This window comes from Schistocerca gregaria, chromosome 3 (genome assembly GCF_023897955.1).
Source record: "Schistocerca gregaria isolate iqSchGreg1 chromosome 3, iqSchGreg1.2, whole genome shotgun sequence".
In the NCBI taxonomy this organism is placed as follows: Eukaryota; Metazoa; Arthropoda; class Insecta; order Orthoptera; family Acrididae; genus Schistocerca; species Schistocerca gregaria.
The window spans coordinates 622,775,666-622,847,754 of record NC_064922.1 but is presented as its reverse complement, the minus strand read 5'-3'; positions in this window follow the sequence as shown (position 1 = coordinate 622,847,754).

Genomic DNA, 72,089 nt, shown 5'->3' with positions numbered 1-72,089 from the left:
AGCAGTTAAGTTTACCATTGGAAATTTTATTCTACTCACAAAACATTGTTTATAAATTGCACTATTAATGAAAGGAAATGTTTCAATACAGGATGGTAAAAACCAACTGCGTTCAACAAAAATGTGAACGAATATTCCCTGAGTGGGTTTCCAAGTTCTACAATGGATCGAAGGATGACCTATGCCATATCACATCTACAATCTAGGTTTAAATTAAGTTTCACAAGAGAGAAAACTATCAAAATTGTCTACAGAGACCCTCAATTATCTTTAATTACTTATCTAACTTGTCGTAAATTACAGTGGCTGATGTGACTTCTCAATAATTATATAACAGAGAAATCATCGCGTTTCAGATTTTTACTTCAAGTGGCAAATGTGAACACCATGAGCTTTAATTTACGATCGACACTAGTATTACGCAAAAAGGGGGTGTAACAGATGAGTCTTCTGCAGTTCTGAGCGAAGCTTTATGCGCTGTTATGCGGCATCGCGTGAGTTCATTACCTTGTCGTTGGTTAGGCAGCTTCAGGGGGGCAGCGGCCGGCGCAGCAGCCATCCAGCTCGCCGTCTCGGAACTAACTAACTTCTCCTAACTTCTCCTTACTACTATTTACCGAAGTTGATTAACAAAAAAAACTATCTGGTTGTGTTTTCATCTGACCAATCAGGGTCTCAATGTTAACCTTAAGCTCCACCTACAAAAATTCTGTCAATCCAATGAGAAACGCTATACTTTTCGTGGTGGGGCAATGTTTTTAAAGTTTGCAACATAACAGAGACGCGAAAAGTCTCACGCTAAAACTTGCGGGTGGTGTGGCCCTTTTTGTGTTATTGTAAGATCTATACTGCTTTTCTGGAGGGCTCTAGCTTTTAACATGGGCTGGGGGTTGTCCTTGACGTACCTGAGACGCGAAAAAGCTTCACGCTAAAACGTGCGGGTGGTGAGCCCTAGTGGTTAGCTGGAGACGTGGGTGTCCGTCCCTTATCGTAGGGCCTTCTAGCTTATCACGGTTCTGCTCTCGGCTTTTGTTCTCGTTTCTCCCCTCGGAACTGCGTCTGTCTCACAGTGGGAAGGTATGACATGCATTTAGGCATTCTTGTGTTAGTCTGTGGTATTCCAATTGCTCACTCGTTACTCGTATTACTTTGGTTAATTTAATGTCACGATTTATTCGTGAGCTATGTGACATACTACTCGATTTGCTTATCATGTCAGGGTTTTCATGGAAGGTGTTGGATTTGCCTGACCCCTTACACAGTAAGAAGAATCGTGAAACGACTGCCAAGAATGCCAACATTGCTTTCCACTAGTCTTCTTCCTCGTGACAACATTTAAATGTAAACATTTTCTTCCTTAGTGATTCCCTTCATGGGTTACGGTTTCATAACGTTGTAACTCAGACAAAAAGCATCGTTTGCCAGCGCAACCGTTGGGCTTTTAATGTTTCTGTTCGTAGCTTTCTGGCTTCAGGAATGTTTAGAATATATCTAACAATAAGACACTCCCTTAGTTTACTTTTTAAAAACACTCTAGCATCATCTGTACGCTTATTGGTTCCTACATCAACATACAAAAATTTGTAGGTAGCATCTACCATTACAATGGAAAATAAAATTATGCTGTTAAAATATTTATAACTGAAAAAGTGAGAGCCACTGGCTTCTGGACATTTGTAGCGAGTGTGCTTTCCATTCATTGCCTCCATCGTGTTATAACAGTTCGATTTTTCCTCAAAATCATTTTCATTTTTTTGCCGCTCTTCTCTGTTTGTGGGTACGTGTAAATAATATTTATGTATGTCTAAGATCATATGTAGCGAACGGCCTTGCCCCAGTGGTAATACCGGTTCCTGTCAGACCATCGAAGTTAAGCGTTGTCGGGCTGCGCTATCATTTGGATGGGTGACCATCCGGTCTGCGGAGCGCTTGGCAAGCGGAGTGCCCTCAGCCCTTGTGAGGCAAACTGAGGAACTACTTGGTTGAGAAGCAGCGGCTCCGGTCTCGCAAACTGACATATGGCCGGGAGAGCGGTGTGCTAACCACATGCCACTCCATATCCGCCTCCAATGACGCCTGAGGGCTGAGGATGACACGGCGGCCGGTCGGTCCCCTTGGGCCTTCCAAGGCCTGTTCGGAAGTATATTAGTTTTTAAGATAATATGTAACTAATGGTTTTCATCTATATTTAAAGCATGAAACAGAGACTCAATATTCTTCACAAGTCGCCTAAAGAGAGCCACTGCCCCAGCATCACGAGAAGCCTCCCAAAAAGCAAAGAAAAGTATCAACAGCTGTTCTCCTGGGGGAAATCATAACGTTAATGGGCAGTGGCATGCATGGGGAGACAGAACACCTTTGCCACCCACATCGCAGCTGAACAGCGGAAGACGGATGACGTTGGGGGGTGTGGTTTTCGCAAGGGGCACTATAACAAAAACAAAATCCTCCCGAACAGGCCATGAAGGTCCAACGGTCCCATTGGCCGCCGTGTCATCCTAAGCTCATAGGCGTCACTGGATGCGGTAATGGAGGTTCATGTGTTCAGCACACCACTCTCCGGCCGTATGTCAGTTTCCGAGACCGAGGCCACTACTACTAAATCAAGTAGCTCCTTAGTTTGCCTCACAAGAGCTGAGTGCACCCCGCTTGCCAATAGCACACGGCAAACCGGATGGTCACCCATTCAAGTGATAGCCCAGCCCGACAGCGCTTAACTTTGATGATCTGAAGGGAACCGGTGTTATCATTGCGGCAAGGCCGTTGGCAAGGAGCTCCATGCACGCGATACATTGTTCGCAGACAGGCAGTTGGGATGTACTGCAGGCGATTTCAAATCCACAATCACAGCCACAGCCATCCACCTCTACCTCTACGTCTTGGGACTTACCCGCAAGCCAGAATAGAGGAGGAAGGCACACTTGAATATAACTTTTTTCCCCTAGCTCTCTATTCTACTTTGTCTATTTTTGAACTCCGGATGCTTCAAGTTAGAAAATACTTTATATGTTTCGTACAGTTCTATTAATTTTGTAGTTGGTGGAACACTATTTGTATTAATTACACTGTTCACAAACAAAAATAGTTTTTAATGACCATAAAGTGTTCTAAACATTTATTTACCTTCAGACATTCCTCCTTCATTGCTTTACGGACTGCTTCACTCGCTTCTGGAATTATTTTTGTTAATGTGCCCTGTGGTATTCGCATGCTGTATTGTAAGCTAGAGTACTTCTCCTCTATAGCATGGAATCGCAGTATTTCGGTGAGCTTGTCTTCTGTAGATAAAGCATTTCTCAAGTGAGTATTCTGTTTTGTAATATGAGGAGCCAGTTCACTGAGCAAATACTGAAATGTAATCTCGTAAGCTCGTAAGTAATTTATAGGAGACTTGACGTCCTTCCCTTGCAACTACCGTAACAAATTTTGCTGAATGTTTTCATCATCTCGACGTAAAACCTGCGGCTTCTTCTTTTACCGCCGCTTTTGTGCCAATTGCACACACAATGCAATTATGGTACAGGCATTTATCGATGTCGGACGGTGAGGCCTGGCACGACATCGGCTTTCAAAAACATTCCAAAGGTGTTATATAGGATTTAGGTCAGGGCCCTGTGCAGGTCAGTCCATTACAGGTATGTTATTGTCATGTAACCGCTCCACCACAGGCCGTGTATTATGAACAGGTGCTCGATCGTGTTGAAACATGCAATAGCCATACCCATAATTGCTCTTCAACAGTGGGAAGCAAGAAAGTACTTAAAACATCAATATACGTCTGTGCTGTGATAGCGCCACGTAAAACAACAAGGTGTGAAAGCCCCCTCCATGAAAAACACAACCACACCATATCACCACCGCCTCCGAATTTTATTGTTGGCACTACACAGTCTGGCAGATGACGTTCACCGGGGATTCGCCATACCCACACCCTGCCATCGGATCGCCACATTGTGTACCGTGATTCTTCACTCCACACAACGTTTTTTCACTGTTCAGTCGTCCACTGGTTACGCTCCTTACCCCAAGCGAGGCGTCGTTTGGCATTTACCGGCGTGATGTGTGGCTTATGAGCAGCCGCTCGACAATGAAATCCACGTTTTCTTACCCCCTGCCTAACTGTCATAATACTTACAGTCAATCCTGATGCCGTTCAGAATTCCTGTGTGATGGTCTGGATATATGTCTGACTATTACACTTTACGACCCTGTCGGCGGTGTTTGTCAGTCAACAGACTAGGTCGGCCTATACGCTTTAGTGCTGTACATATCACTTCACGTTTCCACTTCACTATCACATCGGAAACATTTAACCTAGGGATGTTTAGGACTGTAGAAATCTCGCGTACTGACGCATCACACAAGTGACACCCAATCACCTGACCACGTTCGAAATCCGTGAGTTCCGCGGAGCGCCCCATTCTGCTCTCTCATTATGTCTGATGACTACCGAGGTCGCTGATATGGAGTACCTGGCAGTAGGTGGCAGCACAATGCACCTAATATGGAAAACGTATTTTTTGGGAATATCCGGATACTTTTGATCACTTAGTGTATATGGTATAAGATATTTCCATTGCGTGTGGGCTGCCGAAGTAACTGGTTTCGGAAAACGTATTCAAAAGTACTTTGCAAAACTGTGTCTATACCTCCCGCAATGAATTCATCGATGTTTCAGTCTATACTCACGGGGTTAGAGGCGCCCCCAACTAGTATTGGATGATCTGGGTATTTATGGGCTACTGACCGCAGCCTGTCTTTGAATGACTCTAGAACTATCACAGCAGAATAGGTTGGCTGGCAAAAACATCCAACAATTGACTTGGTTTCACTAACACCTGTTATACGCGACCAAATAACTTCAGTGTCGCACATAGAGACAATCGGGCTTTCCGATATACGTTCGAAAGTTTCCATCACGATCAGTCTCCTACGGAAACTGGGGTAGTCAACCTGAAACAATCCGAACACCTGCAATGGCACTGTGCTACTCTTTAGTAGAGTATACCAGTCCTGTTTAGTGTAATTCAACTCTTGCCAAACAGGTGGATGTAGCTCTCAACGAAACCTGCAGAATTATAACAGGCTGCTTGAAATCCACTCCAGTCGAATGGCTTTACTATCTCGCAGGAGTAGCGCCACCACCTGTTCGAAGAGAGATAACTGCGAACAAGGAAAGAAAGGCAGTGGAACGAAATTACCCACCCGCTGTATGGGCACGAACCGCGTGCACAACGACTGAAGTCAATGAAGAGTTTCCTTGGGACATCAAAGGAACTTAGAACCACTGCTGCAAAAGCTAGGCTGCAACTATGGAGGGCTACGACCTACCTTGCCCCTGGTTGGAAAAGAATTGTTGAAGCTTTACCTCCAGGCCATGACGTGGAATGGACAATTTTGAAGACCCTGAATAGACAGATCCGGAGTTGGAAAGCCAAACGTTAACTTGGCAAGATGGGGATACACTGATCCAAATGATATTCAGTGTGACTGTGGAGAAGAATAGATAGTTCTTATAATGTTACTTAAAAACCGTCTTGACTGCAATTTTTTTTATTCATATGACCGGTTTCGGTTCATTCAGAACCATCTTCAGATCTGATATTTCAGTTACAGGAGTAACCCGTCCAAATCCAGCAGTTTTCACATGCTACGTCTGACGATGGTTCTGAATGAACCGAAACCGGTCATAAGAGTAAAAAAAATAAAAAAAATTGCAATCAAGACGGTTTTTAAGTAACATTATAAAATCACTGATTGCTGTTGTCCCATAAGACATTATGTCTGGTTTTGCAAAATAGACAGTTCGACACATGCTTCGGTGGCGACTGCGCCCAGTCTTCTGTACAGAAGACGATCAACAAGCAACAGAAAATGAACTGGAAGTGGCCAAGCTTTGGTCAACAGTAATTTAATCATAATTGTGTAACATGTGTGTACATGTACCTGTGTGTTTCTGACACGAGACTAATAATAATAATAAAAGTAATAATAATACGTTCGATGACTTGATAAATATCTCAGAGCTTTCTACTTCGGGTTTCAGCCAGCTCTCGGTCCAAAGAATGAGTGAGAGAACTTTCCTGGAGGGCTGTAATTTCAAATACGTCGATGGCTATCTTCGAAAACTTTTACAATTGAAGTGTCTTTACTCAGGACGTATTCTGTCTTCGCTGTCTGCTTTCCAACTGATGGAGTGCTAGCCGGGTTAGCCGAGAAGTTCTAGGAGCTACAGTCTGGAACCGCGCGACCGCTACGGTCGCAAGTTCGAATCCGGCCTCGGGCATGGATGTGTGTAATGTCCTTAGGTTAGTTAGGTTTAAGTAATTCTAACTTCTAGGGGACTGATGACCTCCGAAGTGAAGTCCCATAGTGCTCAGAGCCATTTGAACCATTCGAACTGATGGAGTATTTGTCAGAATACCTCAAACTACCGCCTATCTTAAAGAAACCGATGTGCACTCAACAAGTACTCTGCTGCTCAAGTAGCTGCTTCCTTCGTGTAGCACATCCCTGACCTATCAAGTGGTGTCCTACAAATATCCACCTGATGACGCAGATCCAGAAATCTGCAACTAAAACTGACCCAGCGTCGATGAAAACTTCGGCTGACACCTTACACTCGGCTCCAAACAAAAGTAGCGAGATCAACTCGGGAACAATGTCTGAAAACCCATGCGACAGGCGTCGATGGTGCCGACGTGAGCCACGGTTTGCAGACGGCTGTACCCTGCACGTTCGATAGTCGCAGGCAAGGCCACCCCTCACATCTCGGCCACACACCGACTGCACACTGTCTTTTTTCCTACCATAAAGGCTATTTTCCTAAGGCACTCCACAACTCATCTAATGTTGGAGTTCCCGATAAGTAGCAAACCCCTACCCACGTGTTCTTGCTCCGACCATGTTGAACGAACGACCACCTGTTCACGTACAGGGCGAATGGGCGAGGCCAGAGGCCTGTTTCCACAGTGGCCCTCAGCCTCGAGCGACGCGAACGCGTTGGTACCCGCCACTTAACTTGCTGTGAGGGCGGATCCACCGCTTCGGGTATAACAGGGTGTGCCTCGGCAGTAGAGCCCGTGGGACAGACAAGCGACACCTGGGTATCCCATGCGACGCACCAAATTCTCCGCTACAGCTACACCTCGAGACGGCAGCGTGAAGGCGGTTGATTGTAGCCAAAAGCGAATTCAGCTGATCGCGAACTGCAGCCAGTTGCTCCTGCATCCGCACACAGAAGGCAAACATCCTACCCATCGTAGCAAGTCTCAGTGAAGAAGTAAACCGTAAAAATAGGCAGAATCGTAGATATACAACTTGCTACCTTCCTGACGTGTCACCAATGGTCGCGTGTGCTTTAATGAGTTATGTAGCTGGCTGTTCAAAAGAAATGATAACTGGGCTACAGGCTGAATGAATTTGCGCATACAAAATGTGAGATTAAACTCGGTACATAGAAAAACAGGAAATTTAAGAACTATTCGGCAAGGAAAACACTGGGAAAGGTAAACACTTAACTTGTCGCTCTGTAGCCGGCCGCTGTGACCGAGCGGCACTAGGCGCTTCAGTTCGAAACCGCGATGACGCTACGGTCGCAGGTTCGAATCCTGCCTCGGGCACGGCTGTGTGTGATGTCCATAGCTCAGTTAGGCTTAAGTAGTTCTAAGTCTAGGGGACTGATGACCACAGATGTTAAGTCCCATAGTGCTTAGAGCCATTTGAACCATTTGTCGCTCTGTAGGTATATATCAGCCGAGAGCCGGGAGCTGACTGATTGGTCTGTTAGACGTACAGACACTTGTCTTCAAAACGAAAATGGGAGCAACATAGAAGGTCTTGAAATACATTTAAATTTTCTACGTAATACTTCAGTCCTAAACTCTGACACCTCAACAGTAAAAATAACAATTTTTACAGAGTAACTTAACAAATTAACATTTCCTATTGTAGTTATAATGAACTGTCGAATTATTGAGTGAGTAGGCTGATCAACAAGTCATGATAGTTCTTTGAACATACTACCCTATTGCTGCTGTTGTTGTGTTCTTCAGTCCAGAGAGTCTATCCTGTGCAAGCCTCTTCAGTTCCGAATAACAACTGCAACCTATATCCTTCTGAACCTGCTTAGTGTATTCATCTCTTGGTCTCCCTCTACGGCTTTTACCCTCTATGCTTCCCCCAATACTAAACTGGGCATCCCTTGATGTCTCAGAACATGTTCTACCAACCGATCCCTTCTTCTAGTCAAACTACCTCTTTACTAGTTATTAAATCGTTTACAATAAGCTCAATTACAGTTACATAACCTGCTATGTTAACATTACTCATATATGTTTCTTTCTCTTATATCTACTATGAAACTGTTTATGCAGTCCTAAGTATATAGTATTCGGCACCTTAATTGTATCGGCATTCCTAATTGACAACTGCTTTTGTCGTGAGGTTTTGTATTTCCTAGTGTATGAACACCACATGCTAAGGGAATCCAGAACCACGAGTCACACAATTTCCTAATACGACACTTTCCAAATTCATAGACGGCTTCATATTCCGGCAGTAGGTCCCCAATCTGCGACTCCTCTGGCCAAAAAATCACCTTTTTTGATGAGAGAGAAGAAGCCAACTAAGGTGAGGAATTTCCCTCTATTTGAGCTTTTTTGTGGTACGTAAGTATATCACTCAACAGCGACACATCCCGGAGGAGTTGCGTCATATTGTGTTCTCCGCAACCCTCCTCGTTGTTTCGCCTGCTTGCTCCTTTCACCAGACTCCCACGTGCTCCACTATCCAACAGCATGAGATATTGTTTATCTTCCGCTGAAGTGGTAGAACGTTCGGTTAATTTTCTCCATTGAAATGTTTCGACAATTCTCTAGTTTTGTCTGATCATCCTTTGCAATTCTCTTAGTTAAGGCGTAAGGTGTCAGGCAAATCCTACACCTTCCATGAAAACCCTGACATGATAAGCAAATCCAGTAGTATGTCACATAGCTCCGAATAAATCGTGACATTAAATTAACCAAAGTAATACGAGTAACGAGTGAGCAAATGGAATACCACAGACTAACACAAGAATTCCTAAATGCATGTCATATCTTCCCAGCGTGAGACAGACGCAGTTCCGAGGGGAGAAACGAGAACAGAAGCCGACAGCAGAACCGTGTTAAGCTAGAAGGCCCTACGATAAGGGTCCGACTGGACACCCACGTCGCCAGCTAACCACTAGGGCCACACCCCCCTCAAGTTTTAGCGTGAGACTTTTTCGCGTCTCTGTTACGTTAAGGACACCCCCCAGCCCATGTTAAAAGCTAGAGCCCTCCAGAAAAACAGTATAGATCTCACGATAACGCTAAAAGGACCACACCAGCTGCAAGTTTTAACGTGAGACTTTCTCGCGTCTCTGTTACGTTGCAAACATTAAAAAACATTGCCCCACCACGAAAAGTATAACGTTTGTCATTGGATAGACAGATTTTTTGTAGGCGGAGCTTAAGATTAACATTGAGACCCTGATTGGTCAGATGAAAAAACAGCCAGATAGTTTCTTTTAAACAAACTTCGGTAAATGGTAGTAAGGAGAAGTTTCGGGAGAGTTAGTTCCGAGACGGAGAGCTGGATTGCTGCTGCGCCGGCCGCTGCCGCCCTGACGCTGCCTAAACACCGACAAGGTAATGAACTCACGCGATGCCGCATAACAGCGCATAAAGCTTCACTCAGAACTGCAGAAGACTCATCTGTTACACCCCCTTTTTGCGTAATAGTAGTGTCGATCGTAAATTAAAGCTCATGGTGTTCACATTTGCCACTTGAAGTAAAAATCTGAAACGCGATGATTTCTCTGTTATATAATGATTGAGAAGTCACATCAGCCACTGTAATTTACGACAAGTTAGATAAGCAATTAAAGATAATTGATGGTCACTGTAGACCATTTTTATAGTTTTTCTCTTTTGTGAAACTTAATTTAAACCTAGATTATAGACGTGATATGGCATAGGTCATTCTTCGATCCATTGTAGAACTTGGAAACCCATTCAGGGAATATTCGTTCACCCTTTTGTTAACGCTGTTGGTTTTCACCATCCTGTACTAAAACACTTCCTTTTATCAATAGTGCAATTTATAAACAATGTTTAGTGAGTAGAATAAAATTTCCAATGGTAAACTTAACTGCTTTTTCGACGTTATTTTACCAGCTAACTAAAAATAGGAGAGCCTTGAACCCCTTCCACTAAATTTAGTTAGTATTAAGAGTCTTTTACAAGGAGTGCAGTGGAGCTGACGCTGAATCATTAGTATTTGGTTATATCATCGCTAGTCTCACTGAACTCTTCTGAGCTCTGCATGCCATGTGTGGTCTGGCGTCTCCTTACCAGCAACAGGTCCCAGGTTCAAACTAGTCAATTCCCTAGAAAACACGCTCAGAGCGTCGTTGCGCGAAAGTGGTAGGGAGACACGACTTAGAACAAACAGACACCACCATGAATGTTAGAAAGGTTGGAGGAAGTCTTTATGAGAGAAGCCCGCGATACTTATCTAAGTTTCCATAGTGTTGCGAGATGCTGAGCGGTAAGGGCGTGCAGCCACGACCTAGGACTAGCCGGGAAGGTGCCGCAGGGATCGATGACTCTGAGCGTGCCTACACAGCGTGCTGGCCGCCGGGGAGCGGAGCAAAGAAACGCCCAGTGCTGTATTGTGCTTTGCGCGCCAGGAAAAAGCTCCTCCTGAAATCACAAAGAAGCAGGCCGGGACTGCGACCGCGCCTCGTGCTTCACCGGACGCCAGGCTCGTCAGGCACTCTCTCCTTCCAGTGACGTCACACTGATGCACACAGTGCAGCAAGACAAGGAAGGGAGGCACACGGGAGTTTCAGTCGTCCTAGCCATGTATGCAAGTAAAACACGGACGATAAATAGTTTGGACAAGAAGAGAATATAAGCTTTCGAAATGTGGTGCTACAGAAGAATGCTTAAGATTATATGGGTAGATCACATAACTAATGCGGAGGTATTGAATAGAATTGAGGAGATGAGGAGTTTGTGGCACAACTTGACAAGAAGAAGGGACCGGTTGGTAGGACATGACCTGAGGCATCAAGGGATCACAAATGTAGCATTGGAGGGCAGCGTGGAGGGTAAAAATCGTAGAGGGAGACCAAGAGATGAATACACTAAGCAGATTCAGAAGGATGTAGGTTGCAGTAAGTACTGGGAGATCAAGAAGCTTGCACAGGATAGAGTACCATGGAGAGCTGCATCAAACCAGTCTTAGGATTGAAGACCACAACAACAACAACACAGGTCATCGGCGCGGAGCTGCTAGAGTTCTGAGACAGCGTCGAAATTCAAGTTGCGGAGCATTCGAAGTACGTAAGGCAGAAGTAGCCATGTCAAATTTTTGTTTCCTGGACAGTTGCCATTCAGGAGCAAGATCATATACTGGGTTACAAGTTATGTTTGAGAGACGCGTCAGCCTCCGTAGCTTTGAGGTAGCGTCACCGTCTACCACGCAAGTCACCGAAGTGGCGTCAACTAAAAATGACTTGCTATACAGCGGCCGAACGCCGAAGGGGATATGCCGGCCAGAAATGCCGCACGACCATTTCATTTGAGAGGCCATGTTGGATTACGTTGTTTACAGCTGAGGTTCGTATTTGGTGGTTTTTACATTATATCTTACACGCTATGAAGATATACTGCGTCAAAGCTCCGGCACAATTAGAATATCTCGAAATATATCTCTTAAACGGTTGTAATAAAATGACGGGAACTGATATTTTGGAGGTTAAAGGCTTTTTTACTCGAAGCTTTTCGTATTTGCATGTTATGGAACTATGTACGTTACTAGCCATTAAAATTTCTGCACCAAGAAGAAATGCAGATGATAAACGGGTATTCATTGGACAAATATATTATACTAGAACTGACATGTGATTACATTTTCACGCAATTTGGGTGCACAGATCCTGAGAAATCAGTACCCAGAACAACCACCTCTGGTCGTAATAACGGCCTTGATACGCCTGGGCATTGAGTCAAACAATGCTTGGATGGCGTGTACAGGTACAGCTGCTTATGTAGCTTCAACACGATACCACAGTTCGTCGAGAGTAGTGACTGGCGTATTGTGATGAGCCAGTTGCTCGTCCACCATTGACCAGACGTTTTCAGTTGGTGAGAGATCTGGAGAATGTGGTGGCCATGGCAGCAGTCAAACATTTTCTTTGTCCAGAAAGACCCGTACAGGACCTGCAACATGCGGTCATGTATTATACTGCTGAGATGTAGGGTTTTGCAGGGTTCGAATGAAGGGTAGAGCCACGGGTCGTAACACATCTGAAATGTAACGTCCACTGTTCAAAGGGCCGTCAATGCGAACAAGAGGTGACCGAGACGTGTAACCAATGGCACCCCATACCATCACGCCGGGTGATACGCCAGTATGGCAATGACGAATACACGCTTCCAACGTGCGTTCACCGCGATGTCGCCAAACACGGATGCGACCATCATGATACTGTAAACAGAACCTGGATTCACCCGAAAAAATGACGTTTTGCCATTCGTGCACCCAGGTTCGTCGTTGAGTACACCATCGCAGGCGCTCCTGTCTGTGATGCAGCGTAACGGTAACCGCAGCCATGCTGCTGCAAATGTAGTCGAACTGTTGGTGTATATAAATTGTTGTCTTTCAAACGTCCCCATCTGTTGACTCAGGGATCGAGACATGGATGCACGATCCATTGCAACCATGCGGATAAGATGCCTGTCATCTCGACTGCTAGTGATACGAGGCCGTTGGGGTCCAGCACGGCGTTCCGTATTGCCCTCCTGAACACATCGATTCCATATTCTGCTAACAGTCATTGGATCTCGACCAACGCGAGCAGCAATGTCGCGATACGATAAACCACAGTCACGATAGGCTACAATCCGACCTTTATCAAAGTCGAAAATGTGATGGTACGCATTTCTCCTCCTTACACGAGGCATCACAACAAGGTTTAACCAGGCAACGCCGGTCAACTGCTGTTTGTGTATGAGAAGTCGTTTGGAAACTTTCCACGTGTCAGCACGTTGTAGGTGTCGCCACCGTCACCAACCTTGTGTGAATGATCTGAAAAGCTAATCACTTGCATATCACAGCATCTTCTTCCTGTCGGTTAAATTTCGCGTCTGTAGCACGTCATCTTCGTGGTGTAGCAATTTTAATGGTCAGTAGTGTTGTTTAAAGTAACCAGCGTACTGAAAATTTATAAAATGGACTCGTTGTTTTTTGTGCTAATTGGTACGACACATTGACTGTTAAACCTTTTACGAGAAAGTAGGATCAATGCCACAGCTATTCACTGCAGTCTGGTGAGTTGAAGCGCTAACTGTAAAGTGAAATGTTGCTGGTTTGTGTCTTGCTTTCTGCAAAAAGATTCATTCTCTCTTACATTCTCTAAAAAATTTTGGACCTTCCTTATTAATTTAATAGAAGGTTACTCTAGAATATTCGGAGTTACGTATAATTAAGGGCGCTCTTCTTCCAGAAGTGGTTGTTGGAGTTTGTAAAGGCTCCGGGAAGCATGGACCAATGGCTGCAAAACTGTCGGATCCATGTCATTGGTTTATTCCTTGCACAGGCAGAATAAAATGACTACAATGTGAACAAAGCAGGATGGCGTCTTAATAGATGCAGCGAAAGAGGAGCAAAGTTTGTATAAGTTCAAAAGTAGCAATCACCACAATAAACATTGCCGAGCCGAGGCACTTTCCTTCGCATTTGTTGATGACTCTGAAGAACTGCCAATGTAAGTTTTCAAATATTCGTAGGTAATCGTTGTTCAGTCCATCGCCATGGCCGCAGTCTTCCTCTCGATATTATCCGCTCATTTTCGACGATAACTGACCTGACACAAATTTTCTTAATCAGTCTTTGTGATTTTCGACCAGATATAGCCGACAACTTCCTCTGGAGAGAATAAATCTACTTCAGTGTGCAGTAAATCTGTAATTAATGTTCCTAAGTGATTAAACAGACGCTTGCTGGACGTACGTGTGTGAACACCGCACACAAAATTCTAACCATATTCTTTTGTGCGACATATATTTATTTTCCTATGTGAGGATTAACGCCCAGTATAGCTCCGTATTACAACAGTCAATAAAAATATATTAACTGATGTACATGTCCCCAAAGCTGGCACTTATTCTTACGACAAAAGTAGATATGTCTCCTATACGTTTCAGCTGGGCTATGGTTTTCCATTTTAAGTTTTCATCAAGGTTTTTTTTTCAGAGTCCATAAGTAGGAGATACTTTATTTCTGAAAGTATAAACGTGGATGAACTCAAAGTTAATATAAAGCTAGTCAGTTGCTTAAAACCAATTAGTGTTTGTAGCTAAAACAAAAAAATTATTTGCTCAGATTGGCGATGTCATCAACAAAAAGTAATAACTGTACATCATGATTCACGTAAAATGGGCGATCATTAATACAGAATAAGAGTAGTATTCCGCACATGATCGAATACTGTGAAGGGTCCATTGTGCTTTATTCCTGTACAGATAATGTGGCATCCCCTTTTGTTTTACTAGAAAATCCTAGTTAAACGTACCACTCTCTCTCTCTCTCTCTCTCTCTCTCTCTCTCTCTGAAATAGAAACTCATTTAGGTTTAAATTCACTTTGTCACTATTCCACTGCGATTCTGAAGAAAATTTTTGGTTATCAGTCCAGAACGCCACGTAACATGTCCTTCATTCGGCTTATTACTGAATTCAATCCTTCCTTCGTCCTTTCGCTGTAAGAAATGAGTAATTTCGCTGTAAAATGTCGTTTATACTCCTCACTAATCACAAGTAAAATGCAACTGTATAATTTACCGCCTAAGGTTGGTGTGAGCCAGCTTGAAATGTGCATTTGAAAAATGAGTAATTGACCTGGTGAACAATGTTTTTTATACCGCTGTCCATCATGAAGGAAACACTTATCAATGCAGCTTAAATGTGCACAAAATTATGAAGGACTTGGCAGGATACAAATAACTGCTTCAATGAAAATTACGGAGACTCACAGAGAACTAGTACACATCAGTAACGTCACTATTTGGCAGCGGCTGCAGGAGTGCCTTTGCCAACAGAGGCAAGTCACATTCATTAAATTTCCACTTGTATAAAACTGTGAAAGCTTCCCTGAGCGTTTTCTGATGTGCTGCTATTGGCATTTCTGACGGGATGGTCTGTAATAGTTTAGTTTTTTCCCCTGATTTTCTTCAGCACGAGTAGCTATTATTGAAGAAAATCGGCTCACCTGAAGTAGCTGAGGGCGAATCTTCGACAGTGCCACGTGAGCTGGCGAATCCTCAACAAAATTATCAAGCACTCGGCGGCCCAAAGACCAGCAGAATCCCAACAGAAAAGAGCCTCGTTTCTTGCATATTTCACGAAGTGTATGTCATTAACACAAACCAAGTTCCATCTTAATTAGCAGCTCTCATGGACTGTCCCACAACACACAACTTGTACGCGACCTAGTGGTTGTAAGAAGGTGCAAATCCGCCTGCTCTATTATCATGCGACAGCCCGTGCCTGGCCGATTTATTTTATTTGATGAGGTCGTGGTTACGCAGTGCACGCTTCAATGCAACGACCGCATGGCACACGTGATGCAAATGCGGATTAGTCTGCGTGAGTGGCGCCCTGCACGAACTACTGGTCCGCTTTGCAGGCGACGTACAGCTGCTTCAGCTGTAGATGGCTGGTTACTACTGTCACATTGTCACTCATGTTCTGTCATGTAATAAATGCGACTGGCATTTCGACAAAGTATTGCGTATGTGGGAAATACAATTGAATAAAATATGTAGGAAAGTTGCATTGCCGTCCAGATTCCAAATTAAACTGACTACACTCGAAATATTGTAATTCTAACACCTCATGCACACAGCTATCCTGGAGATCTTTCCTTTCTTTTCCGTTAGGAAATGGTATTGACATTGGTTAGCACGGAGGCGAAATACTTAGAACCCTGGCTATAAGTCGAGATCAGGGCCAACGGTAGTCACCACGGCTCTACTACTCTTTGTTTGGAAACGCGCCAGTTTCGCGTAGCCATTGGGATGATACTTTCACACTACCAGTGAGAGGAGATAAAAGAATTTCTAGCGCTGAAATAGAAAATTTCTCTTCTTCGCTGTTTTTACAAATACTTGTCTGTTTTTTCCGACCATTTTATGAATTACGAGGTTGTGGTTAGACTGGGATGCGACACTTTGGTTGTTGGTTGTCGAAGCCATCGAGTCTGAAAGTTAAAAAACCTGGTTGTGATGAAAGACACACCCCTATCTTAGCACGAGACCTATATTAGGTAGGAGAGCGACAGTTTTTCTCGGAAAAATTAAATTTCATAATCTATATTGTCGCATAAATTGGTTTTTTCCGAATATGTCACGAACTACGAAGATGTGGTTAGGTTAAGACCTAATAGCACAGCTTACATTACATTAATAGTCTTGTTTGTCAAAATCTTTGCATATTTCTTAGAATGTGTTACGATTTCGGAGACTGTGATATACTGACGTGAGAATGTGACAATATTCCTTCAACACACGTCGTCTGTCTGTTGCACTTTCATTGGTTGCGCAGACCCATCGACTGACGCGCCCTCTTTCCTTACCAATTATAACTCAGTGCTGACAACATTGCTGCACGAACCACGTCCGTACACCACCACTAGCCTTGATATAACTCTTACCTAAAACTCTCACTGTTAACTGTAATTAGTGTTAAATTGACGTGGATTAAAAACTTCTGGTGTAATGCCACATTATGGTGCAAAATAAAATATCTGAATGATAAAATCATTTTTGTGTTCATCAAAGGCTATTATAATTTTTTATACTGATGAACTTTATTGCATTTTGTTTTATATTACTGGCCAGTTTCAGTTTTTGGTATTTTCCAATGCCTGCAATATCAAATAGCAACAAACTAATAGAAGGTAAAACTTTTTAAATATCACGAAATGGATTGTCAGTTTGAAATTGACGTGAGCTGTCTGTGATGAATTAAAATTTTTATTCCGTTTCGGGACGTGAACCTGTATTTCCCGCTAACGCGAGAGGTCGCTTCAATCACGTTTCGTTTTTTTAACATTCAACATCATCAAAATAACAAAAAAGTAAAAATTAACATGAGATAGCCTTCCCGGCGAAACCAAACAAAACAGCGACTTCATACCAACAAGAGATGAGTAAGTTCACGTCGATCCCCATCTCTCGTGAAACAGGTGCGTCTTCTAGGAAAATATTCCATACCCCTGTCAAGTTCCAGAACAAATACCAAACAAGAATAAATCTTCTCAAAATCGGTCTCCTCATCTGCGGGGAAGATCCATGAAAACACTACACAAAAATTTGGCATAATATTGACGATATCACGAATACAGAATTTAAGCAGTAGGACCACCTTGCAGAAACGTCCAAAATTCAAGGACGCCCTTGCTGCCATGTGAAACAAATAATGAACTGATATTCCTTCGATCCAATTCACTGCGTTTGTCTTGATGTATGGCAAAAAGGTTCCAAACGGGAACAGGAGTGACGGCTGAACAACTGCGTGTGGAACACCAGGAAGAAGTAAAACAAGTATTTCTGTATCAGCAGCCCCATCCCTGCAGAAGGTCTACACACGAGTCAGTGTTCATCCATGTCAAGCGTTTGACAATGAAAGTAGAGAATCTGCCATATTCGTGGCATGTAGCCGAATTGGTCATGTGTTTCTCATTGACAACCAAATACCATGACACATGAGCCTCCATGGCGAGAAGGACCCGGTGCACCATGTTCCGGGTTTGACAACTCAATGATGAATGTCGCATATCGTAGGAGTCCTGGTACGAAGCATGTCTGCATATACATAACTGTATTCGATGAAAAAGTTCTTGAGGTGCGAGAGGGAAGAAGGAATACCCTCTATTATAACAGGTAGCACTCTGGATGGAGGAGCAAGTTCACTAGTTAGGGCTACGGACAAACCAGTGTTATGGCGAGTTTACAACTTAATCATTGTGGGGATAGAGGGACGCCGCTCTAACATGGATGTTGACCAGACAAAGGCCTCCTTCCCGACGGGAAAGATTAGGCGTGTCATAGCGAACAGAGAATGTACTCGTGAGACCACTGGACTCGCATACGGGAGGACGACGGTTCAATCCCGTCTGCGGCCATCCTGATTTAGGTTTTTCGTGATTTCCCTAAATCGCTTCAGGCAAATGCCGGGATGCTTCCTTTGAAAGGGTACAGCCGATTTCCTTCCCCATCCTTCCCTCACCCGAGCTTGCGCTCCGTCTCTAATGACCTCGTTGTCGACGGGACGTTAAACACTAATCCCCTAGCCGGCCGCGGTGGTCTCGCGGTTCTAGGCGCTCAGTCCGGAGCCGCGTGACTCCTACGGTCGCAGGTTCGAATCCTGCCACGGGCATGGATGTGTGTGATGTCCTTAGGTTAGTTAGGTTTAAGTAGTTCTAAGTTCTAGGGGACTGATGACCACAGCTGTTAAGTCCCATGGTGCTCAGAGCCATTTTGAACTAATTCCCATACTCCTCCTCGTGAGACCCGCATCCACGGAATATCCAAATGCTGTCAGCAAGCAATTCGCTGTCGCCTTCGGCACTGGTAAGATGTGGACCAAATCCGGCATCATAGACGCCAGATTAGTGTTGACAAAATCTACCTACTTCACCACGACCAAACCTTGGAGCTGATTACTACAGCCCCTCGTGCAGGTCAATTGAAGGGGGCGTTCATGGTTAGCTGCGACCGCTCTTTGTAGACACTATGTTGTGTGAAGGTGATTCCTAAACATTTGAAAACCCCTGTCAGTGTTCAAAGCACCTGACTTCGTCAAACCCATTCGACTTTCTACATAATTTCTATTTGGAGTGGCCGATTCCAGCGCCACATGAACCTCATTCCTAGAGTGAGCCAAAAAGATCAGACCATCTATTATCCCCAACAGGTTTTTTTTCTTTAAATCTTATTTTGTTCACTTTTGTTCGTTGCATCTGGTCAGAGCGGACGTCGTAAGACATCCTTTTTTAAGTTCGTTTTTGATCGATTAACGCAGTTTTTTTTAATTACAGAGGGCAGCTAACCCTCTGACCGAACACGCTGAGCTACCGTGCCGGCAATTTTGTTGTTGTTGTTGTTATATATTGTTCGTTCAGTTTGTTCGTGGCGGACGTCCGATGACACCTGCTCAGGTTCTTCGTTGATCCGTTCACTCAGTTTTTTTATTACAGAGGGTAGCTAAACACTCTGACCGAACACGCTGAGCAACCGATCTGGCTCAAGTAAATGTATGTCCCCCTTCATGAGCCCGGTTAACCGGCTCAGCAATCTGTATAATAGTGACTCAAGAGCAGTGGCGAAAAGGATTATCGACAATGGAATTCTTGCCGTACAGATCACGAAATAACAACGTGATCAGCAGCTGCGACAGGATACCGCAAGGAAGTTAATGATAATATGTATAATGTCACAGGAGAAGGCCATCTGCCTGATCGCTTCCGTAAAGCCGGCCGCGGTGGTCTCGCGGTTCTAGGCGCGCAGTCCGGAACCGTGCCACTGCTGCGGTCGCAGGTTCGAATCCTGCCTCGGGCATGGATGTGTGTGATGTCCTTAGGTTAGTTAGGTTTAAGTAGTTCTAAGTTCTAGGGGACTAATGACCACAGCAGTTGAGTCCCATAGTGCTCAGAGCCATTTGAACCATTTTTTAGCTTCCGTAAGATAGCCACGCATCGCCCTCTCAAAGGCGTGGTCAAAGTCACCTACACGAAGGCACCTCGAAAGCAGCAGGTCGCTGCTAATAACATCATGATAGTCTCTGAGCAGAGTCTATATATCATCGTCCCCAACAAGACAAGACACGTTTGATGCAGAGGTACAATGTAAGGTAGGAAGTGCATGAGATGCGCTACGAGGAGTCAGATAAGAATCTTAAAATCACAATTAAGCGTGATCAACGAAGGGTGATGTTCAACCCTCTCATCCTCAGATGGCTTTGGGACAAGAATAATCAGGGCCTCCACAAAGCCAGGAGGGAATGAAAAGTCAGGGGACATCAGTTCTCGGTACACAGCAATCCAAAAAAGGATCACAACATTGTGGAATGCGAGATAAAGCTCAAGAGGGAAATCACTGTACTCTGGGACACGTTGAGGGCTTCCCCAGAGAGAGTGTCATCACGACATCTGCTGTAACTGCAGCCGTAAGGATCTCCACAACCATCCAACAAGAATGGTAGGGAAAGACTGGAGGACTTCATTCATATCCACTTACGTGTAGTACTGTTGATTGTGGTCCACAAAGGCGCTCGCTGTATATTTCTGGGACGTCAGGCAGCTATCACCGGCCGCGTCAGGGACATGCATTAGACCTTTTCGGCACCGCTGCTTCTCTCTAACAAGGTGGTGCACTGATGACGGTTCCACACGGACCCTATCTCACGAAATATTGCTTCCTCACGGCAGCGATGAGTAAGCGAGACAACCTGCACCTTTATCTTCTGAATTTCAATCTGTTGGTCAAGGGACGGTGCTTGGCCAGAGAGGTCTCGGGTTAATGTGAAGCAATGTTGTGTGTGTGTGTGAATTCCTAAGGAACTAAACTGCTGAGGCCATCGGTCCCTAGACTTACACACTACTTAAACTAATTTATGCTAAGAACAGCACATACACCCACGCCCCAGGGAGGACTCGAACCTCCTGCGGAAGGGACCGCGCAGTCCGTGACATGGCGCCTTAAACCGCACAGGCACCCTTCGCGCCGCCGGCCGGTATGGCCGTGCGGTTCTAGGCGCTACAGTCTGGAGCCGAGCGACCGCTGCGGTCGCAGGTTCGAATCCTGCGTAGGGCATGGATGTGTGTGATGTCCTTAGGTTAGTTAGGTTTAATTAGTTCTAAGTTCTAGGCGACTGATGACCTCAGAATTTAAGTCGCATAGTGCTCAGAGCCATTTGAACCAATTTGCACTCTGCGCCCCGAAGTAATATTCCAACGTATTTCGAAGCCAATACATTTTGTCGCGAACGTATTGTATCACTGTGTGACTGCCTCTATTAATTGCCTGCATTTTGGATCCTCAGATGTACGCCATTCAAATTTCATGCACCTCGACCATGCCAAACTAACTTCTGTGGTAGGGGCTCGTAACGTATGTACATCCACTATGGTCACCATACACTCAGTTCCTTATGTCAGTGAGATTCAAATCACGCACCAGCAGTTGTAGTTCAGCACATGACATAATGAGTAAATTGACCGTTCTGGGATATCACACAGCTGAAGTCTTCAACAAGGATAAAATGGTCATATTGGTCTACAAATAACAGACATTAATGATCCAAACACCATGGAAGATCACTGCGAGTCCCATGGCCAACGCTAGATAAATCACATCTTCAGCGACGATCTCCTTCTGGAGGAGAATCGCCATTCCACTACCACCTACCAGGTACATGGACAGTGAATCCATAAAAAGCCAGAAAACTGTCAAGGCGAACTTCATATAGGAGGGAAAACTCGATGTCCAACGCCCACAACATTTTGCGGAGCAAATGGATCTGAGTGAGTCGCGATGGCATTTGTGGAGCCAATTATGTAAGCGCGCAGTGGAACCATAGTTAGGGTTCCTGACACGGCCGAAGACAGCGCCAACTTCGGCTACCTGTGCACACCTCAGCGCCCACCAAAATCTCTATTCGCTACATTTGTCTAGAACCATTATGCTCAGTCATTTCGATGGTTCCCACATAGGTAGAGACAAATATTTTATTACCGCCAATTTAGCCCATTGAGCCACTTGTTTATCACTGACGGATACCATGTCTGTGTTTATGTAGTCTCTATAGATTTAAGTGTCTTTCAGATATGCATGCATGTCTGAAGGAATGGACACGGTTGTTGACGATTATACATATTGTAAATATTATGGAAAGGTTTCGCAATTTGTTGATACATATTGGTGTCAACTGATTGAGCACATGAAAATTTGTTCTTGTCTGGGACTGGAACTCAGATTGCCCACTTAAGGCCAGGGGTTGCCTTAACCACCATGCATTTCTGCAGGACATTGTAACGTAAGGATAGAAATACTCTGTAAACACAGATATTTTATTCATCAAAGATTTTTAAATAATATTACAGTTGCATTGTTACAAGGCAGTGTATCCGGAATCAGTGTTGCAAGATACGGGGATCATCCATTGACAGGAATACTTAATTTACATCGAGAAAAACGATATGTCAGAGTACTGTCAATTGTCGGTAAATAACTTTCGTTGGGTTGGGTTAGGTTGTTTGGGGGGAAGAGACCAAACAGCGAGGTCATCGGTTTCATTGAATTAGGGAAGGACGGGGAAGGAAGTCGGCCGTGCCCTTTCAAAGGAACCATCCCGGAATTTGCCTGGAGGGATTTAGGGAAATCACGGAAAACCTAACTCAGGCTGGCCGGACGCGTGATTGAACCGTTGTCTTCCCGAATGCGAGTCCAGTGTGCTAACCACTGCGCCACCTCGCTCGGTAAATAACTTACGCACCCTTGTTATTCTCTTAGTCTTAATTCATATTTGCGTACATGGTGGCTGTGGGAAAATGTTGAAAGCATCCTGGGTGATGATAAGGGACGTGGATCTACTTGAAGCCGTAAGAGAGAGCCACCCTCAGTGCCAGATGCCTGGAAGGTTGCAGGGGGACGGCCGAGGGTCACTCTCCAGCGGCCAGTAGCTTTTACTCTGCAGAACTGTAGCAGGACATCAGGCCACTTTGTATAAACACGGACAGCATATCCAGTAGGAAAAACGCCTGTTTAAAACGTTTGGCGACCAGGAAATGGAGAGAGGAGACTGTCATTTTTAGCGGGCACACATCTTTGTACTCGATATGTACAAGGCTGGTCGCTTCCCGGGAAAAGTATAAAAAACTGAAGATAAGCATCTGAATGGATTGGATATGTTCGCTTAAAGACCGAATGCTCTGACTTTGCAAAAAAACAATGTTTACTCGATGTGGAACCTGTCAGTATTCGCTAATGTAAATAAATTCTAAGTCAGAGAGAGACACCGGGTGGTGGCGAGGCAGAGCACCTCATTGGCCAGAGAAAGAGAGAGAGAGAGACAGAGAGAGAGAGAGAGAGAGAGAGAGAGAGAGAGAGAGAGAGAGAGAGAGAGAATGACGTGACTTTTTTGGTAGAGGGCGGTAGGATGCAAGTCACTGGTTAACCAGTCAGGGGAAGGAGAAAAGTGTTTCGTAAGGAGCAGTCTGGTAGGCGCTCGGGAGGTCCGGAGCCGAACCGTTCTGAATACAGGGAGAGACGAAGAACGCGGCAATGCGAGGTTTCCTTTTAATTGACGTAAGACTAAAAGTCAGATCGACCTCACGAGTGGAGCCTCCATCTCTGGACCTTGTTGCTGCAGAGTAGCCTGAGCTGATGCATTGGGGACTTAGTAAGTCACGAAGCGGACTAAAGTGGACTTGGCCACAGGTTCCACCAGTGATCGATTCTGCACCCACCTCAGCCAGCACCTACAATATGAGATTGTGCTGTAATCACGAGACAAGATGTACCTTTGGTTTTATCATGATGTGTTGCCAAAGACTGCCATTTGTTTAATAATCATTTTTATTGTAAAACTCAACGATTTTCTAACCCTTGTTTCATTAAATAGCCATAAGTTTGCCCTTTTACAATTCGGAAGGGTGCTTTTGCACAGGTTTATCGACGCCTCCCATATTTCGTCTGCATTTACAATCCTGCCTCCAGCACATATTTCTTCTACACCTGCCAGGACTCAGTTCACCAACCTGGAGCCTCGACAGTGCTCATCCACAGGATCGGTGAACTGTATGTGGAAATCTGCATATATCGTCTTGAACACCATATACTGTGTGCAGAAACGCATAGTGTAGTACGTCATATAACTAAAATGCTATTGATAAATGTTTTCAGATTCCTTGCTTAAGGTATTTAACTGCACGATGTGTCCTTTCACTTTCGCATATGTAAAAACAATCGTTATAAAAAAGCGGAAATGAGAAACACTCAGAGAAAATGTTTATACTGTGACATCATACAGAGAATTGATGCATTCCCGCAGAAAGATCTACAATCGTCTGGGCCCAGCATTTGCATGCGTAATTGCCCTTTCATAAATCTTAATACAAAATGTTACATAGTGCATATTAAAATTTCTTACAATAACGTCACTAATAGAATCATTTACACTTGTTATTTCTGCATAAAATATACCTTCATTTTCTTAAAAGCCTTCAATGTCAGTGGTAAAAGTGATCTCCTGTTAGCTAGTGTGGTAATATGATAAAAAAAATTGTCGTTACTGCAAACATTGTGTGTTTTTGTAATATCGCTATTGGCACAATGGAAAAAGTATATTGCATGATACGATACTTAAGACATGACTGAACTCCAAAAATCTTTTGTTCGAAAAATCTCTACTGACTTCACCAGTTTTCTGAATGGCGTCGAAGATAACTGTAGTTTTATCAACCTTCGCCACTTACTTTCGTTTACTCATATGAAATGGCATTATACCCTACACTACTTTTTTTTAAGTTTGAGAGTGTCTAGTCTATTTCTCACTATTTTTGTCGCCTCGCAAATATTAACCGTATCTGAAGTGTTTCTTCCTCGTTATGCTACCCGAAAAGTATGCCATTGGTCGCTTAGCTGCACAACTTGTTTACAGAACCACACTACTATTTTTATACAATTCATACACCCTTGTCTCACTCGTAGCAGTGTAAGTAGGCTGTTTAGGTTTTTATGTTGGTAACCCCACGTAGCGCTCTGTGTGAAAATCACTGTACTTTGTGCAGTCTGTGGCTGGTTTGCATTGTTGGAATATTCACTATGTAGTGTTGGGCAGTTGGATGTGAACAGCGCGTAGCATTGCGCAGTTGGAGGTGAGCCTCCAGCAGTGGTGGATGTGGAGAGAGATGGCAGAGTTTTGAGAGCGGACGATGTGGACGTGTGTCCGTCAGAAAAAGGAAATTTGTAAATGACTTTTGATCACTATTAAGGTAAATACATTGTTTGTTCTCCATCAAAATCTTTCATTTGCTAAACTATGCATATCGGTAGTTAGTGCCTTTAGTAGTTAGAATCTTTCATTTTGCTGGCAGTATTGGCGCTCGCTGTATTGCAGTAGTTCGAGAAACGAAGATTGTTGTGAGGTAAGAGATTCATGAAAGGTATAGATTATTGTTAGTCAGGGCCATTCTTTCGTAGGGATTATTGAAAATCAGATTGCATTGCGCTAAAAATATTGTGTGTCAGTTTAGTGTTGATCAGAATAAATAAAGGGAAAAGTGTCTCAGTACATTCATTTTTGCTCAGCTGTTTGAAAATCAAATAACGTAGAGGTTTTCCAGCACTGTCATTTATAATTTTTTTCTAAGGGGACGTTCCAACAGATTCACCAAGAGCCACAGTCAAAATGTCAAATTTGGTGCTGCTTTCTTTTTTTCATTTTTAAGCAAAATTTAATGCAAATTTTTTGATCCATCTTTTTCCATAGTAAAAATTCGCCGAGCACTCGAGAACACGTATGACCTTTTCGACTTTCAACAATAAACTAAATATTGAAAATAGCTGAAAATGAGAACGTACACCAGGAACATGAGTACCAATAGCTTAAAAAAATTTAAAATCGGGTGAATGAAGCCATTGAAATTTAAAAAAATTCCATTTACTTTTTGATCACACCCTAAGACCGTATTCCTGTCGCACTGCCCTGGAGCACTCCTGACAATACCATTGTTCCTTATGAACACTCACTGTCGAGGATAACATACTGTCTTCAATTACTTAATAAGTCTTCGGGCCACTTATGTACCTTCGTCAACAGTGTGCTGTGGGGCATCGCGTCAAAAGGTTTCCGAAGTATAGGAATATGGAATGTGTCTGCTGTCCATTATCCATTTTTGGCAGCAGCAGTATTAATCACTATAATACCTTGGCTTGTGCGACATCCTTGCAAAAGTCATTCATGGATGAATAATTACTATTACATTTTTTCGAAGTGTGCTTTTCAAAGCAGTATTGCTAGTTTTAATTCTGATCGCCCAAAATTGCATCTTATGTGTTGGTCTGTAAATATATTTACTACTGTTCCATGCCTTAAAAAGAATTACTGTTGTGCAAGAAGCATGAAGTGAAGATATGGACAACGATTGAAATTAAGAAACATTGGCGGGTGGTGTTGGTGAGATGGAGAAATTGGGGTTCACCTGGAAGTTTGTCGATGTTCGCCACTGGAACAATGAAGTAGAAAAATTATTCTGGTATACGATACAAAGTACACTCCACCATGAGGGTAGGGTGTACAGATCTAAGTTTTTCTGGTAGAAAGTGCGTACTAAATACCTGGCGGTTGTCACTGATTTATGTAATTCATCGGCGGTGGTACAATTAACAAATTTTGGATCTTGTTTTTCTGTTTCTTCACATCTTATTTTTGCTTATGCTGAGAGCTAAATTCTAGTCTTTGCTCCAATTACTGATTATAATTCATCATCTACAGATGTTCCTGCGTTTAAACAGTTTCGTAGTGGAGTTACCTCACGATACGCTATTGCAGATATGTGTCCCCACTACCAAATGAAATGGCGCCAACAAGTTGATGAAAGCTGCAGGGACGTGGATCGCGAAATATGATCTTGCACCATACAATTCCTATCTTTTCGGCCAGCTGGAAGATCATTTTGGATACAAAGAGATTTCCTGACGATGAGGACGTTCACAGAGCGGTTCTGGAATGGAAAAACAGGTGGACTGATGAGCAATGAGGAGGTTCTCCGCAAACAGGGGAAGAAAAGGAACATATGGAAAACACTGACAAGAAGGAGAGACTAGATGGCAGGAAACGTGTTGCGGCATCACGGATTAACCTCCATGGTACTAGATAGTGGTTCCAAACCCCTGTAAGGGTAAAGATTAAATTTCTTGAGGGATGAAAATAAAGGGGTTTGGAACCACTATGTAGTACCATGGAGGTTAATCCGTGATGCCGCAACACATTTCCTGCCATCTAGTCTCTCCTTCTTGTCAGTGTTTTCCATATGTTCCTTTTCTCCTTAATTACAACATGGAGAAGGCATTTTCCTGAGATATTTATGTATAAGTGTTACATATGTCTCAATTTTATTCTCATAGATACGTGGTATGAAATACAGAGTGTCTGTGTAATGGATGGATTAATTCCCCCAATGAACCAGAAAATGATTCGCTCTTTATTTTGCAACAAATAAACGAAGTAATTGTCAACACAGTAGTAACTATGTAAAGAGTACTATCATGTCCAGTTACATTAATGTGATCACCTGTCAAAAGTCTGAACAACCCCCTTTTACAGTGCTGGCCATTATGAAAGGTGCAAGAAGAGAGTCACTGAGGTTCTGGATGGTACCTACTGGGATTTGAAACCATGCCGACTCCAGTACTGTGGCAAACTGTGCTAGATTTCTTCGTTGAGGATCCATGATGCAAGTAACCCGATCGAGGTAGTTCTACAGATTCTCGATTGGGTTAAGGTTCGAGGAATCTGGTGGCCAGTGGAGTACAGTAAATTCATCCTGGTGATCCTCGAACCACGCACGTACTGTGCGAGCTATTTGACACGTTGCATTGTCCTGTTGGCATACGCCATCGCCTCGTGGAAAAACAAACTGCATGTAGGAACGTACAGGGTCGACAGTAGTGGATGCAAACTTTTATTGATCCATTTTCCTTCCAGAATGACGAGATCACCCAGCGAATGCCACGAAAACATTCCCCTGACCAAACGCTCCCTCCTGGTTGCAGGATATTTGCTTCCAGAAGTTTCATGCCATATGCGCCAACGGCTCTCTCTCCAGTGGAGCATAAAACGTCATTCATTGGAAACAGTCACCTCTAGCGACTCAGTGGACGTCTAGTTGCAGTATAGACGTGCCAATTCCAGTCTTCAACGCCGATGAAATGCTGCAAGCCGCTCACATCCATTCACTCCCAGTTGTCCTTTTGCACTCACTCATTCAGCCCAACTCATTGTCTTTATCTCTTTGTATCTCTCCCCTGTATCACAGCCACGGTCCCTATCGTTGTGTCCTACTACTACAGTCTCCTCCTGCTACCCTTCTCTCCTTCTTGCTCTCGCTTACTGCTTGTATCTCATTCCTACCTACTGCTTGCGTCTCTTCTCAGTGTCACTATGTCTCTCTTCTTCGTTGTCATTGCCATACACTCTGTCTCTCCCTACCACGGGCTCTAGCCCACTTCTACTCTCTCTCTCTCTTTATCTCTCTTCACCCCCCCCCCCCCTTGCACTGTCCCCTTCACTCTTTTCCAAGAACTCTTCTGCCACTGTCAGTATATTCCTTTGCCAGGGAGGGCGCTTTCTCTCACACTGCCGTTGTCTCCTTCACCTTTCTGTAACCCAACTACTGTCTACTATCTTCCTGTATTTATTACTTTTCCGTCTCTTTAAGACTGCCACTGTCTTCTCCTCTCTCAATATAAAAAAGTGCGAATATCTTTGCACTCCAAAATTATTGCAAAATCTTTTAAAGGTGCTGACGAAGGTAAAATGAGACAACTGGTACCCCACTTTTCATTCAGAGTCTTTTAAATACTACGAAGGAGCATTTTTCTGCTGGTTCCATTCTTTCTCCTGCAGCAGGGCATGTAACTCATATGAAAAAAATTATATTGGTCAGTAAATTTTAAATAGTTTCCTTGCGTAAAACTGAAATAAAGCAAAACTAATTTTACACCTCATACCCGATTTTACGTGCAAAAAAATTTTGCATGTATTTCAGTACTACAACACCGGGTTCCCAGATGATAACGCGAACACTTTACAGCATATTTATCGGTCACTTTATAATCTACGATTTCGCCTCACACCAAATTTTACATGCGTATTTTGTGTGTACAGGTAGGGTAACTTTGAACCTCAGTATCTCGGAAACGGTTTAAGATATGAAGATTGTTCAAGATCAGGGTCTTAGAAATACATTGTAAAAATAGCCACTTGCTGTTCATTGGCGTCTCGGAAAACGCGGATGACTTTTGGTACCAAAAAATAAGTTTTTGGGATCTTTCTCGATAAAGGACCAAGAATTCTGGAAACGGGAAGGTGACTCTTCTAGATAAATGCATAGAGAATATATCGTTAAGGTTTGAGCAATTTTCTGCAATTATTTATTATTTAAATTTCACCTCATACCAGATTTTACGTGTAGACGTACCGATAGGGTAAACGCGAACCTCTGAATCTCGGAAACGGATTAAGATAACAATGGAAATTTTCCGAGTTGTTCGATATTGCAAACTTCAGAACATGTTATAAAAATTTCAGCCGTTTGCTGCGCATAGCCGTTTTGGAATCCACAGCTTGGTTTTGGTCCGCTGGTGACGCGAAGATATAATACAAAAAACTTTTCTGCAGGATCTTCCGAGGAACCAGCCATGAAATAATGCACCTCCGTAAGTCCCATCAAGTCTACCGTTGATCACATCAAAAACAAAAGGAACCAATCGATGTGCTCCATTTGCCTAAGCAGGAGGAACTGTGTAATATTCGTACGTTGACCTTGTAGTGTGGGATATTAACACTAAGAATATCCTCCTGTTGGGTATACAAATGGCCCCTAGTCCAAGGGCTATCCAAAACACTTGACCCTGCCTTTTTATCACCCGTATAACCCGAGATATGAGCACCTCAAATTCCTGTTTTTATGCGCTGCGTTGTGGAACGTATTAGGTATGTATGCTTTCGCATGCGTACCGATTAATGGTGGCAGTGGTCAGACAGAAAGCATTTTCAGCCTGAAGTCTTCCAACTCACGTCATTTACAAACAATAAGTGTAAAGCACAAATTTCAACTTGGTTGATTTTAAATGAGGGAGCAGGGTATGGGGAAGAAAGCATCTCTAGGGAGAGTAATGGTACAGACGAATCACGTTTTGTAACAAGTGCCTTCTCTCAATTGGGGTGGCTACCTTTCTTTTCTGAAAGTTTCTCCAGGTAGCACTCGAAATGCTCTGGGAATTGCCCAATTATCTTATTAACTCGTTAGCTTGTCGTTTAATAAATATCATTTACTTTTCATCATTTTTAAAATAACTACGCTCACAGAAAATTCTTTTTCATTCTAATGTTTAATTGCGCGCTAACGTTAATGATGATGGGGGAAGGCGTATGAGTTAATGTCTGATTGAAGCCGGGATAACGGTGTCAGAAAGGTTGGGAACAGTTGCCCTAGAGGAAACTGTAGACGGTACAAACTGTAGGGTAAGACGGAGAAGGAAATACATCCACCAAATACAATGAAGAGCCAAAGAAACTGGTATATCAAGTGTAGGGCCCCCGCGAGCACGCAGAAGTGCCGCAGCTTGACACGGCATGGCCTCGACTAATAGCTGAAGTAGTGCTGGAGCGAACCGACGCCATGAGTCCTGCAGGGTTGCCCATTAATCCGTAAGAGCACGAGGGCGTGGAGGTCTCTTCTGAGCAGCGCGTTGCAAGCCATCCCATGTATGCTCAATAATGTTAGTTTCTGGGGAGTTTGGTGGCCAGCGGAAGTGTTGAAACTCAAAAGAGTGTTCCTGGAGCCACTCTGTAACAATTCTGGACGTTCTGGGTGTCGCATTGTCCTGCTGGAATTGCCCAAGTCCGTCGGAATGCACAATGGACATGAATGGATGCAGGTGACCACAAAGGATGCTTACGCACATGTCACCTGTTAGAGCCTTATCTAGATGTATGACGATTCCCATATCACTTCAACTGGACACGCCCCACACCATTACAGAGTCTCTACCAAGTTGAAGAGTGCCCTAATGACATGCAGCTTCCATACATTCATGAGATTGTCTCCATACTTGAAACGGGACTCGTCCGACCAAGCAACATATTTCCAGTCATCAACAGTCCAATGTTGGTGTTGACGGGCCCAGGCGAGGCGTAAAGCTTTGTATGACGCTCTCATCAAATGTACACGAGTGGTTCTTCGGTTTCGAAAGCCTGGGTCGAAGATGGTTCGTAGAATGGTTCGCACGCTGATACTTGTTGATGGCCCAGCATTGAAAGCCGCAGCAATTTTCGGAAGGTTTGCACTTCTGTCACGTTGAACGATTCTCTTCAGTCCTGTTCTTGCAGAATCTTTTTCCGGCCTTAGGATGTCGGAGATTCGATCTTTTAACGGATTCCTGATATTCACGGTGCACTCGTGAAATGGTCGTACGGGAAAATCCCCACTTCGTCGCTATCTCGGAGAGGCTGTGTCGCATAGCTCATGCGCCGACTATAACATCACTTTCAAACTCACTTAAATCTCGATAACCTGCCACTGTAGCAGCAATATCTGATCTAACAATTGCGCCAGGCCCTTGTTGTCTTATATAGGCGTTGCTGACCGTTGTGCCGTCTTCTGCCTGTTTACATATCTGTGTATCTGAAGAAAGAAAGCTTATACCAGTTTCTTTGGCGTTTCAGTGTAATTAAGGACGTAGGTCGTAAGTGTTCCGCCGAAATGAAGAGGCTGGTGCAGGAGAGGACTCTGTGGCCGACCGCACCAAACCACTCAGAAGACAGATGACTGAAGTAACCACCCATCTATCGTCCAGCAACATCATGTTGGTAAACCATTGGAGAAGTTGACAGGACAACTGGTTCAAAATGGTTCAGTACGCGAAGGAACTCGCTCCCCTTCTTGCAGCGGTGTACCGTAGGTCTCTAGAAAAGTGTAGCGTTCCAAAGGATTGGAAAAGGGCTCAGGTCATCCCCGTTTACAATCAGGGCCGTCGAACAGATGTGCAGAACTATAGAACTGTATCTCTAACGTCGATCAGTTGTAGAATTTTGGAACATGTGTTATGTTCGAGTATAATGACTTTTCTGGAGACTAGAAATCTACTCTGTAGGAATCAGCATGGGTTTCGAAAAAGACGGTCGTGTGAAACCCAGCTCGCGCTATTCATCCACGAGACTCAGAAGGCCATAGACACGGGTTCCCAGGTAGATGCCGTGTTTCTTGACTTCCGCATGGTGTTCGATACAGTTCCCCACATTCGTTTAATGAAAAAAGTAAGTGCATATGGACTATCAGACCAATTGTGTGATTGGATTGAAGAGTTGCTAGATAACAGAACGCAGCATGTCATTCTCAATGAAGAGAAGTCTTCCGAAGTAAGAGTGATTTCAGGTGTGCCGCAGGGGAGTGTCGTATGACCGTTGCTATTCACATTATACATAAATGATCTTGTGGATGATATCGGAAGTTCAGTGATGCTGTGGTGCATCGAGAGGTTGTAACAATGGAAAATTGTACTGAAATGCAGGAGGATCTGCAGCGAATTGACGCATGGTGCAGGGAATGGCAATTGCATTTCAAAGTAGACAAGTGTAATGTGCTGCGAATACATAGAAAGATAGATCACTTATCATTTAGCTACAAAATAGCAGGTCAGCAACTGGAAGCAGTTAATTCCATAAATTATCTGGGAGTACGCATTAGGAGTGATTTAAAATGGAACGATCATATAAAGTTGATCGTCGGTAAAGCAGATGCCAGACATACATTCATTGGAAGAATCCTAAGGAAATGCAATCCGAAAACAAAGGAAGTAGGTTTCAGTATGCTTGTTCGCCCATTGCTTGAATACTGCTCAGCAGTGTGGGATTCATACCAGATAGGGTTGATAGAAGAGATAGAGAAGATCCAACGGAGAGCAGCGCGCTTCGTTACAGGATCATTTAGTAATCGCGAAAGCGTTACGGAGATGATAGATAAACTCCAGTGGAAGACTCTGCAGGAGAGAGGCTCAGTAGCTCGGTACGAGCTTTTGTTAAAGTTTCGAGAACATACCATCACCGAAGAGTCAAGCAGTATTGCTCCCTCCTACGTATATCTCGCGAAGAGACCATGAGGATAAAATCAGAGAGATTAGAGCCCACACAGAAGCATACCGACAATCTTTCTTTCCACGAACAATACGAGACTGGAATAGAAGGGAGAACCGATAGAGGTAATCAGGGTACCCTCCGCCACACACCATCATGTGGCTTGCGGAGTATGGATGTAGATGTAGATGGCTCTGTGCACTATGGGACTTAACTTCTGAGGTCATCAGTCCCCTAGAACCTAGACCTACTTAGACGTAACTAACTTAAGGACATCACACACATCCACGTCCGAGGCAGAATTCGAACATGCGACCGTAGCAGTCGCGCCGTTCCAGACTGTAGCGCCTAGAACCGCTGGGTAGCTCCGGCCGGCAAAGGACAACTGGAAACGGCTTATTTAATATCGTCTGTAACGCTCAGTGACAGACCTAGCATTTATGCTAAGCTAGCGCCAAATGAATAGTTGCGTATTTGGGCGGACAAGCCTTGGTCGGCCGGCGTCCCCAGCGGTGCCGGCTGACAGAACGAGGAAGCCCGCAGCGCGCTGCTGCGCGGCGATATCTGCGAGCAGCGAGAGCCCGGCCGGCCGGCCATCGACCCGAACCCCGAACAGCGCAACCCCGCGTGGCTCCTCGCGGCGGCCGGCCGTGGCGCGGCGTGGCCGCCGGCCATCCGATCGGCCCTCTCCTCGCCTCGCCTCTCCACTCCACTCCCTCCCGTTGCCATTAGTCTGGGACCCGCCGACGCCTCGGCCAGCCGTTGCAGCACTTTAGCACCCTAGCAGCACATCTCACTCGTTGGCGACTACTTAGTCGTGTTGTGCTGAATAATTCGAATTGGGCAAATACACTTCTCCGGTTTGTATTGTGTAACTCGCACAATATTTCGTCGATGCAGCTGCTCGATATTATCAGGTGGTGGTAGCTGCTGCTGTCACTGCTACAATACATTCCCGCGGCAAACCCGAGAAGCACATTTGCAACAGATCCGTCGGGAAGGCATGAAAAGTCACCAGAACAAGATTTTCACTCTGCAGCGGAGTGTGCGCTGATTTGAAACTTCCTGGCAGATTAAAACCAGACCTTTACTTTTCGAAGGCAAGTCCTCTACCATCTGAGCTACCCAAGCACGACTCACGCCCCGCGCTCACAGCTTCACCTCTCCCAGCACTTGCCTGCGAAAAGCAAAGGTCCCGAGTTCGAATCTCGGTCCGGCACACAGTTTTAATCTGCCAGGAAGTTTCCTGAAAAGTCAGTTCAAACACTGCTGGAAGGGTGGAAAAGTTTAAGAGACTAGGAAGAAATCACAAAGAGAGTCCTACAGGGTCCAATTTTCCGTCCACTTCCATTCCATGTGAATGACCTTACACTTTACATTCAACAAAAAGTACCGTAATTTTTTTTGCTGACGATACCAATGTTATAATAAATCCCATCAAAGAGACAGCCACAGAAGACATTGTTAATTATATTTTTCAGAGAATTATTAAGTTGATGTCTAAATAGGATTCTGAGAAGCCAAACTGTATTCAGTGCTGTACGGTAATTTGACACATACCGACAGCTGATGTAGTGCATTAACAGGACTCAAGAAACAATGTACAACCCTGCAAATTCTTGGATGTATACATTGATCAAGACAGGCGAAATACACGCAGGCTTCAAGAACAATATAACAATTCCAATCCCAAAGAAATCAGGTGTTGACAGATGTGAAATGCGTCACAGCTGCAAAACACTAAAGCGAATTCATTACAGACGAATGCAAAAACTGGTAGAAGCCGACGCCGCGCGGGATTAGCCGAGTGGTCTCAGGCGCTGCAGTCATGGACTGTGCGGCTGGTCCCGGCGGAGTTTCGAGTCCTCACTCGGGCGTTGTGTGTGTGTGTGTGTGTGTGTGTGTGTGTGTGTGTGTGTGTGTGTGTGTGTGTGTGTTTGTTTTCCCTTAGGATAATTTAGGTTAAGTAGTGTGTGAGCTTAGGGACTGATGACCTTAGCAGTTAAGTCCCATAAGATTTCACACACATTTGAACACTTTTTTACAAGCCGACCTCGGGGAAGATCAGTTTGGATTCCGTAGAAATGTTGGAACACGCGAGGCAATACTGACCCTACGACTTATCTTAGAAAATAGATTAAGGAAACGCAAACCTACGTTTCTAGCATTTGTAGACTTAGAGAAAGCTTTTGACAATGTTGACTGGATTACTCTCTTTCAAATACTAAAGGTGGCAGAGGTAAAATACAGGGAGCGAAAGGCTGTTTACAAATTGTACAGAAACCAGATGGCAGTTATAAGAGTCAAATGGTATGAAAGGGAAGCTGTGGTTGGGAAGGGAGTGAGACAGGGTTGTAGCCTCTCCCTAATGTTATTCAATCTGTATATTGAGCGATAGTAAAGGAAACAACAGAAAAATTCGGAGTAGGTACTAAAATCCATGTAGAAGAGATAAAAACTTTGAGGTTCGCCGATGACATTATATTTCTGTCAGACAGCAAAGGACCTGGAAGAGCAGCTGAACGGAATGGACAGTGTCTTGAAAGGAGGATATAAGGTGACTATCAACAACACAAAACGAGGATAATGGTATGTAGTCGAATTAAATCGGGTGATGCTGAGGGTATCGGATTAGGAAATGAGACGCTTGAAGTAGTAAATGAGTTTTTCTATTTGGGGAACAAAATAACTGAAGACGGTCGAAGTAGAGAGGATATAAAATGTGGACTGGCAATGGCAAGGAAAGCATTTTTGAAGAAGAGAAATTTGTTAAAATCGAGTGAAGATTTAAATGTCAGGAAGTCGTTTCTGAAAGTAATTCTATGGTGTGTGCCGATCTATGGAAGTGAAACGTGGACGATAAATAGATTGGACAAGAAGAGAAAGGAAGCTTTGGAAATGTGGTGCTACAGAAGAACGCTGAAGATTAGATGGGTAGATCACATAACTAATGAGGAGGTATTGAAGAGAAATTTGTGGCACAACTTGAGTAGAAGAAGGGATTAGTTGGCAGGACATGTTCTGAGGCATCAAGGGATCACCAGTTTAGTACTGGATGGCAGCGTGGAGGGTAAAAATCACAGAGGGAGCCAAGAGATGAATGCACTAAGCAGATTCAGAAGGATGTAGGTTGCAGTAAATACTTGGGGATGAAGAAGCTTGCACAGGATAGAGTAGCAAGGAGAGCTGCATCAAACCAGTCTCTGGATTGAAGACCACAACAACAACACTGATCAAAAGTAGAAGTCGGAGAAACATATTACCGAGCTTTTCAAACAATTAAGTTCAAATACTTTCGCCCTTAGTAGGCCAGTAGTTGTTCGTCTTGGATACAAACGAATCTGCCTCCTCGTGACATATTTGACATATTTCCACTTATTGAATAACTGTCTGGGGTATCTCAGCCCTTGAGTGCACAAGAGCGATCTGTAAGAAATATGTCGTGTAGAAGATAGGCGACATCGTATATCGTCATCATGAGCAGTTTATGTTGTGTAATATCGGTGACTGTCTTTTTGAAAATCGTGAAAATCGCTGTTAGTTTGTTATTCTAGTGACGTGAGCAAATACTCTGTAAAAGTTATTGGCTTGCACTTCTTTACTTTCATAAAACCGACGATGACATTTTCGATATCGAAACCCGGGACTGGGAGCTTGTGGGCTACGATTGGATGATACACTGCTGCCTTCTTGCCACGAACAGAGCTACAGCAACATCACAAAAGGTACTGCGCGCAATTCATGCTGCAGAGCAAGCACTACAGGGAAGACTATTAGCACGTCAAATGAATTCGCAGTTGCGAATATCGACTACCATCAGCTGTAGAATGGAATGACAACAGTGAAGATCTGTTCCGGATTGTGACTCGAACCCGGATTTCCCGCTTATCAGGAGCAGTCGCCTTTCCTTTTTTTTAATTATCGGAATGATTTTGTACTATCATAACACTTCAGTAGACCATAGTCAAAATCATCATATAATAGAAGCTGCAAATGTGAAAAAAAGTTAATTATGATAACAGAATAATGAATAAAGGGAGAAAGGAAAAAAACCGAGAACGTAGCCGACAAACGACCACCAAGGTCACATGATATGTATCAACAACCCTTTTTGTATGGTTTTTAGTAATTTTTAATTTTTTAATTCTGTGGTTTTTATAGTTTTTAATAAAATGTAAAAGCAGAAGGAAAACTGAACTAGATAAAAATGGTTCAAATGGCTGTGAGCACTATGCGACTTAACTTCTGAGGTTATCAGTCGCCTAGTACTTAGAACTAATTAAACCTAACTAACCTAAGGACATCACACACATCCATGCCCGAGGCAGGATTCGAACCTGCGACCGTAGCAGTCGCTCGGCTCCAGACTGTAGCGCCTAGAACAAGATTACATTCGAAATAGCAAAACAAGAAAAAATGAGTATCTATACGTCACCTATACACATTTACAATAGAACTGGAGCGATGCTGAGTCAAAACACAAAAGAAAACGGACAGGGAAACCAGGAGAGGACAAGCCGAAGCAAATCAGATGGGGACATACATAACAAAGAAAAACACTTATTAGAAAAAATAAATTAACCAACACCTTGCCGACCGACAACAAGATTCAACATGTTGGCGAAGAGGTCTCGGTATCGAGGCATTCGCAAACATGTCCAATAGGCTGTGATCATGTACTGTATGAAGTTCATGTGATCTTCCCCCTCGCCTTCAATAATATAATGAACGAAGTGGCACAGCAACCACATAACTGTATGGGTTTTCGACCGTGGAAAGAAGGTAGAATCTGGGTGCAATAGGATGTCCGTAGTGCATGCAATCTCAGAAGATCGAATAAGGAAGGTCAAATATGTCCTGATCCAAGACCAGTTTGGCTTATGACCTCCACAAGTAATGCGATGTCGTATCGTATCGGGAGACGTACAACTACTACATAAATACGTGTCACTAAGCCCAACACGGCAAAGTCGCCCGTTCGTTGGACTCAAGTTATTTACTTCCTTGTACCACGTGGACGCTATGCGCATCGGCAGACTCGGAAGAGAGATATGAAACCAACCTGTCGTCCAGGTTGTTTGCGGCGATGCTCTTTCAACGAGGTTCGGGCAATGGACTGCTTCGCAACAAGACTTTAGGAATTTCATGGTGAGGACAGGTCTCCATAAGATGTCAGCCCCTAAAGAGCTGACCGCAGGATAGAAGTCACGAATGTGTTCTAACTTATAATTTATGAGACCAACATCAGTACGGGGCTCAACACTAACAAGACAGACACAAAGAAATAAATGAGACGTGAATGTGTGAGTTTCGCAAGTCATCGTCCCAATAGGACAGCGCATATATAGCATCTGCGTCCTCCTTCGTATATTAGTCAGGTACAGCCCCCCCCCCCCCCCAAAAGGAGCGAGGTTTCGTGATCACCTCATACCGTAAGCGAAATATATGTCTTTTCCATAAGAAGCGACCAGACAGTTGCTGGAGTTTCTTAGTCATCATCGAGGGAAGCGCGTAAACTTGGGCCACATAATAAGCTTTGCATAAGAGTTATGTATCCAGTAATAGGACCTTCTGCGGCAGAGTAAGAGAACGCCTTTCATGCTCTAGTATCGCTCTCTGAATTTTTTCCGTAACAGACTTCCAGCTAAGCGCCGCCGATTAATGACGACACCGAGAGACGTATGCCGATCCACCGCAGTAGCCCATGGACCAACCACGTCATCAAAACCTTCATTAAGTTTTGCACCTGAAATACGACAAAAATCATCGATTACAGCCTTCAGTTGAGGTACCTCAGCAGGATTGCGAAGTAGAACCGTCACGTCATCCACATATGCACGAACAGCTACAGTCCCACCGGAAAGCGTACATCCGAAGTAGGGGATGCAGAGACAACACAAACAAGGTCATTGACAGCGGACTTCCCTGAGGCACTCTTCTGCCGATATTTATTGGGGGCGTCAGTTGGCCATTAACAACCACCGAAGCCGAGATGCCCGCAAACAGATTTGAGAGCACTCGCCGTATGTCAACAGTGAAACCAACTGCCTCCAGAATCTGAAAGAGAAAGCCGCGACTAACACGATCAAATGCGACAAAGGGACATACGTAGCAGCAACAACCGAAACCACGTCTCGACACTCGACTATAAGGGTAAGAATTGTACGACTAGGTACGCAGCTTTGATGTTTTGCAACAATCGTCCCCATCAGAGCCGCCATCCTACTATTAACTGCTCTCGCCGCAGTATTATAATCAAAGTCCACAATAAGTTAGTAAACTTCCTCATGCTGAAAGGCAGCTAAGAGCATTGTATTACGTTCAGGTGTAATTGTCATATCCAAGATGCTGACAAGTGGCTCGTAAAAGGTCTCATTGGACTCCTTGATGCCGTAGATGTCTACACAGTACGTGTAAGCGCCATTACGATACGTCCATCATCTGTCGTGAGAGACTGAATGCAAGTGCGTCGGCGATGGGTCTGATGGAGAAGTAAATGACATAAAGAAGTCAGATCTTCCGTCACCAATGAACGCGGCTTCGATCGGATTTTCAAACCTTCCATTTGTATCCTAAAAATAGTTCAAAAGGCTCTGGGCACTATGGGACTTAACATCGATGGTCATCAGTCCCCTAGAACTTAGAACTACTTAAACCTAACTTACCTAAGGACATCACAGAACACCCAGACATCACGAGGCAGAGAAAATTCCATTTGTATCCTCTTCAACGTCAACAACTTTGCCTTTGCACGCCTAACATCAGAAATTCGCAAAGGGGCGTGATCGGAAGCTACATAAAGTTCACGCATAATGAAATAGTAATATTCATAAGTTCTCCCAAAGTCGCCGCTTTAGCAGCACAGAAAATTATCGAAGTTTGCCTGAGCCTCGACTTTACTAGCTGTGTCCACCACTCAAGGGTGGAAGAGTATTTCCCAGTGGAACGTATAGTACGCTCCCGCACTACTCGCATCACGTCATCGACGTTTAGCATCCACGGAGGGCCGAAACAATTTGACTGATTGCCATTCAAGATTGAGAGTTGTGGCCACCGCACAGTGATCCGTAAAGGAAACTGGGAATACTTCAACTGTAAGAATACTATCGCTCAGGCAGCCTGATAAGTAAAACCTATCTAACCTGTTACTAGAAGTACAGTGGGTAAATTTAACTAACGTCGGGTATTTACAAATCCAGACATCTTTTAGGCGTAAGGAGCGCACCAATTCATGTAATTCACGAGAGAAATTAAGATTTGGAGACTGATCCGCAGGACGCAACAGAAAGTTAAAATCACTACCCAACAGAATATCCGGATGACTCTTACGCAACAGATAAACAATATCCTCTTCATAAAAATGCGAACGATCCACTGCGCGACCAGTGCCAGAAGTGGCATATAAAAGAACCAAGGTAAGGTTAAAAAGTTGACAACCTATGCCACTGCCAGAATCCAACATTTCCACCTCAGCAATAGGAACGCCTTCGCGAAAGAATAAGGCGGTCCCCGTAGAATACTCGGGTGCTACATTAAAGATCATACGAAAGCCAGGCAAGGAGAAGTTACTAAATAACACTTCCTGTAAGAAGACTATGTCCGCACATGAATCATAAATGAACTGACCCACCGAAGCCAACCGCAATTCTGATTCCACACGTTCAACATTTAAGGAAAGTAACGTGTAGGCGTGGGTCACTTATCACAGCTATACAGGGATGAAGGAACGTATTGAGCAGGATTATGTAGACAGCTGAGCGTCAAGGTCCATTGCGGAGGCCACAGATGAATCAGATATCGGGGGACCAGACCCCTATCATCACAACCTTTTTTTCTTAGGTTTCTTACCTGTCACCGCACGGTCAGGTTGTATACGATGCTTCTGTCGGCTACGTGGCATGGCGTCCTCTGCAGACGGTGGTGTGGGAGGGGTCATAGGCACAGCCTCCTGCCCCTCAGAACAAGGCAGAACAAGGGTACAAGGGTCACGCACTGCAGGTCCAGTCACTAAGGCGGAAGCATTCTGTGGAACTACCAATACCACAGGTGATACTTAGTCGCTAACTTTATTCTCCTCAGGAGTTGTTGGAGGCCGCAAATTCGGGAAACCGTCGGTGTATGAAGACGAAGGGGCAGCAGGACATTGCGTTGTCTCATACGGTAACGGAGACGAATGGGGGGACTCCGCTCCCCCTCCACACACAGGCAGTTCAGGAGGTGCCACTTCGCGAGCAGGAGGTGTGCCGGAGATAGCTTCTTCGCCACTGACCGTACCACGGATGGGAGGCACCGTAGCCTCGAGAGGAGCAGGGAACACAATCAATGCGGAGGAGGTTGCGGCAGAAGGCACAGCCAAATCCTGAGTGCGAGGTCGCTTGTTTGTTACGGGTTCTATCCTGGGGGCCATAGGATTCTGAACCTGTCGCGGAGGTAAAGGCAGAAATTCAGTTACACGATAATCAGAATTGACTTTTCATTCATTATGATCTGAAGCAGAAGTATGTCCGACGTCGGGAGTGGAAGGAACAAGATCAGGAACCTTCAATTTGCGACGCTGCATTAACTCACGGCTTTAATACAAAAACCCTGCGCGGGCAATTAGACCGAACTTGTTCATTTTCATTACAGATGAAGCTGGTTCCCTCTTGACTAGTATACGTCACAGGAACGCGATAACCACACACTAGTAAATGTGATGAAATTGCGTTTGACACACATTTCCACGGAACGAATTCCACTATAACACTGTAATCTGTATTGAGTAGACCAATGTTCACGACGGACGTTTTTCATGTTACCATTGAAATGTCCCCTTAGAAATATTATATATGACTATGCTGGTAAACTTCTCCGTTATTTGATACAACGACAGCTGAGTAAAACCGAACGTACTCAGAAAGTTCTCTCTTTACTTATTCTGATCATCACTAAACTGACACACAATATTTTTTTTAGCGCAACGCACTCTGACTTTCAATTATCCCTACAAAAGAATGGCCCTGACTAACAATAACATATACCTTTCATGAATCACTTACCTCACAAAAATCTTCGTTACTCGAACTTCTACAATACAGCGAGCGCCAATACTGCCAGCTAAATAAAAGATTTTAACTACTGAACGCACTAAATACTGATAGGCATAGTTAGCAAATGAAAGATTTTGATAGAGAACAAACAATGTATTTATCTTAATAATGTTCAAAAGTCATCCTTCTTTAGAAATTTCCTTTCTCTGGCGGACATACGTCCAGATCGTGCTCACATAGTAATCTCTCAAAACTCTGGCATCTCTCTCTCAACATCCACCACCGCTGGCGGTTCACCTCCAACTGCCCAACGCTACGCGCTATTCACATCCAACTGTCCAACACTACACAAGCGAATATTCCAACAATGCTAACCAGCCACAGACTGCACACATCACAGGCTGTGATTTTCATACAGAGCCCTACGTGGCGTTACCAACATAAAACCTAAACAGCCTACTTACACCATAAGTCCTTTAGAACCTCCGACGCGAGGTTGAACACTCGAACATTGGTGTAGTCAATTTCTCCATCTGCGAGTGACACATACTAACGGAATTATCGTGATGCTTGAACGGAACTTGAGAACCATGTCGCGACAATAATCTTTCAACGTGAAGGGGATTCATAAATTTGACGTAAAACACATACTTGTCTGCCTCAAAATAAGCTGTGTGCACCTGTTCAGAGTTCACATAAATTATATCGACAAGCCAATCGTGGATTTCTAGAGACCCGGACTGCACGTGTCGTGTTGTTTTATCGAAACTGAAGCTCACAGTACCTTTTCGTGGAATACACGTGGAAACCGTGGTAGCCGTAGCGGAGCGCTCAACGCTGCTGCAACACTGCAAGTAGACGAAAACAGTAAGGCGGATCGGAGGCGCTACGACCCACTCGGCAGACAGAACAACACTAACGAGGAAAACTCCACACAAGCGACGCTGCAGCAAGTGAAATTAACAAGAACCTTCCCGCTCGGCGCTCGAAGCGGAACTGTTGGCCATCCGTGCACGATTCACAGCCAGACTAAAATTCCAAATGTAGTCAACCACGCGTCTACGACCTGTACTCGTACATTCATTATATGTATTCCCGTACCGGTCAGACATTGTATTTGAAAGTCGCTTGTCCGGTGTCGTCAGATAAATACGATATAGCAGTTTCCGTTTTATTCTCATTACGATGAAAAGGCCCTTTGGGCGTGTGAAGCCTGCTGTCCCTGTTAGGAAAACCATAGGTAGGCTCTTCTCTAGCCGAAAAAGCATCATGTGGCTGTCCAAATTTAAAGTCTCTTTTCCATTGTGGCACGCGATAATCTGTAGTATCTGTGGCCAGCCACAAGCTGCGTCACGTACTCAATTGTTGCTCACTGGAAACAGTGGAATAAATGGCAGAGCGCGTAGCGTATTCAAATGATTCAAATGGCTCTGAGCACTATGGGACTTAACTACTGAGGTCATCAGTCCCCTGGAACTTGAAACTACTTAAACCTAACTAACCTAAGGACATCACACACATCCATGCCCGAGGCAGGATTCGAACCTGCGACCGTGGCGGACGCGCGGTTCAGGACTGTAGCGCCTAGAACCGCTCAGCCACAACGGTCGGCCGTAGCGTGTTAATTGGAAGCTAAGAACATGAGTGCCTCCTGAAGAACTACAAAGTCTGAAATGCAAACGATCTCGTCAGAGAAGTTCCATCACGCGTACAGTATCCGGACTTGCAGAATTGTCAGATGACACACCGCTAAAGGATTTTAAATACAGTAAAGAACGCTTGGGTCAAGAGTAGTCACTTCTCTCACAGCTTGACGACACCTTACACTATCATCTTTGGGACGAGTAGAATAACACGGACTTACATCTTTGCGACGAGTATCTTGACAAAGTGAAACGCGCAATTTTCAAGGCTCAAGAGAGAATCAACAAAACATTATTTACTTTCTCCCTGACTTCCTGTGCTACTGATCCAGTCTCGTCTGTGATTCAAATCCCTACGTCAATTAACCTGCCGTCCATCAAGCTCGAATAATCCTCTAGACACTGAGACTTGGCCGAGATTTTGGGAACACTTTAAAAGCAGTATCGATAAGAATGCTTCCGTCTCTACTATTGATAAACACTTGTTCCTAATGGATATCTGGTACGCGAGTCCAAACAGCTGGTCGATGGCACAGCATTGATTGCTTCTACTTACGAAGACACGAAACGAAATCATCAGGCAAGGTATGGAGACCGCAACCGCATAGTACAGGAGCACTTAGACAACTTAGAAGAACTGCAACCCGTTCGAGTTGAATATCCTGTTACTCTTAACACGAAATTTATAGAATGCAATAAACGCACCCATACTATGAACTCCTTGGCTGAGGACATAAATGCCTGTAACAAGGTTCTCACGGCAAAAATTTTGCTCACTTTCTAGGCAGCAATTTGCCGGTGTTGGACAAGTCCCGTCATGAGTGAAAAACTATCTGAAGAAGACGTACTACTTTTAATGCAGTTTGAAACGGTGGAAGTCGATGGTGCCCTCAACGCGCAAAAGATACGTAAAGACGGGCCACTCACGGGAAAATCTGGTTCTTGGGACCATTAATTCCAATTGCAACCACTCTCAACGGTAACTCCAAACAACACAAGAGCACGCGCACTGTGAAGCCTTACTGATGGTTCAAATGGCTCTGAGCACTATGGCACTTAACTTCTGATGTCATCAGTCCCCTAGAACTTAGAACTACTTAAACCTAACTAACCTATGGACGTCACACAACGAGGCAGGATTCTAACCTGCGGTCGTAGTGGTCGCGCGGTTCCAGACTGTATCGCCTAGAACCGCTCGGCCACCCCGGCCGGCAAGAAAATGGGAACGTGATGAGAGGATGGAGGAGCACTGCAGAATATCTGCTTTTTAAACTTTTACCAGACGATGATCTTATATCAGATAACCCAGACCACGCAAATATGCGACTTAATTTTGATGACGGATACTTGATAGAAGTAGTAACTCCCCCTTTCGCGAACGAAGAAGTACAAAGAGCAATTTTCAGAATGAAAAGTCGGAAAGCACCGGGCTCTGACAGAATACATCCGGAGACGTTACACCAAGTAGCCGCATAAATATCACCTTTCTTGACAGATGTTCTAAACGATGCACTGTCGAAAGGGAAAGTACCGGCTGCATGGAAAACAGCAAACACAGTGATAATAAAAAAGGCAGCAGATAAAGACCCTACAAATCCGAGGTCATACAGTCAATATATCTATTAAACACATTGGCGGAAGTTCAAGAAAGGCTATTATGCGACCGTCTGCAAGCCCACACAGACCTACAGGGACTTAGCGAACATCGTACGGTTTTCGCAAGTATAAGACAATCGACGACGACATCAATCAAGTGCTTCGAATTGTTAATGACATTGACAGAAAATATGCAGTAGTAATACTAAGAGATGTACAAGGAGCATTTGATAACATCTGGTGGCCTGGGTTATTCTTGCGGCTATGAGAGATGCAGGTCCCGGGCTCCCTATACCACAGCTTGAAAAACTACTGCCGAAATAGGGTCTCCCAATGGAGAGAAGGCAAAGGAAGCTACTCAGGAAAATAACAAAAGGATGTTTCCAGAATGAGATGTTCACTCTGCAGTGGAGTGTGAGCTGATATGAAGTTTGGAAAGTAGGAGACGAGGTACTGGCGGAAGTAAAATTGTGAGGACGGGGCGTGAGTCGTGCTTGGGTAGCTCAGATGGTAGAGCACTTGCCCGCGAAAGGCAAAGGTCCCGAGTTTGAGGTTCAGTCCGGCACACAGTTTTAATCTGCCAGGAAGTTTCAACAAAAGTATGTCTACAAGAATCTATCCTAGGGCTCCTATTCTGGGATATTACAATTGAGCCACCTCTCAGCCTCACGGAAGAAAGCGTCAGCACAGAAGGGACCGTGCTCTGTGCTGACGATCTGTCAGTTATAGTGACGGCGAACTCAAGAGCCGAACTGGAAAGAAAGGCAAATGACACCCTGCTTGAAATGAACAACTGGTGTCAGAAACATAAGCTGACAATAGCCGCAACAAAGACGTTATACAGGGTGTTACAAAAAGGTACGGCTAAACTTTCAGGAAACACTTCGACTGAAATGTGCAGGAGCTCCATCGCGCATCAGCCACATGTTGTGTCGTTCTTGTAAAGGCACATGTTCTAGGAGCACAGGTAGAGTATCCCGTATGAATTCATGATAACGTGCTCCATTGAGCGTAGGTGGACGAAACTAAAATGTGCTCTAACATGGAAATTAAGCATTTCCGGACACATGTCCACAAAATACCTTCTCTTTATTTGTGTGTGAGGAATGTTTCCTGAAATTTTGGCCGTACCTTTTTGTAACACCCTGTATTTGCTGATGAAGGAGAACCTACAGTGGAATACAGTGCTACTATTAGGTACCAAAAATATTACCAGGAAGAAGGTAACCAGATACCTTAGAGTCCAGCTGGACGAAAAACTATCATGTACGCAGCATATAAAGCTAAAAACAGACAAGGCGGTAGCTATTCTACATAAACTCGCCAGAACAAATACGGCAGAGTATACGATGTCACTGCAAATGATGAAGACATACGAGTCGATAGTGAGTTTTGCCTCTAGTTCATGGGCACACAGATTACGTCTATCGAAATATGTGACAGACGCCAGAAATGGCCAGAGGAATGTACTCCTGCGGCTATTTGGCGCCTTCGGAACGACATCTACTGAAGCCCTATGAGTAGTGCTCTGCACGTATCCTATTGAAATAACAATCAGATATAGAGTGGCAGCGTATTGGCTCAGATGAGGCCAGCATCACAAAGTTCAGGAGATAACTCATGAGGATATCCCGACCAGACACGATTTCAAACGATGGAGACTGATGGAGTGGCAAAGGCAGTGGGACATCAGTGAAAAGGGCAGGCGCGTACATGAGTTCTTTCCTAATATTGAAGAGCACCTAAATTGAGACATGCTGACCCAGACACAGGCATGATGCATTTCCTTACGGGTCACGGACCATCCCCAACATACTTTAACCGTATACACCAGGACAGAGCCGCCAATTACACATGTGGAAATCTGGGCACACCAGAGCATGTCGTTCTCCAGTGCAACAGACACGAACTTAGTGAGGAAGTACAACTGCTACAAGACGATCTGAAGCGAGCGCAGCGGGAGCCTGATAAATGGAAGCTAATCAGTGACACAGCGGACAGAGTCCTGAGGGCCCTTAAGGAGGAGCGCAGGAGAGAGAGGCAACGCCAGGCTGTGCAGTTCCGGCCACAGCAACGACAGCCCCACCAGGACGACAGCGACAGCGAGGAAAGAGAGGGGGAGACACGGACGAGAACTACCACGATTTGTCAAACCAAGAGTAATGTTCTGACGACATACACAGATATTACAGCTATGACCTACTACTTGTAAGTTTTATGAACTGACTAATTCTAAAGTTTTATGAATTGAAGAAGTAGTAATACGTTAAGCCTTAAACTTGAGTATGAATATTTTAAGTTCCTGACTGAATAACATTGTCAATGTCAATTTCAATGTTTAAGTTCATTCAAGTGTTATGCTATCACGTCCAAGAAAGATAAGGTTTTAAAGCATATAGTGCAAGTAAGAAGTGGACAACCACATACATATGATACGTGTTAATGTTAAATTTTATACCTGTAACATCGTACATTGGTAAGGTTTCAATGGTTATAATCGAGTAACAGATCAATGTGAGCAAGAAATAAGTCTGTCCAATTTTAAAGGCGGCACTCTGATAAATTAACTGTACGTACAAGCAATAGTCAACTCAAAAACGAAAAATTTTATCACTGCGCTCTTGATTGCTAAGACACAAATATCAAATCATTAACTAACTTTATGAAGTATCTCAACTTTAAAATGAATTTTTACCTCTATAGTTATAATTTTTGTCTGATCTTTGTATAATCATTTTTCAATAAGTATTTATGACTGCAAATCAATACTCAGAAAGAGGGCATAGTGATCCACCTCCACGTTGGTGGGACACGGGCAACGACACACAGAGTATGGTCCTATCGTTCTGAGTGTCGGCTAAGATACCAGCCCATAGGTTAGAAAGGACCCGTTTCATGTACAAAGATGGCGGGTTATTACAAAGAGTAGCAGTAGTTACATAAGAAAAGTTCGCCTCCCTTAAAAATTAGCTGTGGTTCTACAAGACAACTTTCACAGGGCTAAAAAGCGTTTTGCTGCCTTATAGAACAGACTCTGGAGAAAGATGGCCTAAGATACGTTTACGACAACTTAATGTTGGATTATATTAGAAACAACTACTTAGAGTTGACTCCTAAGAACAATCTCCAAATTCGTTTTATTTGCATCATCACTTGGTCAGGCGAGAAAGACAGGGGAGCACAAAATGCCGAATTTTCTTTGATGGTTCCTTTCATGAACAAGGTGCACCCTCTCTAGGGAAGAAGGTCACATTACTGCAAGACAAAGGAAAATTTATCGATTTTAACGTCTTACTTTCGGCCTTGCATGCAGCCCGTTTCTACTTTCAGCTGCTATCCGTGAACTAGCAGATACTTTCAAGTGTCAGTTCCCTGAAGCAGCTTTGTCTTACTGCATCAGAACATGTACATGGATGACTATTCTGCAGGAACTGAGTCGGGAAGCAGCCTTATCTCGTTGAATTACCAGTTATCTTCGTTAATTAAGAATGTAAAGTTGTCCCTGTCGAAGAGCGCGACTAATTCGCAACAGTTTTCCGTAGTGTGGAAAGTGGAAACAAGAGAGGAGAAACGAAAGTCACGCTCTAGGGACGACGTGCATCTCCGAAGAAGACATATTCTCAACGAGCCTGCGACAAGTCGAGACAACTGCAACTAAAATAAATTTGCAACGAGCAAGTTTTTATGATCCTTTGGGATTGATAACTCTAGTTCTCATCATAGGAAAAATTCTGTTTCAAGGCTCTTCGCGGCTTCAACTTGGTTGAGACGAACCCCTGCCTTAGAACCTTTCATTTAATGGCGCACCTGGATGTCAAACCCGCCAGAGTTATACAGTACCTACGTGGATCCAATTGTCGGAGAACAATAACTGTCATATTCACATTTCCTGTGACGCACCTGAGACCGCATACGGCGCCGTCTTATACACTGAAGAGCCAAAGAAACTGGTACACCTGCCTAAGTGGCTGCAGAAGTGGCGCAGCACGAGCTAGTACGGACTCGACTAATGCCTGAAGTAGTGCTGAAGGGAATTTAAACCATGAATCCTGCAGGGCTGTCCATAAATCCTTAAGAATAAGAGGGGGTGGAGATCTCTTCTAAACATCACGTCGCAAGTCATCCCACAAAAGCTGAATAATAAGTCTGGTGGCCAGCGGAAGTGTTAAAACTCTGAAGAGTGTCCCTAGAGCCACTCTGTAGCAATTCTGGACGTGTGAAGTGTCGACTTGTCCTGCTGGCTATCATCATCCGAAAAATCAGCACTCATCAACTATGCCTGAAATTTTATTGCAAGCTAGGAAGTTAGATAAATCTCCTCGCATTTTACTCATTCATACTTACATACCCAAACAGATTCAGCTTGTACTGGGAACTGTTACTAACCGGAGCTTACGTCCTTCGCTTCAAAAGAAAACTCTTTTAAAAATAGACATGTGTGAAGAATGCAATGCAGAAGAGATATCAGAAGCTCGTCTTTACTGGATAAAAACTGTGCAGCAAGAATATTTCTCCTCGAAAATCATCGCTCTAAAGCAAGGGTCTACCATTTCCTAGCACATCCAAGATAAAATGCTTCAACCCATATTTAGATGGTGATTTATTACATTTAGGAGGTCACCTGCAGCACGCCGAGACGTCTGACGAATCCCGTTATTCTATAAGGATACCATCGCTTCACGAAATTTCTGATCGTGTAGACGCACATCACTCTACACCATCTTGGAGTGCTAGTGGTTCTCTCACAGTGCGACTGGTTCTCTCACAACTAAGAGAATCCTTCTGGATACTACACTCCTTTGTTCAAAATTGTCCTACATACTTACCTTCTCTATAAAATTGCACATAAAACCGCTGGCCAGCAGATAGAATCGCCACTACCAGCTGATAGAGTGAAACTTCATAAGCCGTTTGAAGTTTCCGGGACTGATTTCGCTGGATCCCCAAACTCTAAGACAGGGGTATCTGTAAACAGGTGTTACAACCTACTAGTCAGCTGTGCTGATACTAGAGCGGTACACTTGGAAGGACAACCAACTAGACATCGGGCCGCTTCCTATTAGCCTTCATAAGTTTTATGTAGGTTGCGCGGTATTCCTCACACTGTATACAGTGACAACGCCCAAACTTTACATTCACCTAACCAAGAGTTAACAGAAACATGGAACGCTGTCTCTACTGACAAAACACGCCAGTTTCTTCGCTTAACAGGATATCACAAGGAAGTTCATAGCGCCATGAGTGGTTTAGTGAGGAGGATGGGAGCCGATGGTTGGCACAACTAGACGAAGCCTCGCAATGTACTGGGTTGCTGCAGCGTGGACTATACTTGTGAATATAGAAGATACACTCTGTTCAAGATCCATTACACAAACTGCCCGAGCTCATTTTCTCGTGGGAGGAAGAGCTATCACCTTACCACGGGCCCTGAGGCACCAAAATCAACAGATTTGTTACGGCAATTTAAGCTGTTGCAGAACACATGCGACTATTTCTGGAAGCGCTGGAGCAAAGAGTATTTACTGGAAAACCACTGAAGTTCTTCGAGAGGATGAACGTCACCGCCACATGTGGAAGACAGCAAGAGCGAAAAAACTACTAACAGGCCGCGACGGACAACCTTGAACTGTCGTCGTAGTTACCATGGATGGAAGAGATGTCACCAGGCCAGTCCAGCTGGTAGTCGCTCTGGAAGTCGACCACGGTGGGGTGGATGCAGAAGATCGGCGACATCGTACGCCATTGTCCTAAGCACTTTATAGCTCTGCATTGTATAATATCATTGACTGTCTTGTTGGCTACCGTTGTTTTATTTTAACATTCAGCTTTTTTGTCACCATCGTGATAGTGAACATAGGTTGTCGTTCATACTCGATACGGCAGCTAAATATTTTTAGCGCTGGCGCTTAGATAAAACTGGATGTCCTCTACCGATAAGTGAAAATTATAAGAATGTATCACCGATCATTGATATACACGGAGAAGAGTAATGGACCAAGGAATGATCCGTGGGGGGACTCCAGAGAGCACATGTTTCCATGATGACTTCTCCGACCCACCGACGACTCGTTGACATGTGGTTTGAGATAATGTCGAACCATAATGCCCGTAATGCCGTACTGTATGAGAAATTCAACCATTTCATCAACAATATCAAAAGTCTTGTAAAATCAGGGTTAAAATGGTCGCTTCAAGTCTGTCCACGGCCTGTCCGAAGTCGTCAGGGACTTCGATTAATGCAGTTGTGCTACGGTGTTTAGAGAGCCTGATATTTATGGGTGATGTGGTAACTTTTAATGTACTCCGTCAGCCGATTGCGAGCAATGTACTCCAACATTTTAGATACTGCAATTAATATGCTGATCGGTCTATATTCACATGGTGATTTTAGGATATTAATAAACTACTCACCATGCCCATAAAGCCACTTACATTGTACTGCGGCGTAAACTGTCACTTAGCCGAAACTTGGGGTACACACTTTGCTTGCAGATAATTTAGAAATCTTTCTAATTAGTATACAAGAATACTTTGAACATTGACCAACGTAGCAGCGATAACCGGCAAACTCATGCTTAGAACTACCCGGGCAGGCACTGCTAATGCTGATGACTGCCACCAGAGGAAAGGCATTCCAAAATGCCAAGTTTATTGTTACTATTATTACTAAAATCTTAGAAGCTGGAGAGTGTGTGAACAGTTTCTTCGTCACGCAATGTAGGGGGATCTGTAGCGCACAGAGAAAGTTTTCCGGCAGCTTACTAGTGCCTTCGGAACCACCCATAGTGGAAACATCTTTCGTTATACTGGGCTGCTGTCACACGGGCGTTTGAGTAAGGAATACAACTGGTTTGTCGGGCGTTTGAGTTCCGTATACACGTAAAGAAAACCAGAACAAAGGAGGCCTACAAATACCACTACGTCGAGGACAGGAAAAGCAGCTGATGAGTTGAATGGCGAAAACTTTAAAGTGGGAATGAGACAGCACCGATAAGGAATAGCGAGTGTCAGCACTATTCTCCAACATCCAAAACCATTAAGATTCGTTTACAACCATTTATTTCATAAAATTTATTTCGTCGAATCTAGTTAGGGCACCGGTAGCGACCGTTATCGTCTATGCATTAAATGACAAAATCCGTCGTTGTTGGTAACTCGGTACCCGGCCCCACGTTATCAGTTTCCGACGGTCTCAAAATATCTTCACTGGAAGGAAGGAAGGTTGAGATTCAACGGCCTGTCGACAGCGCAGTCCTTGGAGCACAGTCTCCTCATTGTAGTTAGCAACACAGTATAGCTTTTAGCAGTTTGAAGAAACTACGGAAAATCTCATTGTGGATGGCCGGACGGGGTTTAGTGCACCATCCATCCGAATCGGAATCCAGTATCTTATAACCACTGCGCCTCATCTCTCATCCACAGCAATAGGTATCAGATAATGAGAAGATAGCACACTTTAACGCACGGAATAAGTGCCAATGGATCGTGCGAGGAAAACGGAATACTGACGGTATTCCTTCGAGAAGAACTGTTTTGAGTCCGAAACGTGACGATCCGTCTAGTTTTCCTACCGCATCGACTCCCAGCATGGATGTGTCACTTCACTGTGTAGAACAGACATCAAAGAAGCCACATTACAAGACAAATTTCTGTCTCCCCGTCTGTGCGCTTACACAAAATTCAGCTGGTCAGTATCCTAAATTTGTTCATTTTTACATTTCACAGGGACATGATGTTTAGTGTCTAAGGACGTAAACAAGACTTTCATATTTATCACTGAGTGATTACTCAAGTATTATCAATATTTTGGACTGTAGTAATCAATGGCATAGTCTTTGAGAAATAACTTAATTATGACTTCAAAAATTAGTAAATATGTAGTTAATATCTATTATAGTAGGCAGTATGGAGTCGCAAGCTGGTCCACTGGAATTTTACCAAAGGTGTCTGTGAACAGATGTAAGGGGGGAGGGGCGGGGGGGGGGGGGGGCGTTGGAACTGTAGACACATAAATCAAATAACAAACGACTGGAGAGAGCAAGTACTGGTGTTATTTCTAAGTCACCTTCTTAACCAACACAGGATTAATATATATCCTGAATAACTGTTTTTTATTTATCAATTGCACATACAAAAATTCTCAACAAATGTTCTGTTTTGTTGTGTAATGTATTTCGTATAGTTTGAGTCTTTTACTCTTTATGTTAACAATGTATTTTTTAATTTATTTTTTGCTAAGCTATGTCAAATTCATGCTAATCGTTCCGCATTCGAACAATGTTATGATGCAACGTTAGAATAGAATATATGAACCCATGTAATATTACAATCCGTCGTTGAAACCAAGAAGGTGCAATACACAGTTGAATAACAAATAAATTAAAAAATGAACAAATGGAATGGGAAAGTTCACAGATTATCACACCTAAGAAATACTAATTATTACTCATATTATGCCCTACATTTCTAAACACAGAGACAAGTTCAACAATCACTGTATTCAATCCAACTGGTAAACTTTTCGGGGTATAAAGTCGTGGTCTACGAAAATCTTCTGTTCCTAAGGTTTCGTCCAGAACTGGCCTGGACATCTTCCGAGGCGTTGCTCTCCCGTTGAGTCTTGCCGACTAACGGTACTTTATATTGGGACAACCAAGAAGAGCGTGATTATACGGCTAAAGGAACACAAAAGTCTTTGCTGACTAGGGAAAATAGACAACTCGGCTGTAACAGAGCATGCTCTTGTCAGGAAGTCACAAAGTGAAGTTTCCTGAAACAAAAATTTTATCTACGACGACGAACAAGTATCCATGGCTATCTAGAGAAATCATTGAAATATATAAACATAGCGATAATCTTAATATGAAAGAAGAGGTCATGAAACTTAACGACATATGGGAAGTAGCTCTAGAGAATTGCTAAACAATTTTTTTATCTTTGACAACAGGACAATCGATAGTTAATTTTTATCTTTGACAGGCATCATCTATGCTTATCACGTGTAATTCCGGCCTCCGTGTCTATAGTGTATATGTCAGACACAGCAAAGGAGCAACGCTTCTCAAGATGTCCAGCGCAATTCTTGACGAAACGTTAGGAACAGAAGAGATTCGTGGACCAAGACCTTATACTCCAAAAGGTTTACCAGCAGCAGTGTCATCTGGTCTTGAAAGCCTTTATTCTATCATCATTGTATTCAAGTTAATAACATTCGATACAGGAAATAATATAGCAATAGTGTAACAGGTTTAAAGACGAGGCTTAACGTCTCGTTGAGGACCATCTCATTAGAGAAAATGGGAAGAAGCACAATTCTTTTTTGAAGGTATCAACTGGCAAGCGCTTGAAGAGTCTTAAGAAAAGTACAGTAAACCTAAATGAGGACGGCTGGACGAGTGTCTGGATTCGGTTTCTCTAACTGCTTTAAGTTACGAGGCCCGTGGCTGAACCGTTGCGATCCACCGCTCAGCATTTAGTAGGCAAACAACTCTAACATGTGAGACTGGTTCTGACCTATCTTCCTACCACAGTTGCGCAAGGACGCTCTGTGAGTGTTTTAGGAATTTGTGTATATAACCTACACCCTGCAGAGATCAGAGGTGTGCAGCAGTATGGACAATGACGTAATCAGACAATGATCACAATATCGGTTCCACTACACTCCCTGTAAAGGAAACCTTATCGCCAACAGAAATTAGTGTATAGGTTCAAGCGCAACTATATGTAAGCAAAAATGAAAATCTTAGATTTTCGTTATTAAGGTTTATTTTTACTCTAAGCATGACTTCATGACATGGCAATCACAATTATAATTCATACAGAATGGTAAAACATTTGTTTGCTCGGTATTCCCTAACGGTTAATATCAATTCCTAAAACCAGAATTCTTTAATGGTAAACTGGTCGTTAACCATATCTGGGGGTCGGTGGGAAACAAACAAATTAAATACAGTTGCGGACAAACCAAATAATGGATGGAGTCGGTAAAGAGCAATCAAAAAGAAGTACAGAATTACTGTAAAACAATTCAATAACTTCAGAGTATAAATCACTCTGCAGTGGCTGATCTATTCTTTTCTTTAGATCGGATATCTCGCGTTTCTGCTTCAATTAAGCATGACAGTCATGAATATGTTTAACTACAGGGCATGGTTCAATGCACGAGAAAGACAGAGGAGAGGAGTCGGCCGTAGTTCACAGTGGAAATTGAATATCACTTTCTGGCGTGGCGCGAGTATTTACCTTTGGTTGGCAGCTGTAGTAGCTGCCATCGGCATGCTGTGGACCTGAGAAACTGTTCTGAATCTTTCTCAACTGTTAAATATCTGTCTGACACTATTTCAACATCTTTAGTGAAGCCAAGGCTCCTAGTAGTTCCCTAGCCTATTGGCATGGTACTTACTATTTGGCTGGAATAGAGCGTATGTCATTGCCCTCAAATAGCTTGCAAGCGTTAACTTTCAGTGCTCGGCGCAATTCTCCATACTAGGGGACTTTCCAGTTTAACTTCTTAGGAGTTAAGATGAGCCTGTGAACAAGTGTTCACATAATTACTTTCGCAATAGTCTCGACGTCGCCCTGCTCAAATACTCGACGGTTTGCATCATGAGAAGAGGAATTTTTCTGTCAGCTTTCTCCCTATATCAAAGCTGGTCAAGCTTTTTCTATCTTGCCAATCACAGTGTTTGTACTTGTTATAATGCCACCAACTACAGTTTCTGTAGCCTATCAAAGGTGACGTTTTTTTCGTAGGGCAGAGTTTAACTTCTGCTACGTTATACTGAACTAACAGCTGTTTTCCACGTGGGGTTTAACGCAGTTGGCTACAGTGAGTCACCAGTGTTTTGAATTGGGTTTCTGCCATCTCCAGCTTTGTTCCTGAAGAAAGGCTTTCCCAAGGGTCATCGTTAAAAGCCAGATTTTTTGGGTGTCTTCCAGGGATAAGAGCGGTTTCTGCCGTTAGCCTGCGCAGTGGCTATGGCTTTACAGTGTATCCGCTGAATCTCCCGCCGATCATGGGACAGGTATTGCAGACATAAAATTCTCTTTTCCTCTAAACTGCGTCTCGTAGCTGGTGTTTTGGAAATTACTTCCGTACAATTCCTAGTGTGGGTGTTAGTGGTTTACATTCACAAGATGTCGGCTTGTTTATTCGATTTGCATTTCAATGAAATCCATACGTTTTCACGTAACTATGTGATGTGGCAAATCGATTTAGCCAGAATTGTTTCAGAAATTTAGTGGAGGGTGTGTTATTTGTCTGACAAATGGTTCAAATGGCTCTGAGCACTATAGTACTTAACTTCTGAGGTCATCAGTCCTCTAGAACTTAGAACTACTTAAACCTAACTAACCTAAGGACATCACATCCATGCCCGAGGCAAGATTCGAACCTGCGACCGCAGCGGTAGCGCGGTTCCAGACTGTAGCGCCTAGAACCGCTTGGCCACCCCGGCCGGCATTTATCTGACACCTTACACAACCGGTCTGCTTCTAAGTACGCTTTTTTCTGTGAGTGCTGTGCATCTGAGGGACTGATATTCACTGTAACATGAAGTAAAGGCAGGGGTGAAGTTAACCAACCGACAGAGTGTCAGGCCACGAGTGTATTCCCAGTCAGCAATCTCTGATGGGTTTTATGGGGAAATAATCCCGTTTCAAAATAACCTATACCTTTTGTCAGGATTTTTTTTTGCTGTTTTAATTCAAAAGAATAGAACATGGTAGATAGATTTAAGCTAGCCTCTGTCTGAGTGAACAGTAAAATCTCTCTCCTTGAATAAATATTCCGTTGCTTTTCTTAAGATTCCGTCTTAAAAATGCTCAACATTCGCCAAATATATTGATGAAAAGCAATCATATAGCATTTATCTGGCAGAATGAACACTTTGCTGTTTTCTTCCAGATGCTCAAGGCGGCCGTGATTTAGATTGAGAGGGGAAATAACGGAAAACGTATTAAAATAATCATTTCGTAACCAGTTTCCTGCACTGAGGACAAAACTTTCGATGGGTAACGCTCCACTTCAGTTACAAGAGTTAGACCACCTTCTTAATCAAGATGGTAACTTACAATTCGCAAACTCCACTCAGATTACCTCGATAGTAACGAAAATTCTTCACTGAAAGAATCAACCTGTATTTTGTACACAGCAACGGTCTCAAAAAGTCGTTTTTCGACACAATAGCTGGACGACAACTACGCTGTGTGGAACAGTACAATCCGTAACACAAAGTATTGTAATTAAAATTCAAGTATACAAATAAGCCAAGCACAGTTACGAAAAAATATAAATCTAAGAGCCTGTAAAAGTGGACAGATAGTAAGTATATCACACTAATTTTCTAGTTTAGCTTCTGTTGACAGCGAAGAGAACAGCCCGTTGCCACAGTAACATGTATGAAGTAACAGCATAACGGTTATCACAGCTGAGAAAGCTTTGCCAGTGATGTGAAAAGAGTATGGTTAATTTTTGTCAATTTGCAGCAGGAATACAACGAAAAAAATAGTAATTTTGGAAAATTTGGATTCCTTTAGTGTATTACTTGGTCTTCCCGATGCTCCTCCATACAAAATGTATATTTTCACGGAAGTATGAAATCATAAAAATTTAAAATAGCCTCCATGATGAATCGTATAGCTAGTATCTTCGAGGACGAAATATTCTTCCACATAAACCTATCTTATTTATTCATGTTCATTTTTATATGTTTATCTCTTAAGAAAAACTATTTTAGGTCTCTGCAGAACTGTATGAAAAGAAAAGGAAATATGGCATCGTAAAGTATTTTATTGGCCCATTTCCTGCATCTATCAATCAATGAGATGCTGCTTCAAAAGGCTGATGTGCTGTAGCTGTTCTCCTCCATAATGGCGTCGGAAGCAAATTTCCTACTTGTTTTTGTACTTAAGAAGAAGTGTAGTTTTTCATGATGGCTAACTGCGTCAGTAAAATCTAATCGCTTAGTATTTGTCCAGAATGATTGCCAAGTGTACTATTCCTACAGACTCTGAGACGTCTACAAAGGGAAAAGTTTTCCTTTCTTTTTTTCTCGCAACTAGCTCTACTTTTTCTTTGAGCTGTCTCATGTAAATTAATGTGACTGTATCTGCAGGACACAGAAAACTCTTTAAGACTTTTACCCGTAAGCTTCCATGCAGTGTATCCTACTTTCCCCTTTACATGTCCTCTAAATCGTCCATTTTTTACTGAAGAAGGAAACGTTTAACTCTGGGGAGTCTCCGAACAGGATCACAGCTTTCGAAGTATGAAAAAGAGAAGCACTGTAGGGGAATAGAAACATAGTGTATCTACAGAAATCTGAGGTGTTTCTCGCCTGCGATTTGTTTATAAAATGTGTTTTATTATTTAAATTCAAAAGTGGCCGTAACGGTGAGCATTTTTCTTATTAGATAGGTCTAATCGAGAGGGATAAAGACTATACCATCATTTTAGTCCAGGACTGATTGTTTATTTTACTGAATAAATTACATATTCTGAAGTTAGCCGTAAACGTATCGACCACTAACTGACTGATACAGTGTCATATCATTTTTACATCACATAGCTTCATGATGGTTGTTGTCCTATTTCTCCCCTTTTATACTAAACTATTGCGAATGATTCGGGGTTATTTTACAACCTGTCTTACGTTCTACTTGGGATGCAGTGTCGCGCTTCCCGAATAATTACAGGTTCGGCGTCAATTTCAGTAGCACAGCACATGTAACTTAATTTAGTAAGAAGACTAATGCTTCGCGTACGACCATGTTAAAATTTAAACAATCAAGCATCTTTCGCCAACAAATTATTGCTATAATGCTTACATGATTCCACATTTCAAACCCTATGCAGCTTCTCTTCTTTCAAGCTCATCTTGTGGATACCGTACTGCAAATCGCCTGCGAGACGATGAAGTTGTAAATAACTCAGGACTTTCCCCCTCTGAATGCTCTCTGACCGTTATTGTGCTGTCACGCTTTTGATAATACTTAACATGATATTGAGCAAGCAGTAAAGGAAACAAAAGAAAAGTTCGGAGTAGGAATTAAAATCCATGAAGAAGAAATAAAAACTTTAAGGTTCGCCGATTACATTGTAATTCTGTCAGATACAGCAAAGGACTTGGAAGAGCAGTTGAACGGAATGGATAGTGTCTTGAAAGGAGGGTATAAGATGAACATCAACAAAACCATAACGAGGATAATGGAATGTAGTTAAATTAAGTTGGGTGATGCTGAGGGAATTAGATTAGGAAATGAGACACTTAAAGAAGTAAAGGAGTTTTGCTATGTGGAGAGCAATATAGCTGATGATGGTCGAAGTAGAGAGAATATAAAATGTAGACTGGCAATGGCAAGGAAGGCGTTTCTGGAGAAGAGAAATTTGTTAACATCGAGCATTGATTTAAGGGTCAGGAAGTTGTTTCTGAAAGTATTTGCATGGAGTGTAGCCATGTATGGAAGTGAAACATGGACGATAAACAGTTTCGACAAGAAGAGAATAGAAGCTTTCGAAATGTGGTGCTACAGAAGAATGCTGAAGATTAGATGGGCAGATCACATAACTAATGGGGAGGTCTTGAATAGCATTGGGAAGAAGAGGAGTCTGTGGCACAATTTGACTGGAAAAAGGGATCGGTTGGTAGGACATGTTCTGGGGCATCAAGGAGTCACCAATTTAGTATTGGAGGGCAGCGTGGAGGGTAAAAATCGTAGAGGAAGACCAAGAGATGAATACACTAAGCAGATTCAGAAGGATGTAGGCTGCAGTAGGTGCTGGGAGATAAAGAAGCTTGCACAGGATAGAGTAGCATGGAGAGTTGCATCAAACCAGTCTCAGGACTGAAGACCACAAGAACAACAACTAACATGAGCTCACCCATACTTCAAGGAGCGCATCTGTTTGGATGATTTCGCGTAACATACGTCATCTGGCTCTCTAATCCAGGGATTTCCAAAATGTGTTCAGTAGAACACTGGTGTTCCACGGGAAGTGAATAAGTGCTCCGCGAAAATTATTAATAACATGGAGTTTTCTCAAAATTTTAGCGACAATAAATTTGTATTATGATTTCTTTGTTGTTAGTTATGATTTAAAACTGAAGGAATTACTCTTATAAAACAAGTTTTCTAATTTTTAAAAATTGTATTAACCTTCAAAATAACAATGTGTTCTCTCAAAATACCAACAGTCTTAAAGTGTCCCGTCAGCGGAAAAGTTTGGGAACCCTTGCTCTAATCGATTGAAATAGATTCTTGATTCCAGAGTGAACAGTAAGTCGTCCAAAACTTCAGTTCCGAAGGTAAACGATATTACATTTCTTTGCCTTGGGTTGTAAAGAACGAGAGTAGGCATACACCTATCAGAAACTGATAGAACTGGTACGTAGAAAATTCATACCACTTGCACCAGGGAGAAGCCAAGAAACTGCGTCTCAGTATCTACAGCCACATCAGTTTTTCTGTGGTTTCGCATTCCACGCCAGATGTGTTCCGTGACGTTTCCCCTAAGAAAATTGTACTCCATTCTTTCTCCACTTGAGGTGGATAAAGTTAGTGTTACGCCATCAATATAGTTACATTCCGCTGATAACCGCACTGCGAACCAATTTCCTTGTATAAGTGCACAGTCTTTTACTTGTAATTTAAGTACGTTGTGGGACAATACTACATCAAAGAAACAGCTAAGTAATTTCTGATATCGTCAGTTTTCTTTACTGTACGGATAAAAATGAATTTTTTCGCAACACCTCTTCATTTTTTCCTAGCTGCTTCGTGCTCCATTTTCTTCCTTTCCATTCTATCATGTGATTTTATTAGTTCTCTTTCTTCCATAACTACCGTTTTACCCTTCCGTCTTGCCTGCTTCTTCCGCCTTTTTTTCTTATCTACAGATATCACAACGTAATATAGTCTGACTCCACATTTTTATCGCAGTTTTTATTAATGTTGATTATTGTTTCACCAGTACTAATAACCTTATGATAGTATTTAAGGTTAATCGTCATTTTTGCCTTTGCGTTGAACGAGATGCTACTCCAGGCTATTTGTCACTTTTATCTTTGCGTTAAACGTGACGGAGTTAAATATCATATAAGCAGAATTTGTAAAGGATTAATTTTTAGAAGGAGAAGATCTGTTGACGCTTTTATCACTATGACAAACAAACACAAAATTGAATTTTATGAACTTTAAAGTCAAGAAAAAAGGGAGATATCTGCAATCCAATGCACAGAAACGACCAAAATCAATCTGTCACCATACTGGTAGTGCGAAGTTCCATCGGCCGTTGAAAATAGCTTGTTTTCCATCAGTCAGAATCGGGGATGCCTTTTTCAGAAGTGGGATAAGGTCGAATGCACAACGTACTAAGAGGAACGATCTTGACAAATTTGTCAATTTAGTTCTAAGAAAATCATCAACTGCTCCCTGAACAAGATTCACAGTTTGCACAATAATTTCTGCAGCACTAAGAGAGTGTCTTTGCCATATGTACTGTCACGACCTCTTTAGATTTTTTTGACACAGAAACCATATCATGTGATTTAAATGCTCGTCAAGCACCAAATTTCAATGCGTTTTCACAGAATTATTAAAAACCGCTCACCTATTCTACGGGACAGCATTACAATGTCAGGGCAAGATAATTGCAATTTCGCTTTACTTATGATATGCTTATAATATATTAAGGAAAACATATATGTGCATTGTAGGACTTTAAGGGCATTTTTCCAAATTACAGACCACTGTGCATTTCTTACACAACGCTACAAGTGTTACACCTTTCAGCTTAGTATGTTAAGAAATAGCGCAACATTGTGCTTCTAGAAAATGTTGCCTCACTCTTCATGATCTCATTTCGCAAACAAAAGCTAGCTGTTGCTTTGCTGAGCCACCAGCAGCAACGACGCCCTGACATCATATGACCGACGTTTGTCTCAGCTGAATGTGCACTTTGCACCGGGTATTTTTTAGTATTTTTATCACGGTGAAAAATGCGTCCACGACGTTGGCAAAGTGTTTGCTAATCTGCTGACAACACACTTCGATGTGATTGTTTTCGCTACGCGCTTATCCCTCACTAAGGCGCAGCTCATCCGCTGAGTGGCCACTTAATCCAAGGCAGGTGCAGGCGCACACAATTGCTCAATGCATTGTGGAACACAAAGAGGCACTGTTCTTGCGGTGTTCTTGTTGGACTTTGATCGCTACTAGGAGCACGTGGCGCCACTTACACGCATTATTATTGCTAAATAAACTTTTTTGTGAAGCTATACAACACGGGAGAACCAGTCAATAGACCTTTATATTCTTATAGGGGATCGGAGATTTGTAATCCTTTTTTCTTAAATGATGTTCGTAAAATATTTTATTCCCTTTAATTAGCGTTAATTTGCTCAAAACTCGGATGTCCAGTTCCATTTCCAAAATCTCATGCCATTGTCCCCACAAGTCATCTTACTGCAACAATTTTAAAGAGGAGAAACTACACCAGACTGCGAATTGCACTATATTCTAGTTCACAGGTAACGTTTTCCTAAAGATACTGATTAAAACAAACTCACAGCCTCCCATTTAGAGTTACTTACCTTCCTTTTATTTGGCAGTTTCGATTTAAGAGAGGAAAAGGAACCAGAAAGCGATAGCGAAATAACGGATGATTTTAGAAAGAAGAACTAACACGAACAGCAAAACGTATGCCGCATTCATTGGTCTACATAAGGCTGCTGACAGAATGGACTGGATGATCCTTTTGGGAAAACTGAAAGAAAACTGAAATAGACTACACAAAGAAATCAGGGCCCAGAAATACATATAACGACATTAACAACGAAGAGGATAGAATAAGAAGAGGTCTGAGGAGGCTGTCGCTGTCCTTTCTCTCCTTATTTATCTAATATGTTTATAGACACAGAATACAAACAACGAAAAGCTGCATCAGAGGGATAAAAATCAGTGTAAAAAATTCATTCTTTTACGTTTGCTGATAATAAGAGTACTGTTAGTAGAGTCTCAAAAGGACATAAACTATTTGTAAAATTGTTTCTGTTGCCTGTGATAACCAGAAACTGAAAATAAACGGAAACTGAACTAAGATAATGGCGATCGAATTTTCAAGTTACAGCTAACATTAAGATAGGAAATACAGTATAAACACAAGTAAATGAATTCAGATACTTGGAAAGTACAATAATACATGACAACACGGGAATAGTGGATATTAAAAGAACTACAATAACTATAGAAGCATTCAGAAATGAAAGTGATTTTCTTAATGAACTACCATCGGTACTTTAATCTATAAACAAGAAAATTCATCAGGACATTTATTTTGAGCATTTTAAGCTATGGGTGTGAAGTAAAGTCTGGGCAAAGGAAGAGAAAAAAATTTAACACGTACTAAGAAGAACAACTAAATTAACTGGACACCTAGTCCGATATAACAACTAAACAGCTTCATAAAGAAACATCTTACAACGACTCATTTTGAGGAAGAAGTCAAGGGGTAGGCTCATAACATCTGTATTGCAAAGCGTTATAAGTGAAATGAATTGCCGTATCTGTACCCAAATTGTAAAGATGGCTTCAGACACTAAAGTTGGCTTCAGACGTGAACGGATGGCTACATCAACAAGACGCTGCTTTTAAAGTCTGCTGATGATATACTACATTCCATTTACTAAAAAAAAATTGTATTGCATTTTCCATTGTAAGACATTCGGCTGCATTTTTGTTATCTGCTGCTTCCTCATATGTTGGAATAAGAATGTTCAACATGTTACAATTTTTTGTCTGTTTATTGAATGATGTACCTGCGTTTGTTTTACGAATTATATGTTGTTGTGTGAATGTGGGAGTGCATTGTTGTTTGTTTCTGGTCCCAACAATGGGCCTAGTTTAGCCACCGGGCTGCGATTGTTGTGCACTGTCTCCCAATCAGCTTTTTTAGAGCTAATTCTGACTTCTTCTTAATATCATTTAGCTGGCAAATCACTGGTTTTGCTGGGTTACTGAACTATAGCATTTTCGCAATAGTTTGGCTTCTTTTCTGGCCTTTCTTCTTGACTACAGGAAAGCATTAAATCCGTGTTCATTAAAGGAAAATTATTTGCAACGAACTAAGACTTCAAAACACTCTTTGATTTCCCATGAAAATGTGTTGTTAGAGTGAATTAAAAAGTACGACAAAGGAAACTAAAGCCTTGTTGGTGTGCATTCCGGTCTCACTAGCTTGCACATAAACATGACCAAAAAAGTAACTACGAAATATAAACAGTTGAGAGCCTTACTCGAAAAGATGTAGCAGCATAGTTAACATCAGCATAATATCGCAACTCCACAATAATCAAGGAATCTGCTCTAAGCAAGACAGACTTTGATTTATGCAAGATGGATCAGAAATAAAAAACTTCACTTATGCAATTGACAACATTCACATTACTGAACAAGGAGAAGAACAGTATGAGAAATAACCGTAACATTGCAGTGTAAGAAATAATGTACTATTAAAGTGCAAATATTATGAAGTCTGATTTGTAAGTATCTACCAGGCATATAATATATATTTTTCTTGTGAGAACAAGGAAGTTGCGAAATAAATTCACATGAAGATGTTTATTTAAAGATATTTTATGTCGAAATATCTATCTTTGAATAGGGTGATGTTTTATATGAATTTCGTAGAAATAAAACTATTGCAAAAACAAAAGTGCGCAACAGTGTACCTTGTTTAATTTCAGCTTTATCTGGGTTTTTGTTGTAGATCTACTCAGCTTATTAGGTTTGGATAAGTTGGAAATACTGTGTATGAGAGAGCTAGACTCTCTGTGGACGCGTGTCTACCAGGCCACATTGGTCCAGAGCATTTCTTGAATGGTATGGTTTATACATTACGTGTGAGGCTGTCTGTATTGTAGTAGCATATGGTCATTCAAAGAATTAAGCTTTGTGGAACCGATACACCAAACGTAGTCTTCGTTCCGTATTTGACGACTTATGTGTTACCTTCGACCAGGACAACATTTTCAGCACCTGGGAGTACAGGTTCCTACCAGCGCAGTTGGTGAACTCACTCCCTACGTAGCCCGCACGTTAGGAAGAGGCTCGAAATATTATTCAAGGGCAGGGTAATAGGGGACGAGATTACGACGTTCTTCAAGTAAACAATTGCTCGAGAATTTTGCTTCTGGTATTTGGTTCTAACGAAGCTTCGTTTCTCATTTTATTTGGTCTTTGATGCTAAACTTCCCTTTAAATCATATATTTCTTCTGGTTAAATATAACACAATGTCGCTTCATCGCATTCTTACGAAATTAAGCCCTTGAAATGAAGACAGAAGGACAGTATCACTAACCTAGAATATTAAAACATTTTATACATTCAGAAGCACAATGATTTATTATGATTTTCACATATTCTTGTGAAGACAAAACAAGAATTGTGTACAAATTATATAAAATATCCAACACCTTGCGAATAAGTTTACGTATACTACAAGTTGGGCTCCTAATTACTATCTTTCAAATTTTCAGTGAGCTGAAAGCAGAGAACAAATACAATGTATGGACTCTCAACGGGAAACACAGCAATTACAGAGCTTTGAAAGTATGTTTTCATCTTATATGTTCACAGTTATTGTTATGGATTTTTATTTATAATTGCAGTCATGTTCCTGGTTACCTACATAAGTTGTAAGTAGGCTGTTTAGTTTTTTTGTTGGTAACGCGAAGTAGCGCTCTGTATGAAGATCACTGGCTGTGATGTGTGCAGTCTGTGGCTGGTTGGCATTGTTGTAATACTCGCCATTGTAGCGTTGGGCAGATAGATGTGAACAGCGTGTAGCGTTGCGCAGTTGGAGGTGAGCCGCCAGCAGTGGTGGATGTGGGGAGAGAAATGGCTGAGTTTCGAAATTTGTAAGACTGGATGTCATGAACTGCTATATATATTATCACTTTTGAATACTATTGAGGTGAATACATTGTTTGTTCTCTATCAAAATCTTTCATTTGCTAACTATGCCTATCAGTAGTTAGTGCCTTCAGTAGTTTGAATCTTTTATTTAGCTGTCAGTAATGGCGCTCGCTGTATTGCAGTAGTTAGAGTAACGAAGATTTTGGTGAGGTAAGTGATTTGTGAAACGTATAGGTTAGTGTTAGTCAGGGCCATTCTTTTGTAGGGATTTTTGAAAGTCAGATTGCGTTGGGCTAAAAATATTGTGTGTCAGTTTAAGCACAGTCATGTATAATTTTTCTAAGGGGACGTTTCAAAGTTAGTGAAGAGGCGATATTAGTATGGATGATTAAACACACACAGAATAAATTAGATCACCAACGTAAATTTCATGGATCATTTCTCTGTGATCTTTAATTTAAAACGTATGTTATTCTCTCTCTCCACTCCCCCTTTCCCCCACCAAAGTAGCTGATAAGAAATACTGCGTTTGTTTTTCAGTTACTGCACGTCTTAAGAAACAATATTTAACCAATGAACGCGTACGTAAATACATATTTGCAATATTTACTGCCTTGGCTCTCAGTACAGTCCACAAAGCAATTGTAAGTGAACAACTTCACCCCAGTTTCCGAGACGTCGGTGATACTGGTCATCGTGAACAACCATGGTTTGGTATTCCGAAAGACACTAGACACCTTCGTGATCGTACAGTGGAACACTACTGAAATCGGTACTATATAGCATTTATTTGTAATGCCACAACGACTGAAGAAGAAATAAGTAAAGCTGGGAAAAATACTAATGCATTTAATGTGCTTAACAAGTCTAACAAAATGTTCAGTGTCTGGAGAAAGTCATATGTTACTGGCTTTAGTCCTGGACACAGAAGTAGCTCTACCACATAGTAGAACAACCTCTCTGGAATCTCAGCATGACGACTAAAGACGCGCACACATTCTTCCCATATAGTCCAGTACATAATTCTGATATACGCCTACTTTGCGGAGAGGTACTGAATGAACTGGTGACATTCACTAACGGGTAAGCAGAGTCGCTGATTTTGGTAAGCCCGACCAACAGAGCAGCAGTATTGTCTGTAATCAGCTCGGTACAGATCTTACACGAAGCCATCGTCCCGCCTTTCTATATTTTAAATTACTTTCCCGCTTATTCTTATCATTTTCATATTTCCCGCCGCCGTAGTCGAGGTCACCAACACACGTCTTTGTTGTGGCTCCCGACTCTGAAGCCGGTTAGGATACAGGTGGTGCATGCAATTTTCACGACCAGTGTTTGGCCAGCAAGGAAGAGAGAATTGATGGAGTGTGAAGTTCTCGATCGCCAGTCTTTGCGCCAATGTCCTGGATAAAATCCCAACCTCCCTGGGGTATCTCATGTGCAACGGGCACAACTGATAGCGATCCATCTGTCCGAGGGGGATGTTAGGCTCAGCGAAATGATTGGCTTTATTCGAGAGTAGTTGGCTGTGTGTCCGCACTAGCTTTCACTATCTTCCTTCTCTCGTCATCATCATCATCATCATCATCACCACCACCATACAACAAAAACATAATACTACGCTATGCATACACTTTTACACTCACCTACACTATAAAAATATAGATACGACACGACCTCCAAGAAAACGGTCTATTGACACACAGTCAACATTGGTTTAGAAAACATCGTTCCTGTGAAACTAGCTCTTTATTCACATGAAGTGTTGAGTGCTATTGACAAGAGATTTCAGATCTATTCCGCATTTCTCGATTTCCGGAAGGCTTTTGACACTGTAGCACACAAGCGGCTCGTAGTGAAATTGCGTGCTTATGGAGTATCGTCTCAGTTATGTGACTGGATTTGTGATTTCCTGTCGGAGATGTCACAGCTCGTAGTGACTGACGTAAATTCACCGACTAAAACAGAAATCATTTCTGGCGTTACCCAAGGTAGTGTTACAGGCCCTTTGCTGCTCCTTATTTATATAAACGATTTGGGAGACAGACTGAGCAGCCGTCTTCGGTAGTTTGCAGATGACTCTGTCGTTTATCGACCAAGAAAGTCATCAGAAGATCAAAGCAAACTGGACAACGATATAGAAAAGATATCTGAATCGTGTGAAAAATGGCAGTTGACGCTAAATAACGAAAAGTGTGAGGTCATCCACGTGAGTACTAAAAGGAACTCGTTAAACTTCGGTTACACGATAAATCAGTCTAATCTAAAAGCCGTAAGTTCAACTAAATACTTACGTATTACAATTACGAAAAACGTCAATTGGAAGGAACACACAGAAAATGTTGTGGGGATAGCTAACCAAAGACTGCATTTTACTGGCAGGACACTTAGGAAATGTAACAGACCTACTAAGGAGACTGCCTGCACTACGCTTGTCCGTCCTCTTTTACAATACTGGTGCACGGTGTGGGATCCTTACCACATAGGACTGACGGAGTACATCGAAAAAGTTCAAAGAAGGGCAGCACAGCACGTTTTGTATTATCGTGAAATATGGGAGAGAGTGTCACTGAAATGATACAGGATTTGGGCTGGGCACCATTAGAAGAAAGGCGTTGTTCGTTGAGACGGAATCTTCTCACGAAATTCCAGTCACCAACTATCTCCTCCGAATGCGAAAATATTTTGTTGACACCTACCTACATAGGGAGGAACGATCACAACGATAAAATAAGGGAAATCAGAGCTCGTGCGGAAAGATACAGGTGTTCATTTTTTCCGCGCGCTATACGAGTTTGGAATAATAAAGAATTGTGAAGGTGGTTCGATGAACCCCCTGCCAGGCACTTAAAATGTGATTTGCAGAGTGTCCGTGTAGATGTAGATGTAGACTCTCACATATCCGAAAGGAAAGGGCCAACATACGTGCAGTATAACGCCCTTTGCCTCGCCAAGTAAGACCAAGTAAATATTCAAATGGTTCAAATGGCTCTGAGCACTATGCGACTTAACTTCTGAGGTGATTAGTTGCCTAAAACTTAGAACTACTTAAACCTAACTAACCGAAGGACATCACACACATCCATGCCCGAGGCAGGATTCGAACCTGCGACCGTGGCGGTCGCTCGGCTCCAGACTGTAGCGCCTAGAACCGCACGGCCACAGCGGCTGGCCAAGTAAATATTCCAAAATTTGAAACAGAACGACTAAGAACATGAGTAATGCAGAGGTAGACGTCCTAGGTGTGGGGAAGCAGGTTAAATCACTTAATAAAGGCAAGACTTCCGGTCCAGGTAGAATACCAGTTGAGTTCTTTTCATAGTATGTTGATACTATAGCTCCATATTTAGCAACTGTGTATAACCGCTCGCTGAACCAAAAGTCCGCACCTAAAGACTGGAAAGTCGCACAGGTCACACGAGTATTCAACAAAGGAAATAGGAATAATCCGATGAATTACAGACCCATGTTACTAACGTCGATTTGTAGGAGGATTTTGGAAGATATGCTGTGTTCGAACATTGTTAATTACCTTGATGATAACGGTTTATTGACAAATAGTTAACATGGTTCAGAAAATTTCGTGCTTTTCAAACATAACTAACTCTTTATTCACAAGAAGCAGTTACTGCTATCGACAAAGCATATCAACTGTTGGTTCCACATTTTTACATTTCCAGAAGGCTTTGATATCTTTCCTCGCAAGCGACTTCTAATCAAATTGCGTGCTTATGAAGTATTGTCTCAGTTGTGCGACCGGATTCGTGACTTCTTGTCAGAAAATTCACAGTTCGTATGAACTAATGCGAAGTCGTCGAGTAAGACAGAAAGAATATCTGGCGTTCCCCAGCGGAGTGTTGGAGGCCCTCTGCTGTTCATATCTTTCTAAACGACCTAGTAGACAATCTGAGCAATTCTCTTAGAACATTTGCAGATGACGTGTCGTACTGTCATCAGATGATCAAAAACAATTACAAAACTGATTTAGACAAGATGTCTGTATTGAAATGATGATGAAATCAAGACCCTAAGCTGTCGACAGATATTGATATACATCAATGGGGACAGTTGAAAATGTATGCCCCGACCGGGACTCGAACCCAGGATCTCCTGCTTACATGGCAGACGCTCTATCCATCTGTGTCACCGAGGGCAGAGAGAATAGTGTGACTGCAGAGATATATCCTTGCACGCTCCACGTGAGACCAACATTTCCAACTTAGTGTCCACACACTACATTCGTAGTGCCCCTGCCCAGTACACTCATTAATAACGGCAGACAATCTTACCGAGTCCCGTAAGAGTTCGGGCAATGCGATAAACATGTATGTATTGGTGCGAAAAGTGCAGTTGGCTCCAAATAATGAAAAGTTTGAAGTTATCCACATGAGTACTAAAAGGGATCCGCTAGATATCGGTTACATGACAAATCACACACATGTAAAGACTATGAATTTAACAACATACTTCTGGATTACGACTACAAATAAATTAAATTGGTACGATCATAAAGATAATGTAGAGAGTAGGGCAGGCCAAAGACAGCGTTTTATTGGCTGAACATGTAGAAGACGCAGCAGGCTTGCTAAAGCGACTGCCTATATCATACGCGGACTGGGTTGGCAATCATTAAAAGAAAGGCATTTTTCGTTGCGGCAGGATCTTCTCATGAAATTTCAATCACCATCTTTCTCCACCAAACACGAAATTAATTTGTTGGCGCCCACATAAACAGCGAGAAATGTTCGAGAGTGAAAGGTTAAAGAGATTGCGTTCGCTGAACCCTCTGCCAGGCACTTAATTGTGAAGTGCGAAGTAAACAAATAAACGTCGATGTAGGAGGCTGAATCCACTCTGTGGAATATCTCTGTCAAATATGTCACACCGCATTTGCATATTTTTTACTTTCATACTATTTTAAATAATTTTAGTACTTACTACATCTAGTCAATATTCTATGTTGACTGTCAGCTAGTAAATCTTCCTTACTTCGTGCAGGAACGATTACATCATTTGCTAATTTAATATGTATACTGTTTCTCTACTTTTAGTCATTTTACCATATTTTTATTCGGTTAATGGTCTGTTCACAAACCATCTGAAATAATAAATCAATGGCCCTGTAGCATTCATTCCTTAATTTTTGTTTTTGATCCTTATTTTTCCATATTTTTTTTCTTTTACTAATCTTTCTTCCGGAAACATCTGAATTATTCTTCTCTTCTCAAGCTTCAGTTCTGCCTCCATTAATGTCGTAACATTTTCCAACATGCTTTCCCCGTTCGCGTAGCAAATACTCGCCAGTTCTGACTTCGTACAGCGCTTTGCTCCAAATGAATCATAATGTACTGACTGTGTTTAAGGCAATGTATTTTCGTACCATCTGCACGCCAGCCTTTTAAGGCTATGAGTACATTTACGAAATATTGATCTGCTTGTTGTAACTCCACAGAGCTTCACATTCAGACGTAGTCACCCTGGAGTAAGTGTGGAATCATGTCATTTCGTGCGAAGATAATACCGAGACTTTCCACCGACAGATATAGCAACTCAGGTCTGTTTGCACAGATGCACCACTAGATAGGAATGTCACATGTAACTGTACTAGGCCACCGCCGGGCCCGCTAATAGCTCCAATACTGCGAATGTGTGGCGCCCGCTTTCACCTCCAGTTTCATCACACGGCAGCTTAGTCTTCTGATTAGGGGGACCCATCGAACACAAATGATAAGTCCTTAAAAGTAAATTACTGCCTATTCTACTAACATGCAACTTTATAACCGCACGCATTTTTACGGGATTCGAAACTACTAAGGAATGAAGACATACGCTTGAAGTTTTCTGAGGCTATGGATACCGCGATAAGAAACAGCTCATTAATCAATTCAGTTGAAGAGGAATATAAATCTCTAAAAAAGGCAGTCACAGAAATGGGAAAGGAAAACGTAGATACAAAG